At 44.5% G+C, this 64,882-nt stretch overlaps 2 protein-coding genes across 3 annotated transcripts; one reads left to right on the top strand and one right to left on the bottom strand.

Annotated features, from left to right (window-relative positions):
• Window positions 1-5,986: 5,986 nt before the first annotated feature.
• LOC308622676 (uncharacterized protein C7orf57 homolog) lies at window positions 5,987-19,845 on the bottom strand. 2 transcript variants are annotated; one of them, XM_081244249.1, is made up of 7 exons: window positions 19,733-19,845; window positions 19,317-19,485; window positions 11,841-12,026; window positions 10,069-10,177; window positions 9,068-9,224; window positions 7,930-8,027; window positions 5,987-6,424 (listed from the first exon to the last, which is right to left on the bottom strand). In XM_081244249.1, exons 2-7 carry the CDS (start codon window positions 19,369-19,371, stop codon window positions 6,247-6,249), a joined length of 783 nt encoding a protein of 260 aa, XP_081100375.1. In that variant the 5' UTR covers window positions 19,372-19,485; window positions 19,733-19,845; the 3' UTR covers window positions 5,987-6,246. The 2 variants fall into 2 exon arrangements, with proteins under 2 accessions (XP_081100375.1, XP_081100374.1); XM_081244248.1 differs by having other exon boundaries at window positions 5,988-6,472; window positions 19,733-19,844.
• Window positions 19,846-41,065: 21,220 nt separating this feature from the next.
• SUN3 (Sad1 and UNC84 domain containing 3) lies at window positions 41,066-64,558 on the top strand (the record flags this gene model as incomplete). Its single annotated transcript, XM_081244365.1, has 7 exons — window positions 41,066-41,106; window positions 42,127-42,298; window positions 43,576-43,660; window positions 51,644-51,759; window positions 52,817-52,984; window positions 63,339-63,431; window positions 64,439-64,558. Exons 1-7 carry the CDS (start codon window positions 41,078-41,080, stop codon window positions 64,556-64,558), a joined length of 783 nt encoding a protein of 260 aa, XP_081100491.1. The 5' UTR covers window positions 41,066-41,077.
• Between the last annotated feature and the right edge of the window lie 324 nt (window positions 64,559-64,882).

Genomic DNA, 64,882 nt, shown 5'->3' with positions numbered 1-64,882 from the left:
CCCCCAGGCACCTGATGGATGCCGCCTGCTGACAGGCTGGCGCCCACTGGGCCTTCACCTGCAGGAGTGCTACGGGCAGATGCACAGGAAAGGGCAGCTCCCCCACCCCCCAGTGTCCCCTCTGGGGACAGGGGCACATGAGGGCCCAGCGTTATCCACATGGCTCTGCCTGCAGGCCGTTTTCCACGAGCTTTCTGCCCCATTGCTTTCACTCTAAACCATTAACTGGTGCTGTCTGTAGTGAATTTTCCCTCATGTGAAATTACCCTGGTGCCCTTGGCCACGCTGCGTGCTGGCCGGTGACTTGCTGAACTCATCCCTCAGATGGGAACGATGCCCATTGCTGCAGGGGTCGACGAGGGTCAGATGAGATACAAAAGCCTGTTATGATTTTTTTTTATGTATTTATTTTTGGCTGCGTTGGGTCTTCATTGCTGCCCGCGGGCTTTCTCTAGTTGCTGCAAGCCGGGGCAGCTCTTCATTGTGGTGCACGGGCTTCTCATTGCGGTGGCTTCTCTTGTTGTGGAGCATGGGCTTTAGGCGCACAGCCTTCAGTAGTTGCGGCACATGGGCTCAGTAGTTGTGGCTCGCGGGCTGTAGAGTACAGTCTCAGTAGTTGTGGAGCACGGGCTTAGTTGCCCCGCGGCATGTGGGATCTTCCTGGACCAGGGCTTGAACCCTTGTCCTTTGCATTGTCAAGCAGATTCTTAACCACCGAGCCACCAGGAAGCTCCTCTGCTGCTTTTTAACGTACAATCTGGCCAATTTTTGAAGATGTTTCCTGGGCTCGAGTTAAGCCCTTTGTAGGGTGCGAAGTACCTCATTCTCTTCCATCATCATATCTGCTCTAATTCCTGACATTTCTTTCCATGCCGCCTTACCTGTTATGGCACTGCTCTGCATTCTCCTCCTTGAAGCTATTCTCTCTTGTCTTTCCTCTCTTCCACTAACTTCTACTTTGCTTTTCATAGAGCGTGACCTCTGGGCCCATTTCAGGCAGATCTCAGGCTCTGTACCAAATCAGTTAACAGAGGTTAGAATCCCAGCTTTCTCCAGGGATGCTGGCTTTCCTACGTGTATCTGGGACTCCCTTCATGGGCAAGCTGACCACCAAATTGAACATTAGATTTCTGAAAGCTGAGAGAATGATTGAGTACAGTGTCAGATATTGTGTCAGGAACCTTGTTGAAACTTATTTTGATTAATCTTCATGACAGCCCTTGGATAGGAAGTATCTCCTTTTTATTTATGTATTTATGTATGTATTTAGTGGCTGCACTACATGGCTTGTGGGATGGCCCGTTGGGGCTGGAATCCATACCCCCTGAATTGGAAGCGCAGAGTCTTAACCACTGGACTGCCAGGGAAGTCCCAGAAGTATCTCCTTTTGATAAAGGGGGAAACCAAGGTTCAGAGCTAAGCTCTGTGAGCTGGGCTATGTTGAGCTGAGGTTGCCAGGTTCCTGTCAGAAAAACATCACGACACTGGAAGGGTGTGTGTGAGTGTGCATGCACGCACATACGTGTGAAAGTACTATTTCATTAAACACTTTTTTTGCTGGTTTTAACTGACAATTTATATTTAGTATGATCTAGCTATATTTTTGAGCTTTTGGCAAAAGTGCTTTACTTCAGAACAATTAGATGGAATGTGCAAATCTTCTGTTTTCATAACATTTGTTTTCTATGACCAAGCAGAAAGTTAACGGCACGACTGGCCTTTTCAATAACAGACCCCAGGTGCCCTGCATGGAGCCCCGGGACCTGGTCACAGGTCCCTGCCCCAAACCCCGTCCTCTCCCTAAAGCCACGGCTTTCTGCTACTCTAATATCCTCAAAATGGATCGAAGGGTCTTAAGCTACTGATAGCTGTTCCTGATGATTTTTTCTTGGTGGGAGCGGGTTGAGAATGAGGTAGGGATTGAAGTAGACGAAGGAAGGGGGAGGGGAGAACCCGGGGACAGTCGGCACCTTCCTCTAGAGCAGACTCTCCCTTCACCGCACGCGCCACTCACGTCCTCTGAGCTGTGTAGTTACCCGACCACACGCATCCATGCGTTCAATTCAGTATATCGTTTAAAGAATTAATTGAAAACGTTTAGATTTTACATGAGCAAATGCATGATAAGTTTATTCTGGGAAAGAAGCTAAAACATCTCTGAGCTTACTTGGCACTCTGAAAATCTTCCAGCAGGATATTATTATTTTATGAGTGAATTACATGTACAAAACTACATTTTTATGCTAATTACTTACATATAAATAGTAATGAAATTTATAAACTGAGAGAATTGTCTGAGTAGTAAAACATTTTTGTTAAGACTACTAAATTAAATATTTAAATTAAACATATTTTACTTAATACAAAATAATAAATGTTCACTATTATGGATTTCAGTTTATGCCAAAAATATTGTCAAACATTTAAAACTAGCAAATGCTACAATGTTTTCATACTAAATGTTTAAAATTTCTAGACATAATAAATTAATCTGTTTCTTAATATAAACTATTGCACAATATTCTGGAATTAAATACTTTCTTGTAACAGAAAAATTATTCCTACAAAGATTACAGGACCAAATAGTGAAAAAGCTTTTGGGTGAGTTATTTCCAGTTAAGTGTCTAAACCGTAGATTTCAACAGAAGTGGTGCCAGTAGAGGCTCACACGGCAGGTGGTGACGTCGGCCGAGGGTGGGAAGGAAGTGGCCTGTTCCGAGACCCTGGGGCTTCCCAGGCCAGCGAGGCGCAGCGGCGCAAAGGCCACGCGTCCGGCGTCCCAGAGGGATGCAAGAAACAAAACCCAACACTAGCACCATCTACGCAGCAGTGACGTCAAATCTGTTCTAAGATGGATCATTTCGTGAGAATCTATGTTAACAAACTGTAACAGGAGCCTTTTAACTATAGCTGTTACATAGGTCCTAGCTGCACATCACAGCGGGGTTTATCTGCGCTCCGCGGGCGCTGAGGCGGATGGAGGTGCTACTGGACCTGCAGTGCAAAATAAAGATAAGACTTTAAGGGCAAAGAGACAAAAGCTGGCGCGTTTTATAAATTTAAAAATTGCACCTATTAATTTTAACTAAAAGAAAACGTGTACCTCTGCAGGATAGTTACTTAAGTCTACACAAAAATCTACTGCACGGTCCTACCCGCAGCCACAAATCGCACGTCGGAAACATCAGCCTCCAACTTGCAGGCGGCTGGTGATCGCTGAGTCTTCAAGCCCGCACGTGCCGAGAAGGTTCTGCTGACACAGGAGGGCGGAGCTGAACGCGCAGTGGAGCGCGGCCTGGGCAGGGGGGCGGCTCAGCTCCACCGGGCTGTTGCGGCCCCAGGGGATGCTGCCCGGCCCCCACCGTGCACCCCGACACTGCACCCTGCGCACCTGCGTTAACGGTGCCACTCATCTAAAAGGCCAGCTAGCTATCTGGCGTGTCAGAAACACCTCGAGCGGCTGCAAAAATTGCAGTGAAAAATGATAATCCTGGGACAGGTGGAGGGAAAACACACCAAAGAAGCCTTGATGAGGTCCAGACAGTTGCAGCGGCCGGCTCGGGGCGGGGTTCCGTGTAAGGAAAAGGCAAGCTCCGGTGGGCGATTGCTGTTCATCACGTTAAAAGCCAGGATGGACAAGAAGAGGAGGAGGAACGGGAGACAGAGGGTAGCGAGTGGCCGAGGTCAGCCCCAGCGCGCCGCGCGGCCGGATCTGAAGTTCTGGGGAGGGCGGTGCGGCACCCGGGCAGCGACACCTGGGCGACCCGGAAAATGCGCAGAGGCAGGTCTGCTCAGCCAAACGGTGATTCTTCCCGGTTACAGGGGCTTTACCAAACCTACTTGGTCTTCCACTAATTTTGAACTGTTAAAAATTTCCTCTGAGATTAAGAGGGTCTTGCTGCTAATTTAAACACGTGGATTATATAGCACTGCAATGATTTATTTCCCAGTAGAAAGTGTATCACCTTAACGTCCAATGACAGTTCCTTGACCAGATCAGATATTTTGGTGGTGGTGAGGTAAATTCTATCTACTTAAGACCATGCAGAAAAACAATACTAAAACCCCTCAGAGACCCTGTGCAGGTGGGCCTTTGTGCCTGGGGCATCTGTGTTTTTTTTTTTTAACATCTTTATTGGAGTATAATTGCTTTACAATGGTGTGTTAGTTTCTGCTTTACAACAAAGTGAATCAGCCATACATATACAAATATCCGCATATCCTCTCCCTCTTGCGTCTCCCTCCCTCCCACCCTCCCTATCCCACCCCTCTAGGTGGTCACAAAGCACCGAGCTGATCTCCCTTTGCTATGTGGCTGCTTCCCGCTAACCATCTATTTTACATTTGGTAGTGTATATAGGGGCATCTGTATTTAGAGGCCTCTCCTGGCCTTTCACTTCTTTACCATTATTTAAACCCACATTTCTCACGTAGTGTCTAATAAAATGTATGCTTCTGAAGTAAACTGGAATATGCTTTACCTTGTGTGATACGCATAAAAGAATAATTGTTGTAATAATGTAAGTGGTCCTTCTTTTGCTGTCCCCAAACTGTGTTTCTAGAAGTCTTTTTTTTTCTTTTTCTTTTTCTTTTTTTTGGGGGGGCCCCTCTGCGCAGCATGCAGGATCTTAGTTCCCTGACCAGGGATGGAACTCGCGCCCCCCGCAATGGAAGCGCGGAGTCCTAACCACTGGACTGCCAGGGAAGTCCTAGAACTCTGACTTTTTTTTTTTTTTTTAATCTATTAAGCTACCTTTCTGTGGATATGTGGGCTGAATAGATAACTTTTTTTTCTTTTTTTTTGCGGTACGTGGGCCTCTCACTGTTGTGGTCTCTCCCATTGTGGAGCACAGGCTCCGGACGCGCAGGCTCAGCGGCCATGGCTCACGGGCCCAGCCGCTCCACGGCATGTGGGATCCTCCCGGACCGGGGCACGAACCCGTGTCTCCTGCATCGGCGGGCGGACTCTCAACCACTGCGCCACCAGGGAAGCCCAGAACTCTGACTTTTTAAAGACATAGATGTCACCAGCTTTTGTAGTTAGAACATGGGTAGTTTGGAGAGGGACCTCACAGCCTTCTGAGATGCATTATCTTCAGATTGAAGAACTATGTCCATCAATTGTTTTTGTGTCTGAGACACTTTCTATACTTGGATGCAGGTCAGTTTCTCTATAAATACTCACTTGGAGGAGAAGACGCTGTAATAAAGGACGAGTGCATTAGTTGTTCAATTTAATAAAAGGCGAATTTTAAAAGAATTACTCTCAATAATTCCTTAAAAATCAGTAAAAGTTTGTATGACTTAAAATGGCATCATGATGACAATGGAGAGAGAGTATCATTGACACTGGCCAGGCCAGCGTGGTGCCCACCGGACTGGAAGACGGGAAGAGCTCACGTTTACAAAACATCACATAAAACACTTGAGATGCTTGAAGGGACACAACACAGCTCCTTCCTCCTTAATCAGAGAAATGAAGCCTCAGAGTGAAAGTAAGTTTCCTAAAGGCAAATGGTCAGTAAGTTCTAGAGCTACAGAAACTAAACATCGTACTCGATAGACCTTAAGATGGACATGGCCCAAAATAAGACTAATTGTCCCTGTGACAGTGATTGTTAAAAATCAAACTAATAAACTGTTTTGAACAGCAAATTTCAGGGAAATGCCTAAGCTATTCAAAGTTTAATGACAGAGTTTAAGAAATGCTGATAATGGAACAAATTCAAGCTTGAACTGTGAGTTCTTTTCAAGAACTGGGGCTTTATCTGAAGCTGACTCAGAGAGGACCAAGCATTGCAGGGGTCAGAATCTTTTGGACACAGGAGACTAAAACTGATATTGTGTGTGTGGTACAACACATAAAGCATCAGAATTTTTTTTTACAACTTTATTGGAGTATAATTGCTTCACAATGGTGTATTAGTTTATGCTTTATAACAAAGTGAATTAGTTATACATATACATATGTTCCCATATCCCTTCCCTCTTGCATCTCCCTGCCTCCCACCCCTCCAGGCAGTCACAAAGCACCGAGCTGATCTCCCTGTAAAGCATCAGAACTTTTGACAACTAAAAGAAAATGTAAAGCCACAGAAATAATGACTTTTGCTATTCATCTGAATAAAGAGGAAGGAAGCACAATATATATTATCCTCATGTGTAACTGTACCCTCAATAACTCTGTAGGTGTTTTATGCGGTGTTTAGATCACTCATTATGATGTAGGTAATGACACAAGGGGTCTCAGGGGCCGTGCACTTCACCTGGGCCTTCCTTGGCACCTTCCGGAGCCTCTGGGTCTGGGGGCGGCTCGGTGTCCCACGGAGACTGGGATGGAGACAAAGCAGAGGCCCTGGATGTCTGCGGGGTCCTCTTGTCTGGGTCTGCTTGCTGCTGTAACCACTCAGCGTTATATCCATTGCTAATAAGTTTGGAAAAGTTTGTGGGTGAACTGGTTTTTTGACCAGGCCTCAAAAAGAGAAAAATTAAGTACTTAATTACAAAGGTGAAGGAGAATCCAGAAGCGTTCTCAGCGAACATACTGATGGTAAATTATATGCGTTACACCCCTGAAGACACGACAGAGACGCTTCTCCCTCTCTCCCTCTATCTCTCTTTCTCAATCTCTCTCCACTTTGAAGCATAAGGAAGTAACCTCCAAGCATCCTTGTACACAGTGAGTGCATACTTAGTTCAGTTTCCAAAACCTTTCTTCAGAACAGCCAATGAGAAGAAGAAGAATTCCAGCATTTCCCAGGGATGCCTTCTTCTGAAAGAACCGCCCCTTCCCTGGGGAGGGATGAGTGACTCAGCCTCTACCACTTTCAAACAAATTGTTCCTTTCTTAATTAGTTCTTCCCTGTGCACGTTAAAGATTAGCTGCTGCTTCTTTACACACTTCTGTCTTCTCTGTCATTTACATCTTTGCAGACCTTATCATAACCTCCATTAGGAGAGGCGGGGGAGATGGGATGTAAAACACGTGATATGCATCACGTGACGCATATCACCTGTGCCCTCCCAGCCTCGGGTTTCTTACTTGTAAACCACTCTGTTGTCAAGAGTCTTCCTAATGGCTCTGGTGGGCTCTCTCTCTCTCTATATATAGATAGATAGATAGACAGATAGATAGATAAGGAGATAGAGAGATAGGTAGATATAAAAATATAGATGGATATAGATAGATAGAAAGACATAGAGGTATACAGAGATAGATAGATAGATAGATAGTTAGATGGATGATAGATAGATATCATTTTTTTGCCCTCGCAGGCTGAGTGTGGTGCTTTCACGGCATTTGTCACACAATGTAACTGATGGATCGCTCCTCCCCGAGCCCCACTAGAGGAGAAGAAATTGTAAGAAGTAGTCAGACAATTAATGCCATTAATTCTAGCACTGCAGTGGGATTCTGGGAAAGGGGAGAGAAACAGAAGGCCTCAGGGACCCCCTCTCCAGCTGGGCGGGTCACGAAGTGTCAGGGCGCCCGACAGAGGTTCCAGCTGAACACAGAGCCGAGGGCTCACTAGGCGCAGACACCAGGGTCCAGGCCTTGGGGACAGAGACTGTCAGCACTGAGTAGCACACACATGGGGCCCCAAGTTTATAGGGCGAGCTTGGGTGACACAGGATGACAAGAGGACAGAGCTCAGCTCAGCGCTCAGGGTGGGGGAGGGTGGGGTCCACAGGGGCCCGGGGGGGCATCCGGAGGGAAGGGAAAATGGAAGAGGAGGCCAGTAGACAGGGCCAGGCCATGGGAAGTTGTGCCATTGAAGTCACATCACCACAACCTGCTGCTGGGAAGCGAATACCGTTAGGCTGGCATCAGCATCGTGTACTGGAGTCATGGTTGTCACTGTGGTCACTTGGACCAAAGACCAAACCCCAACCAAATCCAGACCACGCTGGTGCAGCCCATGCACTTACATGGGGGGAAAGGACAGTTTGCTTCCTGCAGGGTCTTTGGGGCCAAGCGGGGTCCCGGCTTTGCTCGGATACATGGACTTGATGGCTGGTAGCCTCACCTGTACAGAGAAACACACAAAACCCTGACTTAGAAGTGTTTGCTCCCTGCACTTTCTCAGCCCCTGCATGGCTCTGTCAATGGTTTGGCGGCAGTACAGCGTCCAGCCTTGTATAGGGCACGGGCACCGTGACCCTGGTTAGCACCCGAAGCCTCTGTTTATTGCTGGGAAGCGTCGCCAGGAGCAGCCCGTTCACTGAACATGCCAACCCCCCAGAGCCAGGCTCAGGGCTGGGACCGGGTGTCCTGAGGACAGACAGCCGGGCTGCTGCACGCAGCTGACACTGTGCACACTGCTCAACTCTGTGAGCCCCGGGATAAACTTCCAGGGTTTCTCTTCCAAGCAGACACTGTGAAGCGGGCTGGGGTCAGGCAAGGAACCTGCCAGCCAGCGAGGCCGCTCCCCTGTTGTGCGGTGGGAGGGCGGCAGCCTTGCTCATCGTCAGGACTCACTGCCGGTTTTAACGTGAATGTCACCAGTTCACCCACAGACCCCCACGTCCCAGGAGCCACGCCAGCCCCGTGAACCGAGACGCTGCCACCAGGAAGCCACTGACCCGAGATGGCCTCTACAGGGTGCCTTTGAAACAGAAATGCCTTGAAAGTGTGTTGCCCTGCAGTCGGTGCTCCTCCAAGGTCAAATACAAATACCCAGGGTTTGCACAGAAGAGAAGCAGCGTCTCCTCCTCCCTTCTTGTCCGTACAGAGTATTGCGGGGAATGTTAAACTCGTAAACAGAACGGGCTTGTTCAGAACCTGGTGAATGTCCTTTCTATCCGGGCAGATGAGCAGTGACGGCCAACTTTCCCGGAGACGAGCGTCAGCTCGTTAAAACTCGCTCAGTGAAAGGCAATCTTACCTCAAGGGGTGAATTCATAAGGAGAAGAAGGAAGCTAATTTCCCGTGGCCTCTGGCCTTTGAGCAGATCGAACTTACAATGCAGACCCCGGGGCCACGAGACACACCCTGCCGACAAGCACATCGCGGGGGCGTGCTCCGGGCGGCAAGCAAAGCCATGCCGTCTAGTGGGGCTCCAGTCACCTTTTTTTCCTCCTTTTCCAGTTCCTCGGCCTCTCTTTGCCAAACCGTCTTCATGTCGAAGTCGAAGGGCCCCCTTCTGTACTCGTAGTTGCCACTGGCGTGACCGGGGTGAGAGTCTTCATGAACCATGTAATCCGGTATGGACACAGCGGGGAACCTGCAGGAACGGACGGAAGGGCCCCGGCCCGCGGCTTAGGGCCACCTCCTGACCTCCCCTCCCTGCCTCCCTCCTTCCCCTTCCCCCGCCCCGGCACCCAGCTCTGACCTTCTCCAGTCCCCGCCCACCCACAGCCCCCTCATTTTCTGGGCTCCTGGTTCTGCTAGGATAAAGTCCAGGCCCGTAGCAGAGGGGGAGGGGGAGAGGGAGGGGAGGGGAGGGGGAGGGGAGGAGAGGGAGGGGAGAGGGAGGGGAGGGGAGGGGAGGGGAGGGGAGGAGAGAGGGAGGGGAGGGGAGGGGAGGGGAGAGGGAGGGGAGGGGAGGGGAGAGGAGGGGAGGGGAGAGGGAGGGGAGGGGAGGGGAGGAGGAGCGGAGAGGGAGGGGAGGGGAGAGGGAGGGGAGGAGAGAGGGAGGGGAGGGGAGGGGAGGAGGAGCGGAGAGGGAGGGGAGGGGAGAGGAGGGGAGGGGAGAGGGAGGGGAGGGGAGGGGAGGAGGAGCGGAGAGGGAGGGGAGAGGGAGGGGAGGGGAGAGGGAGGGGAGGAGAGAGGGAGGGGAGGGGAGGGGAGGAGGAGCGGAGAGGGAGGGGAGGGGAGAGGGAGGGGAGGAGAGAGGGAGGGGAGGGGAGAGGAGAGGAGAGGGAGAGGGAGGGGCCCTCCGGGATGCAGTGTCAGGGAGAAGCTGGGCAACCAGCGGACCTCCAGCAAGGATGGGACGGAAGGGGGCGCCCAGCCTCCCGGAGACAGTGGGCTGCAGGGGGGCGGCGGGCGGAGAGGCCGGGCGCGGAGGTCAGAGGCTGGGGACGCAGGCCTGGGCGGGGCCGCAACGCGGGGGTCAGGATACTCACTGCCTCCGGTTGGCCGTCGGCGGCTGGCTGTGGTGGCCGTACCAGTCTGGCACGGAGTAGGCCACGGGGGAGCCCTTCCTGGTCCCGGAGGCAAAGTGCTTCAACAGATCTCGAGGCCAAAAAGACACGGCTGTAAGCGGCCTGCGCATTACCAGCGGGCAGGTCGAAGCGACCAGGGGACCGGCTCTCCTCCTGGGCCCCACTGGGCCGGGGGGCAGCACGCCGGGGTGTCCGCGGTCCTCACCCGCCAGTGCTCGTGCTGCCTGGTGCCCAGAGGACATCCCTCCTGCACCCCTGCCCCGCCGCCGGCCACCTCCTCCCTGTCTCTGGGGGGAGGGGAGGGGTCCTTGCTCCAGGGCGGTATCTGCGGGGACACAACTCCTTGGGCCCCCGGGGGGCTGCGCCCTGGCTCCTCTCTCTGCCCAGGACAGTCTGTTCTCCACCCCCCACGCGGCAGTTCTGGGGTGAGCCGCCCCCTCCAGGTTTCCGGTGGGAAGCGGGGCACCGGCCCCTCTAAATCCTGGGGGCAGGGGGAGTGTTAACCGGTGCCCCGCTTGGAGCCAGGCTGAGAGGGGCAGAGACGCGCTCAGGCTCCACTTCCCGATTCCCCCACTTGCTGCCAGGTCTTCGTCCCCTCCCCCGGCTTGAGGGCTTTTCCCAGGCAGGGGTCAGTCAGGCGGGGAAGCGGGCGCCACGGCCAGCATCGACTGTTCTTACTATTAGCGAGACGTGTTTAACTGTTTTCTTTTTTGAACTTTCCATTTTTAAATATTTCAGACTTAGACAAAAGGTCCAAAAAATGGTATGAATTCCCCTAGACCATTCACCCAGATTCCTCAAATGTTGAGTTTCGTTTCCCATTTGCTTTATTGCTCTTTCTCTCTCTCCCCCCTCCCCCAACCATTAGTATTGTCACTGTCATTGCTGTTTGGGGGACTGTTTGGGAGGCTTCCAGAGACAGTTATGACATAATCACAGTGTAGTGATCAAAATCAGGAGATTAGTGTGATGCAATCCTTTTATCCAGTTTACAGATCTTGTTCAGATTCTGCCAGCGGTCCCACTAATGTCCTTTTAACAGGTGGCTGGGGAGTGGGGAGGTGGCGCACCTTCTGTGCTTTACACGCAGTGAATCACATGGTCAGTTCCGGGCTTCTGACCATTAAAGCCAGGTACTGCCCTCTGCCATGTCGCCCACTCTCCCCGTGACAATCTCCACAGCAGGAACAGGGGTCAGAGAGAGAGAGAGAGAGGTCAGCGTTTCTCAGGCTCGTTCACCACAAAGGCCAGCCAGAAGGTGTGCTAGATAGATGTGACTCCTAACTTGACCAGCAACTTTAATTAGCACAGCTGAGCAGGCCTTTCTCAGTTACATCATGGATAAAAGTGTGATGTTCATCAACATCACCATGGCCACTCCTCCCTGGCCTCCATTACCAAGAAGATATTAATACACAGGATGAGGGACGGTGACACAGAGCAACAGGAACACAGATGCTTCACAGGAGACTGGGGAAGGGGTGGCCCTGAGCTGGGCGACTGCAGTTAGACAGGGAGGTGGGCACGGGAGTCACTGCAGGGGTGTCACTCAGAAGGAAAATCCCAATTCGGTGAACTCACAGCCTAGTGGGTCTTTCCCATACACGGCAGCACGCCCGGACTTCCTACGGCCTTGGACAAAGCTCATACACTTCACATATTTTTACAGGGAAGACACAATGACCAGACGACCGTGTCACTCCCGCCACAAAGCACAAGCCTGCGGTGCTCACCGGGCTGGCCGCCTTGCTTCGATAGCTTCACGTACTCTGAGTCCGTTTCCTTCACCAAGTACCTTCGTTCCCCGGGCGTGTACCCACGGGGGGCTTCCCTCAGGTCACTGAGGCCTGGGATCTGGGACGCTGGCGGGGCATCCACAGCTTTCTCAGGCTGCTTCGCAGGAAGTTGGTAATACCAATCTAGGGAAGAGGAGGCCAAGGGTCAGGTCATTACTTAAGGAATCCAGGCTGGTTTGGTCCACTGCCCAGAAGACAACTACACCAGGGAGGGCGTCACACCCTCCCAGGACACCAGTAGAGGACATCAACATGGGGCACCAGCACAGGTGAAACTGCCCTCTTGTAAACACCTGTTACCTGAGGCATAACCCTGCCGGTCGTGCAGTTAACAGTCCCTAAAGGCCACGGGCAGCAGCCACGGTGCCCAGCAGATGACGAGCACCTTCTAGGAGGCCTGCTGGCCTGTCTTCTACTGGCTGCCCCTCTGTCCCAAAGCAGTGAGAGCAGAGCCCTTCCCTGGGGTTTTTAGCCTCCCAGTGAGGTATCCAAATCCCCTACGTGTGCAGCTCTCTCTCTCTTCTCCTTCAATCCTCCATGAATTGGGACTAGACTGCATTTCCGGGAGTACACATTCCTGAAAGATCCCAAAGCACTTAAAATGTGGGCAAGCCTCTGGACTATGTGACCAAATGTTAGCCAAGATTTGATCAACTTAGAACTTTATAAACACTGAGATATCATGATAAAAACTCTTTACCAAAGTGGGCACAGAGGGATCATATCTCAACATAATAAAAGCTATTTATGACAAACCCACAGCCAGCATAATACTCAATGGTAAAAAGCTGAAAGCCTTCCCACTAAAATCTGGAGCAAGACAAGGATGCCCATTCTCACCACTTCTATTCAACATAGTATTAGAAGTCCTAGCCACAGCAATCAGACAAGAAAAAGAAGTTAAAAGTTTTCAAATTGGTAGGGAAGAGGTAAAATTGTCATTATATGCAGATGACATGATACTACATATAGAAAACCCTAAAGACTCCACACAAAAACTACTAGAACTGATAAATGAATTCAACCAGGTAGCAGGATACAAGATTACAGAAATCTGTTGCATTTCTTTACAGTAACAATGAAATATCAGAAAGGGAAAGTAAAAAACAAAAATCCCTTTTATGTATTTATTTTATTTTATTTATTTTTTATTTTTTTTGCGGTATGTGGGCCTCTCACTGTTGTGGCCTCTCCCGCTGCGGAGCACAGGCTCCGGATGCGCAGGCTCAGTGGCCATGGCTCACGGGCCCAGCTGCTCCGCAGCATGTGGGATCTTCCCAGACCGGGGCACGAACCTGTGTCCCCTGCATCGGCAGGCGGACTCTCAACCACTGCGCCACCTGGGAAGCCCCAAAAATCCCTTTTAAAATCACATCAAAAAGAAAAAAAAAAAAAACTTAGGAATAAACCTGACCAAGGAGGCAAAAGACTTATATGCTGAGAACTATAAAACATTGATAAAGGAAACTGAAGATGATTCAAAGAAATGGAAAGATATCCCATGCTCTTGGGTTGGAAGAATTAATACAGTAAGTTCCCTACATACGAACCTTTAAGTTGCAAACGTTCAAAGATGTGAACATGCATCTGGTTCCAGCAAGGAACCAAAACCTGTGCCATCAACATCAGGCGTGAGTGAAATTGCAGCTTGCCCTCCAACTCCTATTGCTGATGATCCTTCAGCTCCACCATCTCCCACCTCCTCTCCATCCTCCAGTCAGTAACTCTTCTTGCCTGTTGACTGGATGCCAGCCCCTGGATGCCAGCTGTTGTACTGTACTTTTCAAGGCACTGTACTGTATGATTAAAAATATTTTCTTTAGTTTTTGTTTGTTTTTTATGTATTATTTGTGTGAAAAGTATTATAAACCTATTATAATACAGTACTATATAGCCGATTGTGTTATTTGGTTACGTAGGCGAAATTTTTTGGACTTATGAACAAATTGGACTTACGAATGCACTCTCAGAATGGAACTTGTTTGTATGTAGGGGACTTACTGTATTGTTAAAATGGCCATACTACCCAAAGCAATCTACAGCTTTAACATGATGCCTATCAAATTACCCGTGACATTTTTTCACAGAACTAGAACAAATAATCCTAAAATTTATATGGGACCACAAAAGACCCAGAATTGCCAAAGTAATCCTGAGGAAAAAGAAAAAGCTGGAGACATAACTGTTCCAGACTTCAGACAAAACTACAAAGCTACAGTAATCAAAACAGTGTGGTATCGGCACAAAAACAGACCTACAGATCAGTGGAACAGAATAAAGAGCCCAGAAATAAACCCAGACACCTAGGGTCAATTAATCTGTGACAAAGGAGGCAAGAATATACAATGAGGAAAAGACAGTCTCTTTAGCAAATGGTGTTGGGAAAGTTGGACAGCCACATGTAAATCAATGAAATTAGAACACTCCCTCTCTCACACACAAAAATAAACTCAAAATGGCTTAAAGACTGAAATATAAGACATGACGCCATAAAACTTCTAGAAGAGAACATAGGCAAAACATTCTCTGACATAAATTGTAGCAACATTTTCTTAGGTCAGTCTCCCAAGGCAATAGAAATAAAAGCAAAAATAAACAAGCGGGACCTAATCAAATGTATAAGCTTTTGCATAGAAAAGGAAATCTAAGCAAAACGAAAAGACAACCTATGGACTGGGAGAAAATATTTGCAAACTATGTGATGGACAAGGGCTTAATGTCCAAAATATACAAACAGCTCGTACAACTCAATAACAAAAAACTAAACAATCCAATCAAAAAATGGGCAGAAAACCTAAATAAACATTTAGGTTTAATAAACATTTAGAAGACATACAGGTGGCCAATAGGCAAATGAAAAGATGCTCAACATCACTAATTATTAGAGAAATGCAAATCAAAACTACAATGAGTTATCACCTCACAACAGTCAGAATAACCATCATCAAAAAGTCTACAAATAATAAATGCTGGGACTGCCCTTGTGGTGCAGTGGTTAAGAATCCACCTGCCAGTGCAGGGTACACGGGTTCGAGCCCTGGTCCAGGAAGATCCCACAACGAAGCCCATGTGCCACAACTATTGAGCCTGTGCTCTAGAGCCCGCAAGCCACAACTACTGAGCCCTCGTGCCACAACTACTGAAGCCGTGCTCCGCAACAAGAGAAGCCACTGCAATGAGAAGCCTGCGCACCACAACGAAGAGTAGCCTCTGCTCACTGCAACTAGAGAAAGCCCACACACAGCAACAAAGACCCAATGCAGCCAAAAATTAATTAATTAATTAATTTAAAAAATAATAAATGCTGGAGAGGGTGTGGAGAAAAGGGAACCCATCTACACTGTTGGTGGGAATGTATATTGGTGTAGCCACTGTGGAGAACACTATGGAGTTTCCTTAAAAGAATTAAAATAGAGCTACCATATGATCCTGCAATCCCACTCTTGGGCATGTATCCAGAAAAGATGAAAACTCTAATTCAAAAAGATACAGGCACCCCTATGTTCATAAGCAGCACTATTTACAATAGCCAGGACATGGAAGCAACCTAAATGTCCAATGACAGATGAATGGATAAAGAAGATGTGCTACATATATAGAATGGAATATTACTCAGCCATAAAAAAGAATGAAATAATGCCATTTGCAGCACATGGATGGACCTAGAGATTATCATACTAAGTGAAGTAAGTCAGAGTCAGACAGAGAAAGACAAATTCCACATATATCACTTATATGTGGAATCTAAAAAAATGATACAAATGAGCTTATTTACAAAACAGAAACAGACTCACAAACATAGAAAACAAACTTATGGTTACCAAAGAGGAAAGGTGGGTGGGAGGGATAAATTAGGAGGTTGAGAGTCACATATGCACATTACTATATATAAAGCAGATAATCTATAATGACCTACTGTATAGCACAGGGAACTCTACTCAATATCTACCTATAATGGAAAAGAATATGAAAAAGAATAGATATATATGTATAAGTGAATCACTTTGCTGTACACCTGAAACGAACACAATATTGTGGATCAACTAGACTCCAACTGGAAAAACAAACAAACAAACACTGAGAAAGAAGTAAGGGCCTAACTGAACAGGTTTGCTAATTCGACAGGAGCAGAAAGATGCAGGGCTGTGTGCCGCCATCAGGGAGGCTTCACTGGCAAACAGTGTCATCTGAACCCCACCCAGCTTTCCTTTTGCTTGAGGCCAAAGCGGGACATCCGAGTCGTCCTCAGACAGCAAAGGGGAGCAGCACTCAGGAGGGTGGCTGAACGGGGCGGGGCGGCGGGGCGGGGGGCTTTGTCCCGGGCTTCCTCATGCTGTGGGAAGCATCTCGGGCCGCAGATTGGCAGGGGTGGGCTGCGTGTGGCTTCCATGGAAACATCAAGTCTGGTCCCACAAGGTTGAAGTGCGGTGAGTGTAGATAAAGGTGTGGGATTTCTAGGGGAGAGGGTCCCGTGAAGCGGAGGGTGGGAGGACAAACAGGGGTGGTGAATGCAGGCCAGCTTACTCCCTGCCCTCCCTCCCCATCGATCTGAACCCCCTGCCCCACCCAGAGTGGCCACGGCGGGGGGGCGGTGAGCTGAACTGGCCTTGTCAGAGCCCTGAGGCCCCCTCAGTGGGCACCCAAGTCACAGCCCTGCAGGCTGCTTTGTGACCACCTGTGAGGGTCCCTGGCAGGAGCGAGAGCTGTGGGCAGAAGCCCAGGGACCTGTAGTGATCAGGCCCACTTATGGCTCCACAGAGAGAAGACCCTGGGACACTCGGGCTCTTGGTGTTCTGGTGACTCTTTGCATCAGAAACTGATTAACCACATGTCCAAATATAAGAACAAATATCACAGCTGATTGAAAACTTTGGACACAAAATCCAGGAGGGTGAAATAAGAAAGATGCCATTATCATAGCTCAAGTAACTCTTGCATTTAAGAGCTTACTGGAACCAGCTGTCAAAAATGCATGGTGTTCAGGGACTCCCTGGCAGTCCCGTGGTTAGGACTCTGAACTCTCATTGACGAGGGCCCAGGTTCAATCCCTGGTCGGGGAACTAAAATCCCACAAGCTGTGCGTCGTGGCCAAAAAAAAAAAAAAAAAAAAAAAGCATGGCGTTCAGGTTCTAACATAGGACTGGCTTCTGGCAGGTGTGATGGGTAATTTTACGTGTCACCTTAGCTAGGCCAGAGTTCCCAGATGTTTAGTCTGGCATGTTACTGTGAAGGTGCTTTTTAGAGGAGATTAACAGTCAAATCAATGGACTCTGACTAAAGCAGATAAGTCTCCCTAACATCGGTGGGCCTTATGCCATCAGTTCAAGGATTTAGGAGAAAAGACTGAGGTCTCCTGAGGAGGAAGGAATTCGGCCCCCAGACAGCCTTTGGACTCAGGACTGCAGCATCAGCCCTCTCCTAGGTCTCCAGCCTACAGATTTTGGACCTGCCTGCTACACAACTTGGTGAGTCAGTTCCTTAAAATAAATCAATCTTCCGGTCAATCTCCCTCTCTCTCTCTCTCTCTCTCTCTCTCTCCACACACACACACACACACACACATATCGTTAGGCTACAGAGAACCCTGACTGGTACAGCAGGAGCACAGGAAAACGGTGCTGAATAGATCCCTTTACACAAGCACACATGGATCCCAGGAACAAGAAGTCACCATCCTCTGAAGCTAAAAGTTAGCCACCCAATCTGTACTTGGAACTAAAGCTAGTTCATTGCATAAAAATGAATGTTCATGGGAAATCTTTTAAATATCTAAAGAACAGTAATTAGATGAACAGTATAATGGAAACACTATAGTTTTGAAAAGGAGAAACCCCCCCCGCCCTGCCCCGGAAAGCTTTAAAGAAGTGTGCCCAAGCTCACAGAGAATTAATTCAAGAGCTAGGAGGATGGGTAGGACCATCTTATCTGATTGTATTCAGCTCAAATATTTTCTTTTAGAGGGAAGGCATTCGGTTCCAGCTTTATTTTTCCTCTCTGTGTTTTGATTACTAATTAATCAACAGAGAACAGAGTAGCGTCTACTTCTCATTACTGGAAGCTTTGGGCGGGCACTGAGCTCTAAATTAGTTGGCTGTTTATCACTGCGTGCCCTGCTCAGAGAGCCAGCAAACGAGTCACTGTGAACCAACTGTCACCACACACACACACACACACAGGGTTAAAGGAACGAGAATTGTCTTGTCCTCAAACACCAGATCACTTAAGTACCATGTAGATTTCTTTACGAGCTCCCTTGCCCCCTCGCATGCTTGCTTTATCCATAGGAGCCAGGCTCAGAGAGACGGCAAGGTGACTCAGCCCCACAGCTCTCTGGTGTCTGAGGGCACATCCCACGGGGCTCTGGAGCCCTGCCTTTGGGCCGCCGCGGCCTTGGAGAACAGGGCAGCCTCCTGAAACTCTGAGCCTCGGCTTCCTCACCTATAAACCAGGGCTAAGGACCCCTCAGCAGGTTGTTCTGAAGTTCAGTGTTAGTGTGACCGTGTTTACCAGAGCACCTGGCAAGTGTTGCCGTCTTCTGCGCTGCTCACACGGGGAGGCCACACACTAAGGCACTGAGACGTCAGACCCAGGCTGAGAGCCCACCGTGGAGACGGGGACCCAGGCCTCCTGTCCTCTGCCCCATTCCCAGCACAGCCACGGACCCACCCACAGTGGCCACAGCAGAGCTCCAGGCAAGAAGCACGTTGAGACTGTGAAGAAGGCCACACTTGGTCCCACTGCCCGCAGCCCCCCTGCCCGCCCTCACCCTGCCTTTCCCGGCAGAGCTCTGGGGCTCTCTTCTCCTCCCGCCTTCTCCAGCCCTTCTCGAGATGGGGCAGCGTAAAAACCAAGGCAAAACCAGCCTCCAGCACCCAGGTCTTCCTCCTTGCCTTCTGCCAGCTTCACAGTGAGAAGCCCACTGCCGTGGGAGCCTCCACCAGAGGCTTGTTTCCTGTGTCCCAGTGCTTAAAGCAGGAGACATAGCTACCCTGGTTGGGGTCTAAATTAGGAGCAAGAGATAGGTGATCAATGAAATACATGGGGATGCAGCTGAAAATGAAAGGGCCCAAGCCAACATACAGGGAGAGCCCTGTGAGACTTACACAGGGTTGCTGTTACAGAGAAATTTTCAGAGATGCTATCGCTCCAAAAACTGAGAAGCTCCAACAGCAGTGGGTAGCCTGGCTTTCTTTTGTTGGATATAGGGGGAAAACTAACAAGCAAACTAACAAGCCTAGTTTCCCCCCATGCTGCCCTTTAAGCCTTGCTTCCACACCGGGGCATAGGGACAGTGTGCAGCTTTCTCTGAGGGTACCCCGTGTTGTCCTGTCCCCTCCCGGCCGCCCCCGCTGGTGTGAGCCAGTCCAGCCAGCCGCAGAGCAAACGCGGGGTTCCTCTCCCCGGGCTACTCACCGCAGGGAGCATAGCGGCTCGCGGCGCCGTGCAGCTCCTTGCTCGTGCTCCTCATGCCGGGAGACACGCTGGACCGGCTGTTCTCTGTTCTCGGGGGAACCAGGAACCGACGCGGGGGTTGAGCTGCAGAGGCCGGGTCCCCGTTCCTGCTCTGTCTGTCCTCCTCCACCTGACAGGTATGCAGGCGTTACTACTCGGGACATGCGGCCAAGTCCAGGCAGGGTATACAGCAGGGGCACATCCACACGGGTATACAGCAGGGACACGTCCAGGGAGGGTATACAGCAGGGGCACACACACACACGCCGAGTAGACAGCAGGGGACAGCAGGTCCCGAGGTACCCCCCCCCGGCCCCGGTGACGGGTGGCCCCCTCCCTGCCCCGACCCCACTGGCCGTCTGACCCCGCTCGCTCACCTGCCGGCCTAGGGTCTGGGTGGTTGTCACCTGCAGCGTCCGAGGTCACTCTGTTCCAGCGGGCGGCTGGGATCAACCCCAAACTCCCAGCGCGGCGCGGAAACACAGCACCCGCGTCGCCGGGGCAACGGCCTGGGCCAACCGGCGGTCGCAGCGGTCGCAGCGGCAGCCAATCGGGGCAGTGTGAGGGGCCGCAGCTGGCCAATCAGCTCCAGGGGCAGAGCGCGGGCTCCAACTATCAACTGCCCGGCGCCAGTGCGTGGCCTAGGGGCTGGCCTGGGCGTGGCCGCGCTGCTGGCCGGGCGAGGCCTCAGGACGTGGCGGGGGCGTGACTGCGCTGCTGACAGGGGCGTTGCCTCGGTGCTGGCCTGGGCGTGGCCGCGCTGAGGGCCGGGCGAGGCCTCAGGGCGTGGCGGGGGCGTGACTGCGCTGCTGACAGGGGCGTTGCCTCGGTGCTGGCCTGGGCGAGGCCGCGCTGATGGCGGGGCGAGGCATGGGGCGTGCTGGGGGTGAGGCCGGCCTTAGAGTTCTGGTGCGCCCTCGCCTCCCTGCTGTCCAAGAAATTCGACAGGGATTTTCTTGTCAATCTCTCATTCATTTAATGCATTAAAAAAAAGAGGACAGGGCTTCCCTGGTGGCGCAGTGGTTAAGAAGCCATCTGCCAATGCAGGGGACACGGGTTCGAGCCCTGGTCCGGGAAGATCCCACATGCCGCGGAGGAACTAAGCCCGTGCGTCACAACTACTGAGCCTGCGCGCTAGAGCCCGCGAGCCACAACTACTGACGTCCGCATGCCTAGAGCCCGTGGTCCACAGCAAGAGAAGCCACTGCAATGAGAAGCCCATGCACCCCAACGAAGAGTAGCCCTGCTCTCTGCAACTAGAGAAAGCCCACGCTGCAACTAGAAAAAGCCCATGCACAGCAACGAAAACCCAACGCAGCCAAAAATAAATATTAATTAATTAATTTTAAAAAAAGGACAAATAAGTACCTGGGAAAACTCAGCACACAGCCATTCCTGCCAATTGTGTATCAGTAGTAAAATTACCATGTAAACGCCTTCCACACGCTTTATTTTTTCAGTATTTCTGGTTTGGAAATTGAAAGATCCTTTAAAAAAAAAAAGTCTTTGGCGGTGTTTCCTCGGAACAGTGTTCAGAGTCCCAACGCTTGACTTCAGTGCGAACTTTTGTCCCGCCTGGATTCGGTCTCTATTGTGAGTCGTGCTCCCCACTGTGCTCCGTGAGCCCAGAGGCCGCAGCAGGGGCCACGACGTGGTCATCCGGACAGAATGAGGGGGAGGACTAGCCGCCAGAGACCCTGTGGTTCCCACCACCCGGGCGGTAGAATGGAGCTAAGGTTTTCTTCTGCAGAAAAAAGAAAAATCAAGATGTCTTTAAAGGTGGTCATTTGGCAACTTTAATTAAACAAGGTGCTGCGTCTGCTACACAAGTAAAGCCCTAGACATCTAGCAGAAGACAGGTGATGTACGAATTGGGTAACGAGAGGATAACTCCTGTGATGGGAATGAACCCTAACTGAGGTTTATCCAGCCCTCATATAATATTTTCAGGATCCTCAGCTGGCCCAGTCTTGAAAGTAATCAAGACTTCATTTGTCAATGTCAAATGTTGTTCCACTGCAGGTAGAGGCACGTAGACTGTCACTAAGAATAATAGGGCTTCCTTTTGCATAAGTCACAGCATTGTTTGCCCAGGGATTAGGGTTAGTGAGGGGATGGCGTCTGGGAACCAGGAGTAGGTTCTCACCAGACCTGCTGTAGCCTCCAGAACTGGGAGAAGTACATTCCAGTTGTTTATAAGTCACCCAGTCTGTGGGCTCCCTCATGGACTAAGACAAAGGCTTTGCATCATGTTTAGGATTTCAGGAGGAACTGGCTTTTAGAACTATGTTTGGATCATTCATCAGAACCAGAAGTTCCCGTATCTTTCACAGCTTTGAAACTCTTGCACCTGGAAACTAACCGTTAAGACTGCTTGGATAAGTGGTCCCGCACACCTTCTTTACTTGCCTTCCAAGACCTGGGACTCTGCTGTTTTCACTCTAACTTGCAAGCTAATCCTGCAAACTAGTCTTCATCGCTGGATCCTACATTTCTTCCTGGCATCTATATATTGGAGTGCCATAGACCTCAGTCTTTGGACATCTATCTCTGTGTGCTATCCATACTCACTGGTTATTCAGTCTCCTCCAAACACCACCCCCCCCCCATATGAGACGACTCCCAAATTTTTACTTCCAGCTGCAACACTCCCCAACTTTTGGCAGGGATGGCATATTTCTCTTGCTCCTTGCTTAGCTGGGAACAGCTAGTAACTGGGCTGGGAAGGTCCTGCAAAGAAAGGGTCTCAGAGGGCACAGCCAAGCAGGGCTGGGGAAGAGGGATGTTAATATAGATTATGGCCAATCAGAATTCCTTCTGAACCAAAGAAACTGTAATCTTAAATAAAATAATTGACAAATTATAAAAGCAGTGTTGAGTTTATTTGGGAATAGCAGAGGAATCGCAATCTGGGACAAACAAGATTGTCAACTGGAAAAAAAAAAGAAAAAGCACAACCTAAAAGTCGAAATTTATGTTTTATTCAGTGGACTTGCTGAGGACTTAAGCCAAGAAGACAGCCTCTCAGCTCGTTCGGAAGGACTGCTCCCCAAAAGGTAAGGGGGTGGCCAGAATATGTAGGAGTTTTTGCAACAAAGACCAGGTAGTCAGAACATCGAAAGATTACTGTTAACTAAAGAAAACCAGATATCTCAGGTTAATGAATTTAGCGCTTTTGTATGTATGGGAGGATACAGAGTCTGGGCTCCCTGAACTCATTCCTTTGATGTTCACCTCAGCTGTCTAGGGCCAGTGTCCAGGTTTTCTCCGTTCTGGGTCCCCTCAGGGTGCACAGTCCATGAGACTGCAGTGGCTGATGGCTTTTGAGGGCCACATGTCCTGTTTACTAACATGGCAGGACACATTCTTTGTCCACACTGTGGTGAACCATAGGCAAGTCCAAAGAGACAAAGGGAAGGTCAGTTTTTATTAGGTTTGGGGAGGAAATTGGGGAGGGTTGTTTTGAATAAAAGTTCATTAGAAAAGAACAAGGGTTCCAGGTTGTGGCAGTTTCTTGTTGGCTGCAAGCTGTGGTTAGTGCATTGTTACTGGGGTGGGGAGGGATCTTCCTTCCCTTAAAATCAGGAGAAGAAATTCCCATGTTGAAGAATGCCCTCCTTGTGCCAGAAGAAAAGTAACATTCTTATTATCATGGATAAGAAGTTGAGACCAAGACGATTCTACACTAACAGACCTTATTACAGCAATTCTTACCTCCCTCTTTCCTCCCGGCATCTTCATGAGAGCTCCCCCTTCAGGAGCTTTCTGATTCCATTTAAAATGAGGTTTTCCTGATCTGTTGTCATAGAAGAAAGGAAACCCAGTTGCATGTAGGAGGCTGAAACGTCTGTGTCACAATACTGCTTTTAAAAATATGTTGGGGGGCTTCCCTGGTGACGCTGTGGTTGAGAGTCCGCATGCCGATGCAGGGGACACGGGTTCGTGCCCGGGGCTGGGAGGATCCCACATGCCATGGAGCGGCTGGGCCCATGAGCCATGGCCGCTGAGCCTGTGCTCCGCAACGGGAGAGGCCACAACAGTGAGAGGCCCACGTACCGCAAAAAAAAAAAAAAAAAAAAAAATATATATATATATATATATATATATATATATGTTGGGGTCTTCTGAAAAATATTAGATTTGGGGTTGTGTTCTCAAGTACCTCCTTATTCCAAATTCATAACAACAATAGACAAAATACAAATAGAAAAAATTTAACAAGTCTGGAAGTCATGGGGTGCCAATAAACACGGAAGATCAGAGGTGGGAGTGAAACTAGGAAACTCCCCACTCAAAATAAGTCTGCCATCCAAAACTCTAAGTCACTGAGGAAACAGGCCATGGAAAGATGGTGACTCATCAGGAAATGAATGATCTCCAGACAGATTTTGTTTTTAATCCAGTTGTTTGAAAAGGTTTTTAAAATGAGTATACACTTAAAGAAATAAGTATACACTTAAAGACATAAATGAAAGAATGATAATGATTTTAAAAATAAATTTCCAAGCAAAAGAAACAAAGCAAAAACAGGTCAACAAAACAACAACAAAAAGAGCAGAACCCAGGAGAATTTGGGTCTTAATCATGTGGGAAAAAGAAAGCTCAAACTCACTCATCAGAATGCAAAAGGAAACTATCCTGAGGTACAGTTTTTTAAAAGCTATTCAACTGGCAAAGATAAAAAGGTTGATAAAACACCATGTTGGTGAATAGAAGCAAATCTCATAAATTCCTAGTGGAAACTTAACTGGTAGAGTCTCCGCAGAGGACAAAGGCAACATTTATCAAAATTACAAACACACAGAGACTTTGACCTAGCAGTTCTTCCTCTGGCTGTGCATTCTTGCAGATGTACTCATACACTCAGAATAACTTCAGCATGTGGTTATTTATTGAACACTGTTTTCAGTATAAGGATGGTCATCAGGGTAAACTGTTCAGTGCACATTCATACAATGAAATCCTAGGCAGACATGAAAGAATGAGGAAGATCATCTCAAAGTGAGTCAGAAAAACTTCCAAGATATATTTTTTCCTAGTATGAATTAATTTATTATACTTGGCAGATTTTAGAATACATTTTTAAAAGATTAAAGACTCTTTGGAAATTTCATAAACCATTTACTGAGAGAGAAAAGGTACTACCCTAAAATCAAAGCTATTATTTACGTTTCTTCTTTTTCATCACCACCACCACTATCACGGTCACCAAGATATATTTTTACGTGAAAAAAGCAAGATGCAGAGCATGGTTCCTAGCAAGCTACCATTTACTTTCAACAAAGTGAAGAGATGAATAGACAGATAGATGGAGAGAGATAGATACACACATATATACACACATAAATTTGTACTTAAGTATATGTATTTTACATATATATTTGTACATGCATATCATATCTTTGAAAGAAAATAAAAGAAAATGGTCCCATGGATGCAAGGATGGTGGAGAACTGATAACTACAAGGCAGAAGTGGGTTAAATAAGGCAACACTTTGCCATGTATCGTTTTGTATCTTTTGAATTTGGGACCATTAGGTAAAAAATCAGGAATCTTGGGATTTCTTGGGATAGGTCTATACTTCACAGAGTTAAAAAGAAAATTAGTGGGACTTCCCTGGTGGTCCAGTGGTAAAGACTTTGCCTTCCAAGGCAGAGGGTGCAGGTTCGATCCCTGGTGCAGGAGCTAAGATCCCACGTGCCTCATGGCCAAAAAAACCAAAAAACATTTTAAAAAGTAGCAATATTGTAGCAAATTCAATAAAGACTAAAAATAGTCCACATCAAAAAAATTAAACAAACAAAAAAGAAAATCAGTGAATTATATACTAGCATTTACAAATTTACCCTGAAATCAGCATAGCAAAGACAGAAAAACCAAAAAAGAGAAAAGAAATCAAAAACAAATATGAAGGGACAGTTGAGCGCTATGGAGAATAAAACAATAGGAAGTCACAAATGTCAGCAGGTGGGCCACCATAAGAAAAGAGCCACGGAGGAGGAGCTTCAAGATGGCGGAAGAGGGCTTCCCTGGTGGCTCAGTGGCTGAGAGTCCGCCTGCCGGTGCAGGGGACACGGGTTCGTGCCCCGGTCCGGGAAGATCCCACATGCCGCGGAGCGGCTGGGCCCGTGAGCCATGGCCGCTGAGCCTGCGCATCCGGAGCCTGTGCTCCACAACGGGAGAGGCCACAACAGTGAGAGGCCCGCGCACCGCAAAAAAAAAAAAAAAAGATGGCGGCAGCACCGTCAAACAGGGGCACCCCCTGCGCGGGGCTGGGCCATTGTGATGCGTCACAGAAGGTGATGCAACAGAAGAGCCCGAGGCATCTCAGGGTTGGTTCATTCGGTTTCCTCGTCGAAGGACAACCACCTGAGAAGTAAGAAGACAAAACCCAAACCAACCCAAAGCGCGTTGAAGCAGCCAAGAGACAGCGGACGGTATTCCATCTACCAGCAATTTGTTCCTCTTGAGGAAAATGAGTGGAAGACCCAGGTCGAGGTGGGGTGCCAGGCTCTTCAGGGCTCCTTCTGAGGAGGCCAGCAGCGGCTCGAGCAGGAGCGCTGTGTTCGCCGAGCAGGAAGTCCCTGACGGCAGCGGGTACGTACGTGCAGGGGGATTCCGTAAGATCCGGTGGTATACGTGTCATGTGTCCTATGTGCTCTGTTCACCTGGAAAATAACCCTCCTTTATAGGGAAAGCCTCTGAAGATTTCTCTGAATTCCAGTACTTTCTGTGACCTGCTGTCTTCTTTCTATGGCAGGGCTTTTAGGTTAATTACAGCAAGCGGGGGACAAGGGTTATAAAAGAGAAGACATTCTTTTTTAATGTCACTTTGGCAGCAGTGTGAAATTATGTAATTGTAACCTGCAGTGTCTCGGGTCATTCGTCAGTGGCCTCTTGCCCGGTCTCTGCCGTGTGCAGGGTCCAGCGCGGAGCTTTACGACTGTGGACACAGAGGGCATTTGTTACATCCTTGGGTGAGAATTGACTACACAGGCTGTGAGTGGGTACACATTTGGAGCTAATACCTGTCTCCTCTAGTTAGAGCACGTGAGGAGATAGCAGAAAAGCCCCGGCCACTCGGGTGGCCCAAAGACCCAAGACCCTTCACCTGCCCCCTTGGCACTGCCTGCTGGGAAAACAAAACAAAGAGTAATGAAGTAACCATCCCCATGGTAACAGCTAAGGTTTAATCACAAAGGTTAGTTAACCTTTGGTTAATGGGGTATGTGGTAAGTTTCATTAAGCCAGTCCCTCGGGAGGGGTCCATGACCTTTGAGGAACTCTCTTTAGACAGTGGATCCCCCAGGTGACCAGTGAGATTTCAGGGGGTATGGTGGTTTTCAGAATGCACGTCCCTCCGGGGAAGAAGGCTGGGAAGACCTTCTTCTCTGTTGCTCTCAGCACATTCTCACCACCCTGGATGGACAATAGACATGATTGCTTTTTGTAGATGGATAAGCCACTTAAAGATTCTATATGGGGGGAATTAGGTGGCTCATTCTGTAGAGGAACAAAATTTGCCCCCCCCCCCATAAAATCTGTCTTTTTGGCATGAGGGTTAATTTAGGCCTATTATTTTGAAGAAACAGAAGTCTCGGGTGGTTCTTTTTACCTCCCCCTTAGCTGCGTAAAGAACTGAGATAAAGGGACTGTCCCTGGAACAGAGCTATCAGCAGGGAGGGATGTCTGCAAAGAACTGGGGCACGGGGTGGGGACCGGCAGGGCCCAGACATCAGAGTCCACTCTGTGTCCCACTGTCTCTGCTTTTATGTACCAGACACTTGCTTTTCCATCCCCATGTGAACTGCCTTCCTCCCCTCTGAAGTCCCAACCCTGACCTCCTCTTCTGCCTTTAACTGAAGATGGTATTTGAGGTGAGGGTCTCAGCCATCTGGGTGAGCGACTCCGTTTTCCTGGCCTCCCTCACATGTACCTGTTATATAACTTGTGTTTGCCTAATCTGTCTCAGGTCCATTTAATTCTTAGACCAGCCAGAGGAGCCTAGGAGGGGAGAGGAAAGTGTTTTCCTCCGGGACAGTCCTGCGTCTATACTCCCCGCGGGGTTTGAGCTGCTTCCCGAGCTGTCAGGTTACAAGCCCAATGGTCAGTACAGCTCAAGAGCAGATCCCTGAGGGAGTAAATCTGTCCATTGGGTCGACTAGCTCAAACGAATTCAGGAAATCTGTTTCCTGTCTCCTTCGTATCATGTTAAACAGCAATGTTACTTTCTGTGGCCTGGGGTTTTAGGTTAATTACAGCAACTGGGGGACAAGGGTTATGAAAGAGAAGACATCCTCTTTTAAAGAATGCACTTCGGCAGCAGTGTGAAATTATGACAGTAAACTGTAGCCTCTCGGGTCATTCATTTGTCAGTGGTCTCTTGCCTGGCTTCTGTCGTGTGCAGGGTCCAGCACTATGAATGAAGCAGCTTCCAGCCTTGAGGTCCCTTGCTCAGCCGTTCTTCATTTGCCTGGAGCAGGGACTTCTGCCTTTCTGTTGATGGAAACTAACTCATAACAGGTCAAAACCCCAAACCCAAACTGCTCAAGGGACTTGCTGAAGCTCAGGCCCAGCAGTGTCATGGGGCGGAGCGGGCAGCGGGCCGTTATCGCCAGACTGCGGGCACACGTCTGTCTCCCAGGGTCCGAGGGACCCAGTCCCCATTTGCGTGGCCTGAGGAGGCTGAGGGCCAGCTGGGTGCTGGGCACCTGGCTCCCTCAGTGATGATGGCTGGGCAAGTCTGGGGACCTGGCCCTGAGGGCACTGCCAGCTGAGATTCCTCAGCGGGGCCTGGGCACTGGCAGGGAGACCCAGACTGTGTTCTGGATGAGCGCTCCTCGGCAGGGTGACCGGCCCGCACAGGGACCCTCGTCCCCTCAGCCATGGCCTGGACCTCGGAGGGCGAAAGTCGAGACTTGGGACCTGAACAAGTAAGATGTGGGGTGATGATGCCGCAAGGCCGCATGGAGAAGGAATTTAATGCCAGTCTTTCTGTTTCTTGTCTACGACCTTTAATAGCATTACACCTTTAGATAAAAACTTGCAGGACAGAGGATAACATTGGTTTTGATGGAGGTTTACAGGAACATGTAACCTGATCTTCCCGGACAGCCGCGAGAACAAAGGCTCTGACACCAAGAAGCCTGCAGCAACCAACCACGCCCGCAACCAACCACGCCTGTCCCTCACCTTTCCTATGAAAAGGCTTTGCTGAAAGGCTTCAGGGAGTTCGTGGGTTTTAAGGCGTGAGTCACCCGTCTCCTGATCGGCCCTGAAATAAAACTTTCTCTGCTCCACACTCCAACGTTTCTGTTTTGTCTGCCCTCACTGTGCATCGGGCACACAGACTTGCGTTCAGTAACAACGCCCCGTTTCCTAAGTTGTGACCCAGTGCTTCTCCTGCTACATCAAGGTGCCATCTGTAATTAATGAGTGATTCATCTTTACGTAGTTTTTCGGACGTTTTAAATAGAAATTTCAGTCTGCCACCTTAGAGTACTTTGTCCCAAAGCTCCTAGCCTTCTGTCTTAACGTGATTAGCCTATTTTAGCCATTTTCTTTTTTTTTCTTTTTAAACAATCTTTAAAGTTGGATGTGAAAAGGTTATACCTGGGATCACATTGTAAAACTCTTTGGAAAAATCTACTGAGGCCGAATATGCACAGACCCTACCACCCAGCAGTTCCTCTCTTGGGAGTTCACCTAAATGAAATCCACACGGTGTGTTCATCAAAAGCCATGGACAAGAACGCTCACAGCAGCATCGTTTGTAAGACTGCAACGGTGGTGTGCATCACGGCCCCTAATGCCCACCAGCATTAGGATGGTACCCGTGTGTGTAGTCACACAGTGGGGTACTCTGCAGTGATAAGAATGAAGGGTCTCCAGCCACGCAGCGTGAGGCTATGGGTGGCTCGCAGACATTCAGAGGAGCAGCCACACATATGTTCCGTTTACCATGCTTCCCAACCAGGAAGCCTACTCAATGGGCACAGAGCCTGGGAGAGAGGTGTCCTTCAGGGTCAGGAAATGCAGGGTCTGATGGGGGCCCAGAGGGTCTTCTGACCAGCCATCGTGCTCTTTCCTGGTTCTAGGTGAAGTTACACGGATACGTTCATTTTGTGAAGGTCCACTGAGCTGTGTGATGGTTTGCACTCTTTTCTGTATGTATGTTGTACTTCATTAAAAAGTGGGGAAAAAGGTTAGGATTGCTTTCAAGAATTTTACCAGATAGTTGCTCATTGTCGTAGTTCCTTAGCTTAATACCGAATTTCCACAAAATCAGACTCTGACTTTTCTTTTTTCTCTTTGGCTCATGCTACATTGCAGACCTCTAGGATAACCTCCTTTGTTTTCTTCTTTATAAGCATTTATAGGCATAAAAACATGCAGCAGCATGACAGTAATGTATGAAAGAGAGGGGTATGTATGTATGTGTGAATATGTATATACACCAGCCTGAATACTGTTTTCCCTCAATTTCACAGATAGTGGATTAGGAATTAAATTAACTCACATACTCAGCCTAGTCATGTTTCTTGACTTGGCTGTAGAGGTTAAAGTTCAAATTAAAGGTTAAGGGTGATGTGTTGTTAAATTCTTTTTGTTGTTATTTTTCTTCTTTTTAGGTTAACTCGACCACGGAAGCCTGTCACGAGTATGGTGTTTATACTGACTTTTCTTCTTCTAGGTGAGTCTTCCTAAATAATGATCCTTGAAGCCATTTCACAGGATGTGTGTGGTGAGAGACATCACAGTGGAATGAGTCACATTTGTAATAAATTCCACAGGAGCCTGGAAGTGACTGCACGCTCTTGAACCATTTTTTTTGTCTTTTATTTCTGATTGTAAAAGTAATATGGGCATCTTTGTGAAAACTTAGCAAGTACTTTATTTCTCTTAGAATCACAGTTTAAAATGAAAGAAGTTGCTTTGAAGTTAAGAATCCTTTATATTTTTATTGAGAACACATACAATTGACCCTTTCTAAATCTGGGTGACTCATCTTATGGGATTTTGACAACCAAAAACTCTGGCTTATCATGGGATTCTTGAAGAAATGATGGAACATGCCGTTTGCAGTTTTCTGACTGTAAATATCACCTATCACAAACCCTAGCACACCAGAAAACGGCTCTGTGGTATGCGGACAACCTGAAGGGTAGGCTGCCCATGAAAGAGGTCCACGCAGTTTCACCACGAAATGCTGTTTTACATGGCAGCGGGGGCTGTTTCGTTGGGACTGCATGCAGATACATGGACCGAGGGCTCTCTGAAGGCTGCACCAGCCTTCCTTTAGCTGCATCTTAGTGCCCTGAGCACCCACCCCATCTCAGCAGACCTCTAGACTCTACCTTGAATGTTCCAGTTCCTACCGAGAACTGCACGCTGCCTGGCTCTGCTGCTTCCAGCTGTCTGGTCTGCATCTTTGCTGATTGCAGACTGTGAACCTCAGGAGGCCACACCCGCACCCCCGACCCCTCGCTGCTGCCCGCCCCTGACTTGTGGACCCTTTGTGATGAGATTTCCCACAGCTCTACCCTAGCGCCGTGTACAGTGATCCACGCCTGCTCTTCTTAGGCTCCACCTCCCTGCCTGTGTCAGGAACACACCACGTGAACCGTAGAATTATTTGTGCTCAGGATTTTCCTTGTTTTGGAAATGAATACCCTATATTCCTTTGACGTCTTTTAAGTTACAACTTCACAGTGCATGCAAACTTCTTTGTCTTTCCCCACTGTAAGCTTGCCCACTTGCCCACAAAGGGGCCAAATCCATTTTAGACACCACTGATGTGTTAATGATTTCAATGGAATTAAACTGGACTCAGATCCTTTTTTTTTAAATTTATTTTCAGCTGCATTAGGTCTTCGTTGCTGTGCGCGGGCTTTCTCTAGTTGCGGCAAGCTGGGGCTACTCTTTGTTGCGGCGCACAGGCTTCTCATTGCGGTGGCTTCTCTTGTTGTGGAGCACAGGCTCTAGAGTGCAGACTCAGTAGTTGTGGCACACAGGCTCAGTAGTTGTGGTTCATGGACTCTAGAGTGTAGGCTCAGTAGCTGTGGTACACAGGCTTAGGTGCTCCATGGCATGTGGGATCTTCCCGGACCAGGGCTGGAACCCGTGTCCCCTGCATTGGCGGGCAGATTCTTAACCACTGCGCCACTAGGGAAGCCCCTCAGATCCTTTTTTTATCTACTTGGGTGAAATGCACATAATATAAAATTAACCATTTAGACGCGAACAATTTAGTGGCATTGAGTGCATTCGCAATGTTGTACAACTACTACTTCTAATTCCAAAACATTTTCATCAACCCCAAAAGAAACCCCACACCCATTAGTCAATCACTCCCCTATCCCCTGGCAACTACCAATCTGCTTTCTGTTTCTAAGGATTGACATGTTCTGAATGTGTCATATAAACGGAATCATACAATGTATGACCATTTTTGTCTGCCTTCTTTCACTAAGCATCATGTTTTTGAGGCTCATCCATGTTGTAGACGAATAAGTGCTTCATTCCTTTTTGTGGATGAATAATATTCCATTGTATCAATAGACCACAACTTGTTTATCCATTCAACTATGTATGGGCATCCAGTGCTTCCACCTTTGGCTGTTGTGAATAGTGCTGCTGTGAACATGTGTGTACATGTACTTGTTTGAATATTGTAAGTCCCCTACATACGAACCTTCACGTTGTGAACTTTCAAAGATTCGAACGTACGTTCACATGTCCAGTCACATAACTTAGTTCACATGTCTGGTGTACATTGTCACATGCACTGCATCCTCTACAAGTGGTTGTGCTTTTGTGTACTTTACTGTACAGTACTGTATAGAGTACAGTAGTACAGTATCTTTATTTCTTGCCTGTTCACTTGATGCCAGCCCCTGTATGCCAGCTTGTACTGTACTACTGTACTTTTCAAGGTACTGTGCTGTAGAATTTAAAATGTTTTCTTTATTTTTTGTGTTTGTTTGTTTTTTATGTATTATTTGTGTGAAAAGTATTATAAGTATTTGGACTTATGAACAAATTAGACTTATGAACTGGCTCTCAGAACAGAACTCGTTCACATGTAGTGGACTTACTGTACCTGTTTTCAATTCTTTGTGTTATATTCCTACTAGTAAATTGCTAGCGAGGAATTGCCAAACTCTTTTCCAGAGAAGCTGCACCATTTCACTTTCCCACCAGTAATGTATGATGGTCCCAGCTTCCACACATCCTCACCAGCACTTGTTACTCTCCGTTTTGTAGGATTGTAGCCATCCTGGTGGATGTGAAGTGCCGTCTCATTGTGGCTTTGATTTGCATTTCCCTAATGATTGATATTGACTAATAGTGAACCACTTTTTATGTGCTTGTTTGACATTTATATATCTTCCTTGGAGAAAGTCTCTTCTAGTCCTTTGCCCATTTGATTGGGTTTTTGTCTTTTTGTGGTTGACTTGTAAGAGTCCTTTATGTTAATATATTCCGGATATTAGACCCTTCTCAGATATATAATTTGCAGATATTTTCTTTCATTCAGTAGGTTGCCCTTTCACTTTCTGAGTAATGTCCTTTGATGCACAAAATGTTTTAATTTTAATGGTGTCATATCTAAGAACCCATTACTAGATTTTAGGTCATGACAATTTACTTCTATGTCTTTTCTGAGAGTTGTATGATTTTCGCTCTTATATTTAACTCACTGATCCATTTTGAGTTAATTTTTGTACATAGCCTGAGGTAGGGACCCAACTTCATTTTTTAGCAAGTGGACATCCAGTTGTCTCAGCATCATTTGTTGAAAAGACTATTTTCCCCATTGAATGGTCTTGTCACCCTTGTCAAAAAATTCAATCAGCCATAGATGTATGGGCTTATTTCTGGATTTGCAATTCTATTCCATTGGTCTATATGTCTATCTTTATGCCTGGACCACATTGTTGGAATTTGACAGGGATTGCCTGGAATCTATAGACAGTTTCAGGTAGTATTGTCATCTTAACAATAGTAAGCATCCTGATCTATTTAGATCTTTAAAAAATACCTTTCAGCATTGGTTTATAGTTTTCAGTTTGGGTTGTAAAATGCATCTCCTGTAGGCAACATACAGTTGGATCATGTTTCTTTAATCCATTCTGGCAATCTTTATTTTGATTGGAGAGTTTAATCCATTTACATGTAAAGTAATTACTGATAAGAAAAGAATTCCGCCATTTTCCTTATTGTTTTCTCTGTCTTATACCTTGTTTGGTCCTCATTTTATTCATTATTGCCTTTTGTGTTTAATTGTTTTTCGGGTTTTTTTTCCTTGGCTGTGCCACACAGCATGTAGGATCTTCGTTCCCTGATCAGGGATCGAACCTGTGCCCCATGCAATGGAAGCACAGAGTCTACTGGACCACCAGGGAGGTCCCTGTAGTGTACTGTTTTGATCTCTTCTCATTTTGTGTATATTGTTTAGAAGTTTCTTGGTGACTACCACGGAGATTACAACTAATGCTCTGAAGTCATACAATACAGCTTGAATTGGTACCAACATAACTTCAACAGCATGTAAGTTCTCTGCTCCTGTACAGCTCTGTCCCTCCCTCCGTTACGCTGTTGTTGTCAAAAATTACACTTTTATATGTTGTGTATCCATTAACCTAGATCTATAGTTATTTTGAGGCATTTGTCTTTTTTGTTTTGTTTTGTTTTGCGGTACGCGGGCCTCTCACTGTTGTGGCCTCTCCCGTTGCGGAGCACAGGCTCCGGACGCGCGGGCTCAGCAGCCATGGCTCACGGGTCCAGCTGCTCCGCGGCATGTGGGATCTTCCCGGACCGGGGCACGAACCCATGTCCCCTGCGTCGGCAGGCGGACTCTCAACCACTGCGCCACCAGGGAAGGCCGCACTTGTCTTTTTAATCATGCAGAAATAAAAAGAGTTATAAAGCAAAAATACAATAATACTGGCTTTTATATTTACTTATTAAAACTTATAGTTACCTTTACTGGAGATATTGATTTTCCCCAGATGACATTGACTCTCTAGTGCCCTTTCACTTCAGCCTGAAGGAGTCCCTTTAGCATTTACTGTAGGGCAGGTATTCTGGCAATAATTTCTTCAGTTTTTGTTTTCTGGGAATGTCTTAATTTCCTCTTCATTTTGAAAGATAATGTGGGTGGATATAGAATTCTTGGTTGGCATGTTTGGGTTTTTTTCCTTTCAGCATGTTAAATATGTCATCCCACCACCTTCTGGCTTCCATAGTTTCTGATAATATTCAGAGATCTGATAAAATTCTTATTAAGGATTCCTTGTACATGACAAGTAGTATTTCTCTTGCTGTTTTCAAGATTCTGTGTCTTTGGACTTGAGGACACAGTGGGGAAGGGGAAGCTGGGATGAAGTGAGAGAGTAGCAATGACATATATACACTACCAAGGGTGGGAGGGAGGCTCAAGAGGGAGGGGATATGGGGATATATGTAAACATATAGCTGATTTACTTTGTTGTACAGTAGAAACTAACACAACATTATAAAGCAATTATACTCCAATGAAGATGTAAAAAAAAAAAAAAAGATTCTCTGTCTTTGGCTTTTGACTGACTGATTATAGTGTGTCTTAGTATAAGTCTCCTTAAGTTTATCCTCGTTAGAGTTTGTTGAGCTTCTTGGATGTGTAGATTTATGCTTTTCATCAAATTGGGAAGTTTTCAGCTATTATTTCTTCAAATATTCTTTCTGCCCTTTGCTCTGTCTTCTTCTGGGACTCCCATAAGTGTACATTGCTAAGTTTGATGCTGTTCTGCAGGTCTCTCAAACCCTGTGTACTTTCTTTATTCTTTCTCCTCCTCATCATCATACTTGATCATTTCAATTGTTCTATCTCTGAATTCATTGATTCTCTCTTTTGCCTACTCTCATCTGCTGTTGAGCCCTTTTAGTGAATTTTTTAATTTCAGTTATTGTACTTTTTGGCTCCAGAATTTGTATTTGGTTCCTTTTATAATTTTTCTATTGATATTCTCATTTTATTCATACTTCATTTCTTTGGTTTTCTTTAGTTCTTTGTCCATGGTTTCCTTTAGTTTTTGAGCATATTTAAGACTGATGGTTTATAAAGTTTTTGTCTAGTTAGTCCAATGTTTGGGCTTCCTCAGAGATGTCATGGCTAGTTTATGTCTTGAAATCTTTCAACAGACATTGCAGCCTCCCAGAAAACTGTTCTAGCCCAAGGGAGTGGGTAGAAACAAAGGTCAGCCTCTGCACCAGCTAATCAGGGGAACACTAGGCAGGTCAAAACTCAGAGTCACACTGGTTGAAGAATAATGTCTGTATTAGACCCCTGGCACAACATCTGCACCAGAAACATTGGCTGCCATCCACACAGCCACTGCCACCATTCTGGGGAGTGGGAGATGTTAGGGCAGGTGAGCAATAATGCTGCACTGCTCTCTTTCCAAAACTAATCTGCTCTTTTCTTCAGTCCTCTGGTTGCTGTAAGTTTGAGATTAGATTTCAGAATTCCAGTAAAGTTGGTCCTGTTAGTCTTTGCAAGCTTATGATTGTTTCAATGGAGGAACAATTTTTTGAGCCCCTTATGCTGCCATTGAAAATTATTGTCACCCAAGAATCTGATATAGCTTCCCTGCTTAGAGGAATTTCTATTAATATATGTTGTCCACAAAAATGCAATTAACAATCAGGTTAAGAAGAAAAAAGAGGAATTTTATTCAAGCCAAACTGACGATTATATCTCAGGAGACAGACTCTCAGTAGTTCTGAGGACTGTTCCACCTGTTAGAAGTCGAAGGCACATATACATTTTTGAGATAAAAGCTCATACGTCAAAATGACGTGCTGATATTTATATAAAGTTCACTCCCGTCTTTGAGGAGCTCTGGTTAATGTGTAATGCAGATGTATACTGCCTATTAGGGAGGAAGGGAGGAGGCCCAAATGGACACAGAGGAAGAACTTTAATTTTTTTTGTCCTGCCTGAAAATATAAATTTTGTTTCATCAATGTAAAATATCTTATAACTGTTTCCAGATAAACTATTTAATCAGAGTCAATATTTTCCTTAACAGGATTTAGAAATCACATGAGGCTTAAAGAAAATGAGTTTCTTCACAAATCCAGACAATTTTATGCTGTAATTGCAGAATATGGTTCACAGCTTTACAATTACCAGGTGATGTTTTGTTAAATCACTTTGTATGTCACTCATTTAAAATCTAATACACTAGATTTGTGATTCATTACCCTTTCCTTCTTCCCTGTTTCTCCCTTTTGCAATGGGAATGTCTATCCTATGCTGCTATGTTTGAAAGCAGATAATGTGTTTGATTTCACAGCTTCATAGCTAGAGGGGAGTTTGCTTCAGGATGAATGGTACCTGGGGTCTCATCCATATCTGAATTGGATGATATTTAGTTGAGGCTTTGGACTTTAGACTTTAAAGTTGATGCTGGAATGAACAAAAACTTTTGAGCTGTTGGGATAAAATGGATGTATTTTGCATGCAAGAAGGGCATTAATTTGGGGGGCCAGGGTTAGAATGTCATAGCCTGAATATTTATGACCCCCCAAATTAATATGTTGAAACCTAACCCCAGGTATTAGGAGGTGGGGCCTTTGAGAAGTGATTAAGTCATGAGGGTGGAACCCCCATGATTGGGATTAGTGCCCGTTATAAAAAAGATAGCCCAGGGCTTCCCTGGTGGTGCAGTGGTTGAGAGTCCGCCTGCCAATGCAGGGGATACGGGTTCGTGCCCCGGTCTGGGAGGATCCCACATGCCGCGGAGCGGCTGGGCCCGTGAGCCATGGCCGCTGAGCCTGTGCGTCCGGAGCCTGTGCTCCGCAACGGGAGGGGCCACAACAGTGGGAGGCCCGCGTACCATTAAAAAAAAAAAAAAAAAAAAAAAAAAACAAAGATAGCCCAGGGACTTCCCTGGCAGTCCAGTGGTTAAGACTCCGCAGTTCCACTGCAGGGTGTGTGGGTTTGATCCCTGGTCGGGAAACTAAGATCCTGCATGTCACATGGTGTGGCCAAAAAATAAAAATAAAAAATAAAAAAGATACCCCAGAGGGCTCCCTGCCCTCTCTCTGCCATGTGAGGACACAGTGAGGAGACACTGTCTATGAACCAGGAAGTGGTTCTCACCAGATACCAAATCTTCTGGTGCCTTGATCTTGAACTTCTGTCTCCACAACTGTGAGAAATAAACTGTTACTTATAAGCCAAGCAGTCTCTGGTATTCTGGAGCAGCCTGAACAAACTAAGCCAGCACCCCAAGGGAAGCTTCAGCCCATGGAAAATGGCAACTAACACTTCAGTTAACCACTGCCTGGAGCTGTGGCCAGGATGGCCTCCCATCTGTCCTGAAGCTAGTTAGAGCAAAAGGGACTTAGCTTGAGACCAGACACTGGTGTCCTCTCTCTGGTGCACCCCAGCACTCCAGATGTTACCTTGTCTATCCTATGCTTTGGCCTCTGAAGATGAGAGAAGGGAGGAAGGACAGGGGCTTTGGTCAAGTCAACCACTGCTCCACAGGAAGAAGCAACAGACCAATGAACTCCATCCAGTCAGTGGTCTTGGACCTGCCTTGGTGCCCTCTTCCCTGGAAGTTATAAGGTTTAAAATTAGATAACGTGTGGCCGTTTGGTTATTTAAAAGAAAAAGGACTGGCCACGTGAGGCATTTGTGAACACTTGTGTCCAATTGGTCACAGCTCGAAGTATTGGAGCCACATTCTAAGGCGTAAAGCTTTGGGTCTCAGTCGACATTACCTGTAAACACAAAACAGTGCTCACCTAGGCAGCGTACATACAAAAGGTGGAACAGTACAGAGAAGATCAGCACGGCCCCTGAGCAAGGATGACTAGCAGATTCATGAAGACTTCCATATTTTTAAGAGTAAAATAGGGGGCTTCCCTGGTGGCGCAGTGGTTGAGAGTCCGCCTGCCGATGCAGGGGACACGGGTTCGTGCCCCGGTCCGGGAAGATCCCACGTGCCGCGGAGCGGCTGGGCCCGTGAGGCATGGCCGCTGAGCCTGCGCGTCCGGAGCCTGTGCTCCGCAACGGGAGAGGCCACAGCAGTGAGAGGCCCACGTACGGCAAAAATAAAATAAAAATAAAATAAAAATAAATAAATAAGAGTAAAATAGTTAACAATGGCAAACAAGGCTGTGGCCCTGCCCACAGCTGTTTCTCTGCCTCTTCTACTCAGCCCTGTCATTCCTCAGGAGGCTGTTGATTCCACACCTGTCCAGTTGACTGCAGATGCCAACTGGTCCTCCTTCAGTGGGCATGTTTTGGGTCAGGCAGCAGGTATTTCATCAGGAGCTTTGTTGGAGATGCTGTGCAGTCCTACTGAAGGCTCTGGACATCTGTCCTAACCTTCCATGGGGCTCTGTACACCTTCCCAGAAGGAAGCTCCAGAAAGGTTCTTAGGAGCCCCAGCACTATTCTTATCACAGGATCCTCGTGGAAAGGATGGATCACCAGCTGTACCCAGAGCAGCCTCTGCTGCATCTTTGAGGTTTTCTTTTTTCCCTGTGGATGGCAACCCATGTTTCACGTGTTATCTTCCTTTCCCAGTCCTTCTTTTCTCTTCACTTTCATTTCCTCACTTTTTTTTTGGTCTGATGGCTTTTTAAAAAATTTATTACTTATTTATTTTTAGCTGTGTTGGGTCTTTGTTGCTGTGCACGGGCTCTCTAATTGCGGCAAGTGGGGGCTACTCTTCGTTCCAGTGTGCAGGCTTCTCATTGTGTTCGCTTCTCTTGTTATGGAGCATGGGCTCTAGAGCGCAGGCTCAGTAGTTGTGGCACACAGGCTTAGTAGTTATGGCTCATGGGCTCTAGAGTGTAGGCTCAGTAGCTGTGGCACACAGGCTTAGTTGCTCCGCGGCATGTGGGATCTTTCCGGACCAGGGCTGGAGCCCGTGTCCCCTGCATTGGCAGGCAGATTCTTAACCACTGTGCCACCAGGGAAACCCTGGTCTGATGGCTTTTTATACTATATTTGCTCCTGTAGTGGAAGCCACCTAAAATCCTTTTGGAAATGAGGCAAATAAAAATGCTTTTAAAAATCTGGAAAATGTTAGCTTTCAAAGAACTCTCAAATTCATTTATCAGCAAATTAATGAAGGCATATTTTCTGTACGTTCTTTTAAGGTTAGAACAGAAAAAAAGTAACAGAAGTGCAAAACACTGCCCCTACTGACAGGAAACCTATTCAAACAGAAACTGAAAAACTAGAAAGAAGAATTTCTCCCTACCAAAAATAAGCTCCCACGTCTACATCCCCATCAAAAGAAAAATGTTGAGGAGAACCTATAAGAAATTAAATTGCCCACTAATGAGAACCTACCGTTCAGCACAGGGAACTCTACTCAGTGCTCTGTGGTGACCTAAATGGGAAGGAAATCCAAAAGAGAGGGGATATATATATATATGTATAATTTGATTCACTTTACTGCACAGCAGAAACTAACACAACATTGTAAAACAACAATACTCCAATAAAAAAAATTTTTTAATTAAATTGCTCAGCAGAAAAACAAAAGCAAGGTAATTGTTTACTGTGTGGCATGCTGTGTTCCATTCCACTCCATTGTCACACAACAGTGTGGATGAGATGTCCCTCCTGCCTTGCACCATTTTGGCAGAGCAAACTGATGGGAAGTCAGAGTCTTTGAAACAAAAAAGCAAACTCGTCCGCTGAGAAGGATGGGACATTATTTCCCAGATAACTCATGGATGGTCACTGCAGTGGGTTGAAAGTGACCCCCAAGAAGCTATTTCATGGCCTGACCCCCAGAACCTGTGCATGGAACCTTTATTTGGAAAAAGAGTCTCTGCAGATGTAATTAGGGCTCCTGAGATGAAGTCATCCTGGATTTCCCAGATGGGCCCTAAACCCATTGACACGTGTCACACAGATAAGATAAGACACACACAGAGGAGAAGCACCTAGGGGAGAAGGGCCTGGGGGGACCGTGCAGCCACAGCAAGCCCGGGAGCCTCCAGAAGGTGCAAGAAGCAAGAAATGGAATCTCTCTTGAGCCTCAGAGGAAAGTGCGGCCCTGCTGACACCCTGATCTCAGACTTCTGGCCTCCAGGGCTGTAAGAGAATCCACTTCTGTCATTTTAAGCTGCTGGGTTTGCAGCCATTGGTGGGGGAGCCTAGAACCCACGAGGTACATGGAGCTTCGCACACAGAGGAGCTGGCGGAAGGAAGCTGGGTGAGCAGGGGCTGCAGCCTGGGAGCAGGCCCTCTGTCTGCCATCCCGTGTGGACCTCCTCTGCCACGCCCTATGTGCATCCTAAACAGCAGCAACGTCGTCAGCCTGGCTGGGCACCCCCTGTTCAAACATGAACTGGTCCTGTTGAGACACCCTGCCGGCATTAGGTAAAGGCCTGCAATTTGTTTAATGGCATGCTAATGGAATCCAGCCATTGGCTTCCTTACAGAGAAAGGGGATGCCTGTCACTGTTTACAGGAACAAACCTCAGGTCTGGATGCTTCCGCATCTCCTCTAAAAATAACTATTTGCAGGAAGATGCAGGTGTCTTAGAGGCTCTGGGTCCCACTTGCCACACGTCTCTATCGAGGGTGGCAGTGTGATTTCCTTCCCCTTTACAAATAGGAAAAATAACTCAACCTGAGTAGGCAGGATTTGGAATGATTTTGTTTTGTTTGTTTTGTTTTTTTCAGGCCAGGCTTCGAATGCCAAAAGAGCAACTGGAACTTTTAAAGTGAGTGAGATGTTCTCGTGTGTGTAACTTTCTGGTGTGGGTCCAAACACTGAAATGCTTTTGTAAAATTATAAAACTAATTTCTACTTCTGAGGATCATTCTTTGAGGAAATATACACTGAGAGGTGCTTTCAATATTATTTATTATTTTTTTTAAAAAGGAAACAACCAAGATGAGAAAAACAGGTCAAAGGTTAATCATGTGGAATGGAGGATTATGGAGCCATTAAAATAATTCTAAAACATATTCACTGATCTGGGAAGTGCAGTGGGACACAAAATTATTTTGTAACAATGTTTCTGCATGGAATAAAAACGGTTACAGGCACACCAAAATTTAACAGTTTTTATATCTTCAAAATTTTATATTGTTTCACAAATTGGGAGAAAATACTAGATAAGTGGTGCTTCCATTTTTTCAGCATAAAGAAATACCCATTGGCTTGACATTTTCTTACTCTTTCTAATAACTTTCAAACTGTACAAGTAGCAGAGCCCATACTTGGAAAGTAAAATCTTGCACCCTGGAGCTGGTGAAACGCAGCTGCCCCCCACCTCCACCCCTGGCTGGATCCTCCAGCTCCCCGCTCGCCCGCCCGAGGCTGGTCCCCAGAGCCTCAGGGCTTGGTTGGGAATCTCCAGCTCCGTACCCCACTCAAAATACAAGGTGTTCCCCATCCTAAGGAGGTGAGAGGGGGGTTTAAGATCCACACTGTGAGATCACCCAGCTCAGGTCAGGGTGGCTGCACTCCCCAAGGGAGGGATGGGACGTGCCTACACAGAGCACACCCCAAGCCCTGGGATGCCCTCAGGACAGCTTCCCTGAAAGTCTTTGCTTTTCACATGCAGTGAAGGGCAATTCTTTAGACGAAGGGGCATCTCCTGAGCGCCCCTTACTTGGGGTTTCTCTCTTCTGCAACGTAAAGCACCTCTTCGTTTTGCTGGCCCTGAAGCCCAGCCCTGGGAGGCGGCAGAGAGCCCACCGCTTCCTCCTTTCACAGTGAGGGTCTCCATTCACAGGAAGGAAAGCCAGACTTTGGAAAACAACTTCCGTGAAATTCTATTTTTAATTGAAGAAATAGATGTTCTGAAGGCCTTACTTAGAGATATACGGGATGGTCAGCACAGTTACAGCTGGACTGCAGACAGAGACCCCGCTGAAGGCTGGGACTGCACTGAAGCTGTGGACGAGGTGATGTGGGCATTGGCAGGGAGGTGGGGCTCGTCCGACCTTCAGTTGTCACATCCACGGCTTACGTGAGTGGGGAATGGGGCGACAGCTGGGGTGTGGTCTGTGTCCTCTTGAAAATTCTTCCCCGGCAGTAGCTTACATTCACTAAAGCTTGCCCCTGGAAACACACTTTTTCATAATTGCTGTGTCACAGGGAAGATTTTGTATTGCAAGAAAACTGACTTCCCACCCAAATAAGTAACTGATTCTGCCTTATTTTGCAGTTAAAAAAACAAAAGAAGACAAACAAAAGCTCATTCAAAAATGACAGTCTCTGAAAGTCCATACATAAATACTTAAATAGTAAAATATTTTTATTCAGGGACCTAAAGCTCGTGTATTTGACCTACTTAGCACCAGGTCGGGCAACATTATGATGTAGACCAATGAGCTTGCTTTTGCCTCTTCTTCCCCCTTATTAGCACTAGCTTCTTTCCTTTCCTTAGGTTGTGCTTTTTGAAAGGCACAGAAAGCTGGCACTGACCACCACTGCCTCCAGGCCCCCACTGCCACGGCCCCGGGACAAAGTGCTTCCTCAGTTAGAGCACAGACTGTTATGTTCTCTCAGGACACTTGCTTTTTTAGACTCAGAACATCCTCAAGAACCCAATATTAATTCAAATGATGAATAATTTCTAACACAAGCAATCATGTACTCTATGTAAACTGCCTTGATCCCCAAATACCTACAGGGAGTTCCCTGGTGGTCCAGTGGTTAGGAATCTGCACTTCCACTGCAGGGGGCACAGGTTCGATCCTGGGTTGGGGGACTAAGATCCCACAAGCTGCAAAAAAAAAAAAAAAAAAAAATATATATATATATATATATACAGTTAACCAAATATTTACAGAACATTCAAGTCTTTATTACTAAGCAGAGACACCTGGCAGGTCACACGCATCCTCATTTGACTGCCCCACTGTGACAGCGTGCTGGAGTGGTTGTCAGGCCTTCAGAAGGGGCTTGAGTCCAGCCTTGCTCTGTAGCCTTGGTGAACGGCCGAACATCGCAGGTTGGATAACTCAGCTGCCTGAGAAACACCGAACCCACTGACCTGGGAAGGTGATATTAAGAATCTGTATGCAGTGCCGGGTTCTATCTGCAGCTTGGTCAATGTTCAGTGTTGTTATCATTTTGCAGATTAGGAAATTTGGGTCCAAATCAACAAAGTAAATTGTCAAAACTCAAGCAGCTGACAGAGATTGTTAACAGGAAACTCTTTTTAAAATTTGTACAGGAAATGTCAAACTTGGTAAATTATGTACTTAAAAAGTTGAGAGAAGATCAAGTCCAGATGGCCGATTACGCCCTTAAGTCAGCAGGTGAGTAAGGAAGTGACAAGGCCAGTATAAAAAGTCGATGCTTCAAAAGCATCTATGTCCTCTGTGTTTCTTTATCTGGTGTTTATCTATCTGGTAACTGGAGAGGGAGGAAAAGCTAACAAACCTAGACAATAAAGAGGAGAATAGAAATGGTTGTAGGCGAGTGCAGGTGTGTAGGTAGGAGCACCACAGAGGAAGTGCGCCTGCCACAGGGAGGCTGGGGACACGTCACAAACGTTACAACATTTGATCCTCTATACACTAAAGCGACTACTAATGACTTATCTAAATGCATTATTAGTGATTAAGTGATAGTATCTCAAGACTGTATATAATGTTCTTAGTATCATCCAAAAATATATCCTTAAGTGCTTAGACTGTGAATCGTTAACCTTAATATTGCCTAGAAGCCCCTGCCTGTGGCAGTGTATGACCATGTGCTCAGTGAAACATGGGGCGGGGGGGGGCGGCGCAGGAGGAGGAAAGGATTCAAGGGAAAGAGGGGGGAACACAAAGCACACAGAGGAGCGCTAATTTTTATCAAGTGACAAAAGCCAAACTAATATTGCGGAAATAAATTTGTGTCCTGCAAGGAGCAGAGAACATTTGAACCAGCATGATTATTAGTCGTGTGTGTGTGTGTTGAGAGACAGAACAAGAAGATAGACGTCTGACTTTGAATTCCCTGAAGCCTGAGAGGCATGAGCTTAAATAAGGTGGGACGGTAACTCACAGAATGCTTTTTTTGTTTGTTTGCTTGGGCATAAATTTATTTATTTATTTTTGGCTGCATTGGGTCTTCGTTGCTGTGCACAGGTTTTCTCTAGTTGCGGTGAGCGGGGTCTACTCTTCGTTGCGGTGTGCAGGCTTCTCATTGCGGTGGCTTCTCTTGTTGCGGAGCATGGGCTCTAGGTGCACGGGCTTCAGTAGTTGTGGCACGTGGGCTCAGTAGTTGTGGCTCATGGGCTGTAGAGCGCAGGCTCAGTAGTTATGGTGCATGAGCTTAGTTGCTCCGCGGCATGTGGGATCCTCCTGGACCAGGGCTCAAACCTGTGGCCTCTGTGTTGGCAGGTGGATTCTTAACCACTGCACCACCAGGGAAGTCCAAGTCTTGGCATTCTGATACAGCCTTGTGATGTCTTCTTCCTATTCTGTTGAATATATTTACAACTTCCATTTGGAAAAACCATAATGACAAAGGTCTGTAGATACCCTGTCTAGAACAAGGAATAGCAGAAAATGTTATGGCTTCTGAATAAATGTTAGCATGATGCACAGCCAGCTTCTGGTTAGGATGAGATGGAGAAAAGCCCAGGGCAGCCTTTCTTCCCTGCTGATGACATACAACTAAAAGAGTTGGACAAAATATAAAAAGCAGCTACCTGAGTATGATGAAAAGTAAACAAAAGGAGGAAGATTGTGGAGGGAAGTAAAAGACTGGAAATGTGGCCCATGCGGGGGTGAGTTTACTGTTTTTCTTTTCTCTCAAAGCTTGAGCTGAGGCTTGAGCTGCAGTGACAGAGCCTCAAGGTGGTGACAGTGTGGTGGGTGACTAAAATTGTGAGAGAAACTCCACCGTTCTAGAAAGAACCAGAACAAGATAGTCCTGTCGGCCAGAGAGTGTAGGAGGAAGGCTTGTGAAGGCCGGACAGGAGAGCAGACGCCCTGACCTCATGTGTGTGGCCTGCTGCCAGCTTGCCTCGTAGCTTCTCTTTCATGGAGATGGACCCACGGCAGCACAGCAGCAGCTCTGAGATTTTTTTTTTTCTTTTTTTTTTTTTGCGGTACGCTGGCCTCTCTCACTGCTGTGGCTTCTCCCGTCGCAGAGCACAGGCTCCGGACGCGCAGGCCCAGCGGCCATGGCTCACGGGCCCAGCCGCTCCGCGGCATGTGGGATCCTCCCGGACCGGGGCATGAACCCGTGTCCCATGCATCAGCAGGCAGACTCTCAACCACTGCGCCACCAGGGAAGCCCAGCTCTGAGATTTTGACAAAGATTTAGCCACAGCTCGGGTCTTAGACTGTCCACTGAGAGGCACATGGGCAGAACATGCCTATTGTAAAGGCTCTGAAAATGGAACTCAGATTGTTACCACCTCCCATAGAAAAGGAGGGGCATTTATGGTCTGAACATCTCTGGTTGATTGTCTGATGAAACAAACAAAAGCACCCAGAGTCTCACAATATAATATTCAGTATGTCTAGGATACAGTTCAAAATTAGTCTACATACCAAGACCTAGGCAAATGTGACCAATTTGCAAGGGGAAAGAGAACCAGCAGATGCCAACCCACTCCATCGGGACACAGATGTTGGATTATCACACAGAGACTCTGAAGGCAGGTAGTGTAACTAGGCTTCAAGTGGTAAAGGTAAGTACAGCTGAAATGAATGAAAAGATATGATCTCTCAGCCAAGACAGAGAAACTATAGAAAAGAACCAGATGAAAATTTGAGAAATGAAAAATACAACATCTGAAAAAAATTCATTATATGGGTTTAATAATAGGACAATGACAAGAGAAAAGAATTAGTGAAACTGAAGATCAGTAGAAATTATCCAATCTGAAGAAGTGGGAGAAAATGGAAACAATTTTGAGAAAAATGAAAAAGCTTCAGAAACCTATGGGACATATATGAAAAGGTCTAACATTCTCATCCTTGTAGTCTCAGAGGCAGATAAGAGATAAATGCAGAAAAATAATTTATTTGAAGAAATAATAGCTGAAAACATCCCAAATTTTGTTAAAAATGTAGATTTATAGAGTCAAGAAACTGAGGAAATCAGAAACAAGATAAAGTCAAGGAAAACTATCCAGATACATCATAAATTTCACAAAACCAAAGATGAGGAAGTCTTGAAAGCAGCTAGAGGAACAAAACATACACATTAATATGGGAGAATAATGATACAAATGACTGCAGATTTCTTATCAAAAACCAAGGAGACCAGAAGAGAAGGGAACTACACTGTAAAGCACTGAAATAAAGGAAATGCCAATGCAGATCCAGTAAAAATATCCTTTAAGAATGAGGGTGAGGGACTTCCCTGGTAGCGCAGTGGTTAAGACTCCATGCTCCTGATTCAGGGGGCCCAGTTTCAATCCCTGGTCAGGGAACTAGATCCCACATGCATGCTGCAACTAAGAGTTGACATGCCACAATTAAGGAGCCAGTGTGCCGCAACTAAGGAGCCCACCTGCCACAACCAAGACCCAGTGCAACCAAATTAAAAACAACAAAAAGAGGGCTTCCCTGGTGGCCCAGTGGTTGAGAGTCTGCCTGCCGATGCAGGGGACACGGGTTCGTGCCCCGGTCCAGGAAGATCCAACATGCCATGGAGTGGCTAGGCCCGTGAGCCATGGCCGCTGAGCCTGCGCGTCCGGAGCCTGTGCTCCGCAATGGGAGAGGCCACAACAGTGAGCGGCCCGCGTACCGCAAAAAACAAAACTAAACTAAACAAAAAAAACCAAAAAGGGAATGAGGGTGAAATGAAGTCATTCTTTGATGAAGGGAAACCAAGGGACTTCTTTGTCAACAGATCTGCTAAAGGAAGTTCATTAGGGCTAAGGGAAATGACACCAAAAGGAAACTTGGAACTTCAGGAAAGAAGAAAGAACAACAGATAAGACAAATATCTATAACTATGAGACAATTTTCTTAAGTTCTTTAAAATAGGTATGACTGTTGAAAAATTATAACATTAGGTGATGGGGTTTTAATATATGTAGATGGACAACTCTTAAGGAAAGGTCAATGGGTGAAGTTAAAGGGACCTCTTGGTAAAATATTAACTCTAAATTGACTTTGAAAGGTTAGTTATGTGTATTAAGATTGCCAGAGCAACCACTAAAAAAATACAGAGACAAAGTATGTACAGAGGGAGCACACCTCAACATAATAAAGCCATATATGACAAACCCAGAGCTAACGTCATACTGAGCAGTGAAAAGCTGAGTGCTTTCCTATAAGATCAGGATCTAGACACGGATGCCTACTCTCACCACTTTTGTTCAATGTAGTATTGGAAGTCCCAGCCACAGCAATCAGAGAAGAAAAAGAAGTAAAAGGCATCCAAATGGGAGAAAAAAATAAAACTGTCACTATTTGCAGATGACATGATACCATATTCAGAGAACCATAAAGACTCTATCAAAAAACTATTACAACCAATAAATGAATTCAGTAAAGTTACAGGATACAAAATTAATACATAAAAATCTGCTGCATTTCTATACACTAATAACAAATTATCAGAAAGAGAAATAAAGAAAACAACTCCATTTACAATTGCACCAGAAAGAATAACATGCCTAGGAATAAATTTAACTAAGGAGATGAAAGACCTATACTCTGTCCTAGTCAACACTGTACTAGAATTCCTAACAGTAAAGTAAGACAAGAATCAGAGAGAGAAGGGGAGGGAAGAGTGGGGGTGGGGAGGGGAAGAGAGGGAAAGAAGAAAGAAGCAAGCAAATTGGAAAGGAAGAAATAAAAATCTCTGTATTCACAGACAACATGATGATTTATGTAGAGAATCATCAAAAAATCTTCTAGAACTAATAAGTGAAGTTAGTAAGTTCAACTGTATATATATAATTTTTAGATGCTAGTAATAAGAAATTGGAAAAATAAATTTTAAAAACAGTCTTATTCACAACAGCAGTGAAAAACATGAAGAACATGCTAAAAGTGAAAAAAAAAAACCCGCTAATGAAAGAAATAACAGAAGACCTAAATAAGTGGACAGATCTGCCAAGTTTGTGTATTAGAAGCATCAATATTGGTAAGATGGCAATTCTTCCTAACCAGTCTATTGATTCAACACAATCCCAGTCAAAATCCCAGCATGATTGTTTGTAGAAACCTACAAGCTCTTTCTAAAATAGCCAAAACGGTTTTGAAAGGAAGAACAAATTTGGAGGACTCACACTGATTTGAAAGCCTACTATAAAGTTACAGTAATGAGAGAATGTGATGTTGATGAAATTAATGAAACAATAAAAAGTCCAGAAATAGTCCCACACTAATTAACTTTTGACAAAGGAGAAAAAGCCAGTTGATGGTGCTGGAAGAGTTGGACAATCATATGCAAAAATAAACCTTGACTCACAGCTCACACCTTACAAAAATTAACTCAGAATGTGTTAAATGTAAAAAGTATGATCTAAATATAAAGCTTAAAGCTATAAAACTTCTAGAAGAAAAAATAAGAGAAACTTTTTGTGACTTTGAGTTGGGAAAAGATTTCTTAGACACAATACCCAAAATGTGATCCATAAAAAGAAAAGAATGGATAATTTGGACTTCATCTAAATTTAAAACTTCTGCTTGGAAAAAGCCATTGAAGAGAATGAAAAGACAAGTCACAGGCTGGGAGACAGGATTGCAAATCAAATACTTAACAAAGGACTTATATCCACAATTTATAAACACTCCAAATTTCAATGGTAAGAAAACAGCCAATCCAATAAAAAGTGGGCAAACGATTTGAAAGCCACCTCATCAAAGAAGATATGTACATGTCAAAAAAGCACATGAAAAAATGCTCATCATTAGTATCCATTAGTGAAATGTAGATATATCCATTAGAACAGCAAACAAACAAACAAAACCTGACACGTGAAATGGCGGCAGCAATGGAAAGCAAGCAGAACTCTCACACGTGGCTGGTGAGAATGTAACAGTGGTACGGCCATTTTGGAAAACCAGTTGCCAATTTCTTTCTTTTTTTTTTAAATTGAAATATAGTTGATTTACAATGTTGCATTAGTTTCAGGTGTACAACACAGTCATTCAATATTTTTATAGCTTATACTCCATTTAAAGTCATTACATATAAAATATTGGTTATATTCCCAGTGCTGTGCATTATATCATTGTATCTTATTTATTTATTTATTTTTTTGCGGTACGCGGGCCTCTCACTGCTGTGGCCTCTCCCGTTACGGAGCACAGGCTCCGGACGCGCAGGCACAGCGGCCATGGCTCACGGGCCCAGCCGCTCCACGGCACGTGGGATCCTCCCGGACCCGGGCACGAACCCGTGTCCCCTGCATCGGCAGGCGGACTCCCAACCACTGCGCCACCAGGGAAGCCCTCTTATTTATTTTATACCTAGTAGTTTGCACGTCTTAATCCCCTTCCCCTATCTTGCCCCTCCCCCCAGCCCTCTCCCCTTTGGTAACCACTAGTTTGCTCTTTTGTATCAATGAGTCTGTTTCTGTTTTGTTATATTCACTCACTCGTTTTATTATTTAGATTCCACATATAAGTGAAAACATACAATAATTGTCTTTCTCTGACTTACTTCACTAGGGTATGACATTTGACAATTTCTTATGAAGTTAAACATAACACATATGACCCAGCAATTCCACCTCTATGTATCAATATTTACCTAAGAGGAATTTAAACTTATGTTCACAATAAAACGTGTCTGAGAATGTCTACAGCAACTTTATTCATTGTCAGCAAAACTGAAAATAGATGAAGGAATAGCTAGTTGTGATATATCCACACAGTGGAATGTTACTCAGCAATAAGAAGGAACACATTCATTATACCTGCCAGGAAGCTCAAATGTATCAGTTGTGCTAAGTGAAAGTAGCCATATTCAAAAGGCTACTACTGTGATTGACTACAAAGAAACAGCAAGAGAGAAGGTCCAGAATAGGCAAATGTGGATAGCAAGTAGGTCAGTGATTGCCTAGGGATGGGGTGGGGTTCAGGGGAGTGGGGAGTGACTGCTGAGTGCAATAGGGTTTCTTTGGGGGCTGATTGAAAGTGTTCTAATGTTGATTGCGGTCATGGCTGTGCAACTCTGTGAATATGCTGAAAACCACTGAATTGTACACTTTAAATGAGTAAATTGAGTAGTATGTATATCTCAATAAAGCTGAGTAGAAACTTAAAAAATGAGAATGAGAAAAGTGAATTTGAATTACTTAAAAACCCTACCTGCCACAATTAGCATTTTCTGAACTAGATTATGGCTGGGGTGGGGTCAGTCCTCTCATCAGTATGTGGAAGTTTAATTCCCGTCCAACCAGTCAGTCCAGCAGGAAAATTCATTGACCAAGCAGACCATATCAGCACTCAAAAACAAGGTACCCACAGAGTTGCCAGGTAAAATAAAGGATGCTCAGTGAAATTTGAGTTTCAGGCCAACAGCAAACAATTTTTTAGTATATGTCCCAGATATTCTATGGGACGTAACTGTACTAAAAAATTATTCATCATTTATGTAAAATTAAAATTTAACTGGGAATCTTGTGTTTCTAGTTGCTAAGTCCTGCAACCCTGGGTACATTCACTATTTCAAATCCTACCATCTTAGAAAAGGCACTGATGATCTGATATTCATCACATATGTGTCTTTTTAATGTATTGTGATATCCAGATGGAATTTAAGGAAGTAATTTGCATTTTCTTCATTTCTTATGTATCAGATACATTTTGCTTCTAAAATGAAGTAACCTGAAGGGATAATATTTGATGAGTATATTTTATATTTCTTTGATTAAAATGAAAGCTCAATAAATCTTCAGAATGGCTGTTATGAATACAACTTGTTAGTACATTTATGACATTGCTGGTCATTCTGCTTTTGTTTTTGAGTGAATTGGGCTTATTTATCACATGACTTGTTGAAGTATGGGGATCCATATGTCTCCTTAGCTAATAAACACAGTACACATAATATTTCCATGTCTAAATCAATTCCTCCAGATTTCAATTTTTTATTGTAATATCAGTTCCAGAAATTTTGTGAAACCACACAGAGCAAGAATGGTTTTCTCAAAGTGACAAAATTTCAGTGGTAGTGAAAGCTGAAAGTCATACTTTTCTTATTAGTTTCCTGGTATGAATTTTACCTTATTTGTATGTTGCCCAGTAATAGTTTCCCAACAACATTAAAATCTAAATGGTGTTTTGAATTGTGTGATTTTTTTAATTTTAAAAATTATTCTATAATTTCAGGAGCCTCTGTTCTTGAAGCTGGGACCTCAGAAAGTTACAAAAATAATAAAGCAAAACTCTACTGGCATGGGATTGGGTTCTTAAATTATGAAATGCCCCCAGATATCATTCTCCAGGTAAAAGCTAGATTTAAAATAACTTGTTTATATTTTAGGATTCTGTTCCTATCACTTATCAGGAAAAATATTAATGTCTGAAATGGAAACAACTCTGAACTTGTCAGGGAGACTGAAACTGTCCTCTTAGATTTTTACAGTCATAAAACTACGTGAAATATTTCCTTCTTATGGGCAAGGAACTATGATTAATTAATTAATTAATAATTATTTATTATTCTAAGATCAGTGAACTACAGTATGTACTTCTCAAATAAAACATACACATTCCGTATTTTTTCTTTAAGTTGATTCTGTGGTCTTCCTTTTCCACTGAAAACTTCAGTCACTCAACAAACACTTGTTGAAGATGCATGACCCCTAAGTGCAAGTACTGTGCTATGTGCTGTTCAGGCCAACACATTTTTATAAAGTCCAATTATAATAGGAGAAGTTTCCAAGTAAGATTTTCACTATCATTTCAGTTCAATTCAAAAGGCACTAGACACCAACTGACAGTACAGCTCTTCTTAACTATAACTACACACCTGAATTTATTTCCAGTTTAGAAATACCTTCAGGGGCAAATGTATAGATCTCACTCCAGAGTACAGTCCAGATCTAGAAAATGGTAGACATCATCTTTCTTCCTTACCATCAGTATAGCCAGCTTCGCTATCAGCACCATTATCATCACCACTACTACCATCACCACCACCATCACCGTCATCACCTGCCATCATTGTCCACAGTAACAGGCACCACCCTCTTCATTACCACCACCAGCACTGTCTTCACCAGTGCCTTCACCACTCATACCAACTAGCTGCCTGTAGCGACTTACAGTCTAGTTAGAGCAATAAAAAAAAAAATACTCACGCAATAAAAGGCTCTGATTGACATTAGCACAACCAAAACTATGGGTATCATGGAAGCTTTCCTGTTTGATACATCCCACACAGTGCCTTCATATTATAGTCATAAACAAGTTCTTTGGTCAATAGTGATTAGCTGGCCAACATTGTAGGAGTGGATTTATATAAGCAGATAAAAGATTAATGCAGTGCTTTCTTTCCAGCCGGATGTCCACCCTGGGAAGTGCTGGGCCTTCCCAGGTTCCCAGGGTCATGCCCTAATCAAGCTTGCCAGGAAGATCATACCAACTGCTGTTACCATGGAGCACATCTCAGAGAAGGTGTCTCCCTCAGGAAACATCTCCAGCGCACCCAAGGAATTTTCTGTCTATGTGAGAAGCTGCCTAAATCTTCATTCAGAAGGGGTTATAGTAGGTGATTGGCTAGGAACTGGGAGCTAGGATATCATCTGAACTGTGCAGCTAACCATTTGTATCACTGTGAGAAAATCACTTACTTCCTGGATCTCTGTTTTGTCATCTACAAAGTAAGAGGGTTGGACCAGATGATTACTATTATTTAATTCTATTTTTTACTTTTATCAAAGTTATACGTGTATAATTTAAAAAGAAACATTTCCATGTTTATAAGCAAACATGATTTTCCCTTGTCCCACTTCTCCCACCCCAATTTTTACTCTCTGGAAGCTTCCACTTGCAACAGTTTTAGCTGCTTATGTCATTAACTGCCTTCATATTTGCTTTTACTGTTGTTCCTTGATTTTTCAGTTTTGATTATTATCTACTGACCTCCTCTAATGAAAAATGGATATTAGTTCTCTTCCATGCCTCTCCCATTCTCCCAAAATGTTTATGTCTTAACTTAAAAAAAACCAAACAGGTTTATTGAGATATAATTCACACTCTGGCGATTCAGTCATGTAAAGTGTACACTTAGTAGCTTTTGGTATATTCACAGAGTTGTGTAACCATCAACATGATCAATTTTAGAATATTTTTACTATTCTCCAGAGAAAGCCTGCACCCCTTAGCTGTTACTTCCCATCCCCCACCTCACTCTCCCAGCCGCTGACAACCACTAATCTACTCTGTACCTGTAGGTTTCCCTATTTTGTATAAAATGGAATCATATAATACATGGTCTTTTGTTTTTTTAAATTTATTTGTTTATTTATTTTTGGCTGCTTTGGGTCTCCGTTGCTGCACGCAGGCTTTCTCTAGTTACAATGATTGGTGGCTTCTCTTTGTTGCAGAGCGTGGGCTCTAGGCACGCAGGCCTCAGTAGTTGTGGCTCGTGGGCTCTAGAGCGCAGGCTCAGTAGTTGTGGCGCACAGGCCCAGTTGCTCCGTGGCATGTGGGATCTTCCCGGAGCAGGGCTCGAACCCGTGTCCCCTGAGCTGGCAGGAGGATTCCTAACCACTGCGCCACCAGGGAAGTCCTGGTCTTTTGTGAATGGCTTCTTTCACTCAGCATAATGTTTCCAAGGTTCATGTATGTTATAATGTGTCGGTACTTCATATTTTTAATTGCTGGATAATATTTTCTTATATGGATAGACCCCTTTTATTGATCCGTTCATAATTGCTGGACATTTGAATGGTTCCCACCCATTTGACTATTATGAATAAAGCTGCTGTGAGGAGCTGTGTACAAGGTTTTCTGTGGACCTCAGTCTTCATTTCTCTTGGGTTTGTTCCGAACAGCCGAATTGCTAGATCACATGATGAATCCGTGTTTCATGTGTGAGACACTGCCAGACGGTTTATCTCAGTTACAATCCATAGCCAACATTTTCATTGTGACTCTGTGAACAATATTGTTTTAGTTGAGTCATACAATGCACTGGAATACTATTTTCTTTACATGAAAAGTTTGATGTTCTTGAGGATAATTGCCTCATTTTAATTTAATTTACTTAGTTATCTATATTTTTATCATGAAGACATTCCCAACCTCTTCTTCAGATGTGTAAATATCCTCCCATTCTACCCATTCATGTCAGATACTTTTTTTTTTTTTTTTTTTTTCCGGTACGCAGGCCTCTCACTGTTGTGGCCTCTCCTGCTGCGGAGCACAGGCTCCGGACGCCCAGGCTCAGTGGCCATGGCTCACGGGCCCAGCCGCTCTGCGGCATGTGGGATCTTCCCGGACCGGGGCATGAACCCGTGTTCCCTGCATCAGCAGGCGGGCTCTCAACCACTGTGCCACCAGGGAAGCCCATGTCAGATACTTTATAAATAATTTCTTTTTTACTTTTTAAAGACATCCTCCAGAGCACTGCTCATGTCCTCCAACCTGGTTGCTGGCCAGGCCTAATGCACAACTGTTGTCAGGAGGTTTCATGTCCACATCCTGGGGATTTGACTTATCATCTATTTTTTTAAACATCTTTATTGGAGTATAAAAGTGAATCAGTTATACATATGTCCCCATATCTCTTCCCTCTTGTGTCTCCCTCCTTCCCACCCTCCCTATCCCACCCCTCTAGGTGGTCACAAAGCACCGAGCTGATCTCCCTGTGCTATGAGACTGCTTCCCACTAGCTATCTATTTTACATTTGGTAGTGTATATATGTCCATGCCACTCTCTCACTTTGTCCCAGCTTACCCTTCCCCCTCCCCATATCCTCAAGTCCATTCTCTAGTAGGTCTGTGTCTTTATTCCCGTCTTGCCCCTAGGTTCTTCATGACTATTTTTTTTTTTAGATTCCATATATATGCGTTAGCATACAGTATTTGTTTTTCTCTTTCTGACTTACTTCACTCTGTATGACAGTCTCTAGGTCCATCCACCTCACTACAAATAACTCAATTTCGTTTCTTTTTATGGCTGAGTAATATTCCATTGTATTTATGTGCCACATCCTCTTTATCCATTCATCTGTGAATGGACACGTAGGTTGTTTCCATGTCCTGGCTATTGTAAATAGAGCTGCAATGAACATTGTGGTACATGACTCTTTTTGAATTATGGTTTTCTCAGGGTATATAACCAGTAGTGGGATTTCTGGGTCATATGGTAGTTCTATTTTTAGTTTTTAAGGAACCTCCATACTGTTCTCCATACTGGCTGTATCAATTTACATTCCCATCAACAGTGCAAGAGGGTTCCCTTTTCTCCACACCCTCTCCAGTATTTATTGTTTGTAGATTTTTTGATGATGGACATTCTGACTGGTGTGAGGTGATACCTCATTGTAGTTTTGTCTAATCTATTATTTTAAAAATCTTTTCTATCTTATTTTTCTTCTTTGTTTTCTGTTCCACCTTCTGGAATATTTTATCAATTTATATTTTAAACCCTATGCTAAATTTTTCATTTCTGCTGTCATGATTATTCTAAGACTCTTTTTCTATAAATACTCCTTTTTCTAGAGTCTATATGTTTTCCTATATTACTGGATGCAATTACAGTTTTGTTCCATATTTTTAGCTCCCTCACATCTTTACTCCCAAGTACCCCCTTTCCTATTTGTTAACAGGGGCTCCACGTTTCTTGTTAGTTGCTTTCCACATGTATCTGGTGGCTGGCTTTTCCTGCATACATAAGAGGCAAGTCAACAGTGAGCTTCACGGCTAGATGGTCTGGTTGGAGACCACAGAGTGTGGTATCCAGAAGTTTGAACCCAGGAATCCTGCAAGTTTGTGCCCAGGGGGTTTCAGCTTGGCCTATGTGCTGGGTGTGGAGGTGCACAGCCCACCATTCATGCATGCAGAGGTTATACCTCCACCTCTTATTTTTGCAGGGAGCTCCTGAGGTCAGCTGTCCTAGAGCTGGGGGGGAAAAAGATAATCCTTTTCTGCACAAGGGCAGGGGTGATGACCAGGGTCTAACTGCTTCTTAAAAAGACAGTTAGCCTACTCTCAGATGTGGGGACCGTGGTGATGACCAGGGTCTAACTGCTTCTTAAAGAGACAGCCGACTCTCAGATGTGGGGACCCCTCAGCCTCATGCTGGGCCCCATGGCACGGCCCCAGATCTGGCCCTTTTTGGGCCCTTGCAGTAAACATCAGCCCCAGCATGCTGCTGATTCCCCCTACAGCCAGGGTAGCGTGCGTTTTCTCCAGGCCACTACACCAGTCACCATTTGGCCATCTCCAGATGTTGTTCTCTCAGTGTCTGCTCCCATGTTTTCCTCAGAGGTTTATGCCTTACGTCGATCCCTTCGTGTTCCTATCCAGAGGAGGGCTCAGAGTTAAACAAGTGTGCTCAGCTTGACTTGTGTGTCATTCAAACTCCTTTAAATGCCATGGTCCTGGACTTATAAAACACAGAGACTACTGTCCTTTGATGCAAGCCTGATGCCATCCACAGTCAGTGTCTGCAGACACCTATAGTTGAGCTATGTTGGATTTGAGCAGATCAAACCCTGTCTCACAAAAGTGTGCACAGTTGCTCATTACAGAGGGATTTTATGGATGAATCCTTCAGGCAAGAATCCTTTAGTAAGAAAAATTACCTCTCATTGTTTTTCTCTAATATTAGTGAATTTATGAACCAAGTGAAATTAAAATAGAATGATAAAGAAGGTGGAAATAAAACTAGCATACCTCTCAACAGGCTAAAGGAAGTATATGAGACTTTATATATATATATATATATATATATATATATATATATATATATATATCTCAAATGTGAAATAGGTACATTGATATGTCAGTATATAGATGAATGTATATATTGTATATAATATATATAATTGAATATATTATATATAATTGAATATAATATATATTATAAATAATTGAATATATAATATAGATTATATAAATTGTGAGTGCATTATTTAGTCATGATGTATCCAATTCTTTTAATAAATTAATTTATAAATAGTTAAAATGTTGATATTACGATTTTCATTATATTGGATAAAATGACTGAACTCATGAAAACTTTATTTTGTTGTGTTACTATGATTCAAGTAACCTAACAATAAACTTTAGATTTACAAGGTAAATTAATTTCCAACAGTGAGCTCTCCTCTCAAAAATCTTCAATTTTAAAGGGTAGAGAGAAGCAAGAAGAGCTACAATCCTGAAACCTGTGGAACAAAAACCACATTCACAGAAAAATAGAAAAGATGAAAAGGCAGAGGGCTATGTACCAGATGAAGGAACAAGATAAAACCCCAGAAAAACAACTTAATGAAGTGGAGGTAGGCAACCTTCCAGAAAAAGAATTCAGAATAATGATAGTGAAGATGATCCAGAACCTCGGAAAAAGAATGGAGGCAAAGATTGAGAAGATGCAAGAAATGTTTAACAAAGACCTAGAAGAATTAAAGAACAAACAAACAGAGATGAACAATACAATAACTGAAATGAAAAATACACTAGAAGGAACCAATAGCAGAATAACTGAGGCAGAAGAATGGATAAGGGACCTGGAAGACAGAATGGTGGATTCACTGCTGTGGAACAGAATAAAGAAAAAAGGAATGAAAAGAAATGAAGACAGCCTAAGAGACCTCTGGGACAACATTAAGCACAACGACACTCGCATTATAGGGGTCCCAGAAGGAGAAGAGAGCAAGAAAGGACCAGAGAAAATATTTGAAGAGATTATAACCGAAAACTTCCCTAACATGGGAAAGGAAATAGCCAACCAAGTACAGGAAGCACAGCGAGTCCCATACAGGATAAACTCAAGGATAAACATGCTGAGACACATAGTAATCAAACTGGCAAAAAATAAAGACAAAGAAAACTTATTGAAAGCAGCAAGGAAAAATGACAGATAACACACAAGCAAACTCCCATAAGGTTAAGAGCTGATTTCTCAGCAGAAACTCTACAAGCCAGAAGGGAGTGGCATGATATACTTAAAGTGATGAAAGGGAAGAACCTGCAAACAAGATTACTCTACCCGGCAAGGATCTCATTCAGATTCGATGGAGAAATCAAAATCTTTACAGAGAAGCAAAAACTAAGAGAATTCAGCACCACCAAACCAGCTCTACAACAAATGCCAAAGGAACTTCTCTAAGTGGGAAACATAAGAGAAGAAAAGGACCTACAAAAACAAACCCAAAACAATTGAGAAAATGGTCACAGGAACATGCATATCGATAATTACCTTAAACGTGAATGGATTAAATGCTCCAACCAAAACACACAGGCTTGCTGAATGGATACAAAAACAAGACCCAAATATATGCTGTCTACAAGAGACCCACTTCAGACCTAGGGACACATACAGAGTGAAAGTGAGGGGATGGAAAAAGATATTCCATGCAAATGGAAATCAAAAGAAAGCTGGAGTAGCAATACTCATATCAGATAAAATAGACTTTAAAATAAAGAATGTTACAAGAGACAAGGAAGGACACTACATAATGATCAAGGTATTCATCCAAGAAGAAGATATGACAATTAAAAATATATATGCACCCAACATAGGAGCACCTCAATATATAAGGCAACTGCTAACAGCTAAAAAAGAGGAAATCGACAGTAACACAATCATAGTGGGGGACTTTTAACACCTCACTTACACCAATGGACAGATCATCCAAAATGAAAATAAATAAGGAAACAGAAGGTTTAAATGACACAATAGACCAGATAGATTTAATTTATATTTATAGGACATTCCATCCCAAAACAGCAGATCACACTTTCTTCTCAAGTACACATGGAACATTCTCCAGGATAGATCACATCTTGGGTCACAAATCAAGCCTCAGTAAATTTAAGAAAATTGAAGTCATATCAAGCATCTTTTCTGTCCACAATGTTATGAGATTAGAAATGAATTACAGGGAAAAAATGTAAAAAATACAAACACATGGAGGCTGAACAATACATTACTAAATAACCAAGAGATCACTGAAGAAATCAAAGAGGAAATAAAAAAATACCTAGAGACAAATGACAATGAAAACATGATGATCCAAAGCCTATGGGATGCAGCAAAAGCAGGTCTAAGAGGGAAGTTTATAGCTATACAAGCCGACCTCAAGAAACAAGAAAAATCTCAAACAATCTAACGTTACACCTAAAGGAACTAGAGAAAGAAGAACAAACAAAACCCAAAGTTAGCAGAAGGAAATAAATCATAAAGATCAAAGCAGAAATAAATGAAATAGAAACAAAGAAAACAATAGCAAAGATCAATAAAACTAAAAGCTGGTTCTTTGAGATGATAAACCAATAGCCAGATTCATCAAGAAAAAGAGGGAGAGGACTCAAGTCAATAAAATTATAAATGAAAAAGGGGAAGTTACAAATGACACCACAGAAACACAAAGCATCCTAAGAGACTACTACAAGCAACTCTATGCCAATAAAATGGACAACCTGGAAGAAATGGACAAATTCTTAGAAAGGTATAACCTTCCAAGACTGAACCAGGAAGAAGTAGAATATATGAACAGACCAATCACAAGTAATGAAATTGAAACTGTGATTGAAAATCTTCCAACAAACAGAAGTCCAGGACCAGATGGCTTCACAGGTGAATTCTATCAAACATTTAGAGAAGAGCTAACACCCATCCTTCTCAAACTCTTCCAAACATTTGCAGAGGAAGGAACACTCCCAAACTCATTCTATGAAGCCACCATCACCCTGATACCAAAACCAGACAAAGATACTACAAAAAAGAAAATTACAGACCAATAACACTGATGAATATAGATGCAAAAATTCTCAATAAAATACTAGCAAACAGAATCCAACAACATATTAAAAAGACCATACACCATGATCAAGTAGAATTTATCCCAGAGATGCAAGGATTCTTCAATATATGCAAATCAATGTGATACACCATATTAACAAACTGAAGAATAAAAACCATATGATCATCTCAACAGATGCAGAAAAAGCTTTTGACAAAATTCAACACCCATTTATGATAAAAACTCTCCAGAAAGTGGGCATAATAAAGACCATATATGACAAACCCACAGCAAACATCATTCTCAATGGTGAAGAACTGAAATCATTTCCACTAAGATCAGGAACAAGGCAAGGATGTCCCCTCTCACCAATATTATTCAACATAGTTTTGGTAGTCCTATCCATAGCAATCAGAGAAGAAAAAGAAATAAAAGGAATACAAATTGGAAAAGAAGAAGTAAAACTGTCACTGTTTGCAGATGACATGATACTATACATAGAGAATCCTAAAGATGCCACCAGAAAACTACTAGAGCTAATCAGTGAATTCGGTATTGCTGCAGGATACAAAATTAATGCACAGAAATCTCTTGCATTCCTATATACTAAGATGAAAAACCTGAAAGAGAAATTAAGGAAACTCTCCAATTTACCATTGCAACAAAAAGAATAAAATACCTAGGAATAAACCTACCTAAGGAGACAAAAAACCTGTATGCAGAAAACTATAAGACACTGGTGAAAGAAATTAAAGATGATACCAAGAGATGGAGAGATATACCATGTTCTTGGGTTGGAAGGATCAATATTGTGAAAATGACTATACTACCCAAAGAAATCTACAGATTCAATGCAATCCTTATCAAATTACCAATGGCATTTTTTACAGAACTGGAACAAAATGTCTTAAAATTTGTATGAAGACACAAAAGACCCTGAATAGCCAAAGCAGTCTTGAAGGAAAAAAATGGAGCTGGAGGAATCAGACTCCCTGACTTCAGACTATACTACAAAGCTACAGTAATCCAGACAATATGGTACTGGCACAAAAACAGAAATATAGATCAATGGAACAGGATAGAAAGCCCAGAGATAAACCCACGCACCTATGGTCAACTACTCTACGACAAAAGAGGCAAGGATATACAATGGAGAAAAGACAGTCTTTCCAATAAATTGTGCTGGGAAAACTGAACAGCTACATGTAAAAGAATGAAATTAGAACACTCCCGGACACCATACACAAAAATAAACTCAAAATGTATTAGAGAGCGAAATGTAAGAGCAGACACCATAAAACTCTTAGAGGAAAACATGGGAAGAACACTTTTTTTTTTTTTGGTATGTGGACCTCTCACTGTTGTGGCCTCTCCCATTGTGGAGCACAGGCTCCAGACGTGCAGGCTCAGTGGCCATGGCTCACGGGCCCAGCTGCTCTGCGGCATGTGGGATCCTCCCAGACGGGGGCATGAACCCGTGTCCCCTGCATCGGCAGGCAGACTCTCAGCCACTGCACCACCAGGGAAGCCCGGAAGAACACTCTTTGAGGTAAATCACAGCAAGATATTTTTTGATCCACCTCCTAGAGTAATGGAAATAAAAACAGAAATAAACAAATGGGACCTAATGAAACTTCAAATCTTTTGCACAGCAAAAGAAACCATAAACAAGACAAAAAGACAATCCTCAGAATGGGAGAAAATATTTGCAAATGAATCATCGGACAAAGGATTAATCTCCAAAATATATAAACAGGTCATGTGGCTCAATATTAAAAAAAAAAAAAACCCATTCCAAAAATGGGCAGAGGACCTAACAGACATTTCTCCAAAGAAGACATACAGATGGCCAGGAAGCACATGAAAAGCTGCTCAACATCACTAATTATTAGAGCAATGCAAATCAAAACTACAATGAGGTATCACCTCACACCAGTTAGAATGGGCAGCATCAGAAAATCTAGAAGCAACAGGTGCTGGAGAGGGTGTGAAAAAAGGGAACCCTCTTGCACTGTTGGTGGGAATGTAAATTGATACAGCCACTATGGAGAACAGTATGGAGGTTTCTTAAAGAACTAAAAATAGAATTACTATATGACCCAGCAATCCCACTACTGGGCATATACCCTGAGAAAACCATAATTCAAAAAGACACATGCACCACAATGTTCATTGCAGCACTATTTACAATAGCCAGGTCATGGAATCAACCTAAATGCCCATCGACAGACGAATGGATAAAGAAGCTGTGGTACATATATACAATGGAATATTATTCAGCCATAAAAAGGAACGAAATTGGGTCATTTGTAGAGATGTGGATGGATCTGGAGACTGTCATACAGAGTGAAGTATGTCAGAAAGAGAAAAACAAATATCGTATATTAACGCATTTATGTGGAACCTAGAAATGGTACAGATGAACCAGTTTGCCAAGCAGAAATTGAGACACAGAAGTAGAGGAAAAACATATGGACACCAAGCGGGGAAAGTGTTGGGGGGGTGGGTGTGGTGGTGTGATAAATTGGGCAATTGGGATTGACATGTATACACTGATGTGTATTAAATGGATGACTAATAAGAAAAAAATATTTGTGGAAATATTAGTGGAAATAAATAAAGTTTAGAGAAAGAAGGTCAAAAGCACAAGGGAAATTGCATACACAAATCAACAAAAGCTTACTTTTTGGATGGAGCTATTTGTGTGATCAAAGTTTTGCAAACTGGTTAAGTTTCACGCATATTGGGTCAATATGGGGACTCATTTGGTTTTTATTTTATTCAAAGTATAGCAAATACATTTATGAGCCCAAAGTCAATGCTGGAATTTGCTCTGTCATCTCTCTTTCTCACCTCTCTGTTTATCTCTCTATCTGAGTCTATTCAGCCCTTTGATTAGCCTGTTTCTTGCCTAAGGGCTCCCCCACCAGAGTTAAACACTTTGTTTATAGGGCAGTACTGGCAGCTAGCATAGCGCTGTGCCCCGGGGGACACCCAGTGACGTCTAGAGAATAGTTGCTACTTGAACAGACACTTGCCTCCGTTTACTGTAACTGAACACCCATTCATTACAACCTCTGTGTGTGTTGCTTTCTTTACAGGGCGTCTCAAAACAATGTGAAGGAGAAGAAATTTTCCTAGGTCAGTTTATATATAATAAAACAGGAACCACCGTTCAAACATTTGCGCTCCAGGTAATGAGACCCTTGGGAAAAGATAGGGTATCAGTGACACCATCCCAGGGCGGGATTTGTTGGGACTGCTTGTTGCAAAGTGGTGTGTGTGAGAGTAATTATGACAAAAGTGTGCGATAAGCAAGGCTTGTCTGAATTTCAATTCTTAGCTCCAATCATGTACATAAGTTTTAATGCAAAAATAGGCAAATATAAAAGTTGTTTCTAAGCCAAATTCTTCATCATTTGCTATCACTTATATATATATATATATATATATATATATTTATTTATTTATTTATATTCTCTTTGTCATCCTTATCTTACTTATTAGATTCTCTTGATAAGATTAGGTGTGATAGTCACTATCATCTTCCTTCCGTAAAAGGGATGGGGATGATGATGGTACAAAATGAGATGGTTGGGGACAGAGAGGAACTCGGAGAGAATAAATACTTAATACCAGATAATATAAGTAACCCTTCTCACCCTAACTCAATGGGGAAAGAATACCAACTGGTAACTTAGAAACCCTTGAAAGTCATTAAGGCATATGAAATATATTTCATCATTTCTCATTAGTCACAGGAAATAATGAAGAGATGTAGAAGGCATCTTAAACCATGTAAAAACAAGTGTGTTACTACAATTCTTGGCCAATGGTGAGAAAATCTAAGCTGAAAGCAGTATATGTGTCAGAAATGAATGTACTTGTAGAGTTTCACATTCAGTTGTATACCCACATCCCTCCCTGGGGCAGCCAACAAGGAGCACCACGGAGGCGGGACAAGGCAGTGAGAGGGCTCAGCGTATAGACCACCATGTTATCTCCCTCCCCTGTATTTGCCTTTTTATGAGCTCTTTACTTACAGTAGCTCATTACATCATCCATTAGACTGGTACTTAAAAGTACTTGACTTAAGAAGGAAAGACAGTGTTTTAACTTATTATTACATCAGCATGACTCAGGGTTCTTTGAGAAGGTTTATTTTATAAGACATTAATTTCGATCTTTTCTGTATTTTCAGCGTGAAGTTTCTGAATTCTTATTATGTATGAAACTTAAAATCCTTAGCAATTGGGGACACCCGAAGTATACTTGTTTATATAGATTCAGGGTTCATGGAACCCCAAGAGATGACACCTAGAAGAACTGGTGCAGAAGGCCATGACCACATGTCCAAAATATTCAAGTGATTCCCTTAGATTAGACCACACCTATAGGAATCAAAAATCAGAAGTGAGAAAGAAGCCTTCAAGTGGTTCCTACCTGCCAGTAAAAAGTGAAAGAATTTTACTAATAAAAAATATGAAAGTAAATTCAATCTCTCTGTGTGTTACTGTGCTTTTTTTTTTTTTAATTTTTAGCCACAGGGCATGTGGGATCTTAGTTCCCCAATCAGGGATCAAACCCACACCCCCTGCAGAGGAAGCGCAGAGTCTTAACCACTGGACCACCAGGGAAGTCCCAT

The sequence above is a fragment of the Mesoplodon bidens genome (genome assembly GCF_964165515.1).
Source record: "Mesoplodon bidens genome assembly, chromosome: 9".
In the NCBI taxonomy this organism is placed as follows: domain Eukaryota; kingdom Metazoa; phylum Chordata; class Mammalia; order Artiodactyla; family Ziphiidae; genus Mesoplodon; species Mesoplodon bidens.
Note: the sequence above shows the minus strand (reverse complement) of the source record. Positions and strands in the feature narration are given on the sequence as shown.

Coding starts and splice junctions, on each gene's coding strand:
- LOC308622676 (XM_081244248.1), bottom strand. CDS start 19,371: ATGAGGAGCACGAGCAAGGAGCTGCACGGCGCCGCGAGCCGCTATGCT. Junction 10,178..11,840: donor GAAGCAAGGCGGCCAGCCCG/GTGAGCACCGCA, acceptor TTTGGCCTCGAG/ATCTGTTGAAGCACTTTGCC. Junction 6,473..7,929: donor AAACTGTCCTTTCCCCCCAT/GTAAGTGCATGG, acceptor TCTCTTTTTGAG/GCCTGGTCAAAAAACCAGTT.